Source organism: Ranitomeya imitator, chromosome 1, assembly GCF_032444005.1.
Source record: "Ranitomeya imitator isolate aRanImi1 chromosome 1, aRanImi1.pri, whole genome shotgun sequence".
Classification (NCBI taxonomy): domain Eukaryota; kingdom Metazoa; phylum Chordata; class Amphibia; order Anura; family Dendrobatidae; genus Ranitomeya; species Ranitomeya imitator.
This window is the reverse complement of record NC_091282.1, coordinates 784,756,501-784,828,589: the sequence shown is the minus strand read 5'-3', so window position 1 is coordinate 784,828,589 and position 72,089 is coordinate 784,756,501. Positions and strand designations below refer to the sequence as shown.

General features: G+C 45.9%; 2 protein-coding genes across 2 annotated transcripts; both read left to right on the top strand.

Moving 5' to 3' along the window:
• The first annotated feature begins 13,767 nt into the window (after positions 1 to 13,767).
• Positions 13,768 to 20,582, top strand: LOC138648009 (alpha-1-antitrypsin-like protein GS55-MS). The gene is made up of 4 exons (XM_069737466.1): positions 13,768 to 14,439; positions 15,155 to 15,425; positions 19,647 to 19,794; positions 20,345 to 20,582. Exons 1-4 carry the CDS (start codon positions 13,806 to 13,808, stop codon positions 20,531 to 20,533), a joined length of 1,242 nt encoding a protein of 413 aa, XP_069593567.1. The 5' UTR covers positions 13,768 to 13,805; the 3' UTR covers positions 20,534 to 20,582.
• A 17,055-nt stretch (positions 20,583 to 37,637) lies between these two features.
• Positions 37,638 to 51,537, top strand: LOC138658120 (alpha-1-antitrypsin-like protein GS55-MS). Its single transcript, XM_069745660.1, has 5 exons — positions 37,638 to 38,044; positions 47,647 to 48,285; positions 49,009 to 49,279; positions 50,603 to 50,750; positions 51,302 to 51,537. Exons 2-5 carry the CDS (start codon positions 47,652 to 47,654, stop codon positions 51,488 to 51,490), a joined length of 1,242 nt encoding a protein of 413 aa, XP_069601761.1. The 5' UTR covers positions 37,638 to 38,044; positions 47,647 to 47,651; the 3' UTR covers positions 51,491 to 51,537.
• The last annotated feature ends 20,552 nt before the right edge of the window (positions 51,538 to 72,089 follow it).

Below are 72,089 nucleotides of genomic sequence, written 5' to 3'. Positions count from 1 at the left end.
GGGCAGCAAAGAAGCCACTTCTCTCCAGAAAAAACATCAGGGACCGACTGATATTCTGCAAAAGGTACAGGAAGTGGACTGCTGAGGACTGGGGCAAAGTCATTCTCTCATCGAAGGTCCTAAACGCGCTTATTCTTAGGAAGGGAATCATGGCGGTTGCAGCGGTGACAACCAGGGCGCGTCTGAGGGTAAGTATATCAATATTTTTTTATTTTTATTCTTTATTTTACACATGAATATGGATCCCAGGGCCTGAAGGAGAGTTTCCTCTCCTTCAGACCCTGGGAACCATAGCGGATACCTTCCGATATTTGCGTCCCATTGACTTGTATTGGTATCGGATATCGGTATCGGCGATATCTGATATTTTTCGGATATCGGCCGATATCATCCGATACCGATACTTTCAAATATCGGACGGTATCGCTCAACACTAGTGATAACTAAATGGCTCATGGAACAAAACATAGAGATTTTGGGTCCATGGCCTGGAAACTCCCCAGATCTTAATCCCATTGAGAACTTGTGGTCAATCATCAAGAGACAGGTGGACAAACAAAAACCAACAAATTCTGGCAAAATGCAAGCATTGATTATGCAAGAATGGACTGCTATCAGTCAGGATTTGATCCAGAAGTTGATTGAGAGCATGCCAGGGAGAATTGCAGAGGTCTTGAAGAAAAAGGGTCAACACTGCAAATATTGACTTGCTGCATTTACTCATTCTAACTGTCAATATAACCTATTGGTACTCATAATATGATTGCAATTATATTTCTGTATGTGATATAAACATCAGACAAACACTAATAAAAACCAGAGGGCAGCAGATCATGTGAAAATATTATTTTGGTGTCATTCTCAAAAATTTTGGCCATGACTGTAGGCACAACCAGGGGTGGATTAAGGGTAGCCAGGGCCCCGGGCTGTTCAGACTCTGTGGGGCCCACGGTCATGTGACGGCGTCATGCGACTTGGTCATCATACACCTGAACCAGATTATTCCAGAAAAATAGTTGCTGAGTGAAACTCCACTTCTCACCTATCACACATAAACAGTTCCCATCACCAGATAACACATATAGCCGGCAGCTTTTGTTTTGGCCAAAAGATTTTTCAAGCCGTCACCATAACACGGTAGACACTTTTGGCTGGGCCCTACTCTATTGTAACCTATTAAATATTTGTTAAAATATGCAATACAATTTAGGTATATTTTTATTTAATTTTCAATTTTTAAAATGACCAATACTATCACATACAAGGAACAAATACAACACCATGACCAGACCACATATTACCACCAGTGACCAAATAATATTACATACAAGGAACAAATACCACTGCACCATGACCAGACCACATATTACCACCACAAAGTGACCAAATGGCACATACAAGGAACAAATACCACAACACCATATCCAGACCACATATTACCACCACATAATGATCTAATACTGCAATACTGATCAGTAATAAAATAAACACAATACTATCCCCATAAGTGCCATTATACACAGGAGATCTGTACTTAGTATGCAGTGTCTGTGTAGAGGTTATACAGTGATCACTGGTGAGGTGACATTATGCACAGGAGCTCTGTATATAGTATCAGTGTATAGGTAACACACTGACTTACCAGTGACGTCTCTAGGTGAAGTCCTTCATCTTTCATCCAGCACAGACCGCAATCATTTCTTCCAGCCAGGGCTCATCTCTGCGGGAAATAGCACAGTTATCTCGAGCTTCACTTGCAGAACACATTACTTAATTTTTCCCAACTTCTACATTACTCCACATAAAAAAGGCAACATAGTGTCACTCTACACAGTAACAGGCCTGTTCCCTCATTTAAAACAGTATACTCAAAAAATAAAATAAATGCATCACTACAGTAATAATATCCCTAAATTAGTCCCCATGGTAATAATATTCCCCATCCTGGCCCCTGTGTATCTCATTCCTGACTTCAGCCATATGTTCTCTCATCCTGCACTCATGAGTATCCATTCTGCCCCATATGATCTCCCCATCCTGCCCCATCTGTCTCCATCGTATCCATCCTGCCCTATAATCCTGCACGATCTATCTCCAATCCTGCCCCCAGTGTCTCAATCCTGCTCCGTATCTCCATTCTGCCCCTATGTCTCCAGCATTTCTGCCCCCGTGTCTCCAGCATTCAGCCCCTAGTGTGTCCTGCATTCAGCCCCCAGTGTGTCCAGCATTCAGCCCCCAGTGTGTCCAGCATTCAGCCCCAGTGTGTCTAGCATTCAGCCCCCAGTGTGTCCATCATCTCCACCCCATCTGTGTCCAGCATTCAGCCCCCGGTGTGTCCAGCATATCTGCTCCATCTGTGTCCAGCATCTTTGCCCCATCTGTGTCCAGCATTCAGCCCCCAGTGTGTCCAGCATCTCTGCCCTCATCTGTGTCCAGCATCTCTGCCCTCATCTGTGTCCAGCATCTCTGCCCCTTCTGTGTCCAGCATCTCTGCCCCCAGTGTCCAGCATCTCTGCCCTCATCCGTGTCCAGCATCTCTTCCCCATCTGTGTCCAGCATCTCTGCCCCATCTGTGTCCAGCATATCTGCCCCATCTGTGTCCAGCATCTCTGCCCCATCTGTGTCCAGCATCTCTGCCCCATCTGTGTCCAGCATCTCTGCCCCATCTGTGTCCAGCATCTCTTCCCCATCTGTGTTCAGTATCTCTGCCCCATCTGTGTCCAGCATATCTGCCCCATCTGTTTCCAGCATCTCTGCCCCATCTGTGTCCAGCATCTCTGCCCCATCTGTGTCCAGCATCTCTGCCCCATCTGTGTCCAGCATCTTTGCCCCCAGTGTGTCCAGCATCTCTGCCCCACCTGTGTCCAGCATCTCTGCCCCATCTGTGTCCAGTATCTCTGCCCCATCTGTGTCCAGCATATCTGCCCCATCTGTGTCCAGCATCTCTGCCCCATCTGTGTCCAGCATCTCTGCCCCATCTGTGTCCAGCATCTCTGCCCCCAGTGTGTCCAGCATCTCTGTCCCACCTGTGTCCAGCATCTCTGCCCCATCTGTGTCCAGCATATCTGCCCCCAGTGTGTCCAGCATTCTGCCCCCAGTGTGTCCAGCATTCTGCCCCCAGTGTGTCCAGCATCTCTGCCCCATCTGTGTCCAGCATCTCTGCCCCACCTGTGTCCAGCATCTCTGCCCCATCTGTGTCCAGCATCTCTGCCCCACTTGTGTCCAGCATCTCTGCCCCACCTGTGTCCAGCATCTCTGCCCCATCTGTGTCCAGCATTCTGCCCCATCTGTGTCCAGCATCTCTGCCCCATCTGTGTCCAGCATCTCTGCCCCACCTGTGTCCAGCATCTCTGCCCCATCTGTGTCCAGCAACTCTGCCCCATCTGTGTCCAGCATCTCTGCCCCCAGTGTCCAGCATCTCTGCCCCATCTGTGTCCAGCATCTCTGTCCCCAGTGTCTCCAGCATTCTGCCCTGGGCCCCCCAGATCGAAGTTCTTCTCACCTGGCCCACGCTCCTGCGGCGAAGCTCCCTCCAACCAGCTGAAGTGCGCACTCGCCGGCGACTGACAACCACATCAGACGCCGGCGACGTTCGCGCTGCGGCTGACATCAGCTGCCATCCTCCGATTGGCTGGTGGCTGTTAACTATTGGCATGCAGGCATTAAACGTTAAACTGCCGCAGCGCCGGTAGGGGCCTGGTGAGCAGATGAGATGGGGCCCGATGCGGCCCCCTCTGCCCACCGTGCCCCATACGCCAGTCAGGGCAGTAATGCCACTTGGCCCTTGACCTCATTATATTCTGCCACTGGGCACAACCAATACTGTGATATATTGGGCCTGAAACCCACAGAGGACATTAAGAAAGTGCAAAAAGATTGTTAGTAACGTCAATGCTAAATATTCAGTGGAAAATGTCTTAAGGTACACGTAAAGCAACACCGACAACTACTTGCTGTTTCCAGTGACTAGTAGAAGTAGATGAAAGTCTTTACCATGCAGTTGTTTGATAACTGATGCTCAGTTTTCTCATCTCACCGACTGATAAATCCATTGGGGAAAGCAGAGCTGCATTCTGAGCTTCGATACATATTACCCGGTGAGGGGGATTATCAAAGCTGTGGGTCAGAATGAAAAACACGGACAGGTGGTTATGATGCAGCAGAGCTGAACTTGCTGGGCAACATGGAGAACCAGAAGAGTTGGATATGCAGGATGGCAGGTGGATCTGTGGAAGATGCAGCAGAGCCAAATGTGTGCACAGCACACGCACGACCACCTTAGCTGCAAGCGTTCAGTAGCATCAGGAACAACAGAACTGTGCAGTAATTCACACTGATTTCAAGGATGCAAATCATTTATTGTGCAGGAAATGATAGCTGATGGTATGTTCCCACGGTCAGTAAAAGCTGTGGGTTGGACATTGAGTACATCCACAGCGTCAAACCCCCAGCGTCCAAATGTTACAGCATAGTGGATGGGATTTCAAGAAATCCCATGCCCACTATGCATGCACGGACGCCTCCGGCTTCCCTGCGGAGATGGACATGTGGGGTGTCTTTCCAGGCCGCAGTATGTCTATTTATGTAGCGGAGACAGAGCAACTCCGCTGCGTAAATTACCCATTCACTATCATTAGATGCGGTAAAACCGCATTATCTATCTAGTTACATGCGTATTAAGTGCGGGAACGCAGCTTACTACGCATGTGTACTAATTTCAATAATGGTGTACCTTGTGACACAGCCGGAAGTGAGAAGACAAGTGAGAAGAGCCACGTAAAGTGCCACAACTGGCACATCTTTGGATGTGTCAATTGTGGGGTGGCTACGCGCTGCTATTTTTATGCTGGTGAGGGACAAATTCCATGGGACTTGCCAGCCTGAGAATACAAGGCCGCATCTGTCTGCTTTTTCCTTGGCTGGTAAACAAAAATAGAGGGACCCCACGCTATTTTTTTGAGGAGATTCCACTATTTTTGCTAACCATCCAAGGTAAGAAGACTGCTGTTGCCGGGTATTATCAGGCTGGTAAGGTTCATGGACATTGGATGCTTACCAGCCTGAAATACCAGTCCCCAGTAGTCTGCTTCACTTTGGCTGGTTAATATACAGTATATAGGGGGACCCCACGCTATTTTTTTAAAATTATTATTTAGTTATTAAAAAGTAGGGGACCTCTCTCTGTGCTTTCCTCCACTTCCTCTGTCATGTACTTCTGGCTGTGTCACAAGATTTACCATTATTTGAATTAGTACACATGCATAGTAAGCTGCGTTCCCACACTTAATACGCATGTGACTAGGAAGATAATGCGCTTTTACCACACCTATTGAAAGTGTATGAGTAATTATGCAGCAGAGACATGCTGCAGTATGGAAAGACGCGCCACATGTGAGTCTCCGCAGGTGCATCGAACCCGCAGCGTTTACTGACCGTGGGAACATACTCCCAATATATCTGCAAACAGGAAATCACTTTTTTCCTTCCCAGAAGCCAACTTTCAATTAGCTTTATTTCAAGTGACAAAAAAAACGCATGCAATGAAAAAACGCATTACAAATGCATGCGGAAAAAACACATCAAAAACGCAGGTGATCTGCCAGTGACCTCAGATGCAGATTTGGTGCAGATTTCATCTGCATCAAATCCTGAGCAAATATTGAGCCATTCTTGATCGTGTGTACATACCCGCAGGAGCGCTTCTTCCTCCATTATGTACCCAACGGATTAATGATAAAGACGCATCAGAGACATGTTGCATATATCCTTATGCAGCACCCCAGAGACCTGGTCGTTGCAGTAATGTCGCTCTGCCACTAAGGGGAGTGATGGTACGTCTGATGGTACTAAAGGAGTTCATCTGACCAGGTATCACCAGCACACATTACACTTCACACTCCGGCCACTAGGGGGAGCAAAAGGTTTTATTTATTAGGCCGCTCCTCACACTGGTAAAACTAGGGGTTGGATAGGAAGTTAGGCAGAAGCTGACTGGGTTTTGTCCAGGCAACATCCCGTGGCAGGGGGTGTTGCGGGGGAAGATTCAGGGGGTCCCTGTCAGGCGTGGGAACCTGGCAGGTACCTAGCGACAAGAACAGAATGTTACGGAACTGCGCCTGCACTACCCGCGGCAGTATCCTAAGAAAGAGACACGAAGCGAAGGATATTGTGGACAGTGAGAAACAAGATCAAGCACAAAGGAGAGCCAGTAGGAGTCGTGCCCGGAGAACGGCAACATCCTACTGAGGCGCGTAGCCGGTGGCCGGAACACCGAGGAAGTAACTGACTCTATGCCTTACTTCAAACTCCGCAGGACAGTTAATTATAGGTTGGCTGTCTACCTTACATCAACCAAGCAGACATAGGGGGCAATGCATGGAGAGGGGCATCTATAGGGACCCGGAAGAACTCCGAGCCTACCCGTCTAACGGGTGCGTCCTATCCATAACAAACCTGGGGGATGGAGAACGAGAAAGAAATGGAACGAATTAGAAAGAACGAGAACAGAAGTTGTGAGGACTATCCCGAATGCTCAGCAGGGAAGCACTTCAACACACAGGTGCTAGTGATAGGCACCTATTTTCCACCTGCAAAGGGAACTCTGGATGTGCCTTCGGACCGGCCGGTCTCAGACAGCCCTGTTAACTGTGCTCTGGATTGAGGATCCTGAAGTCACCAGTAAAGAGGTAAAGAGACTGCAACCCTGTGTCCTTGTTATTGTCTGCACCTCACACCATCGCCACCTACACTACTGGGAAGCCCTGGGGACTTACTTCACCTGTGGGAAGGTTTACCATCTAGCTGCCATCACATCACCCCAGTGGACCCCAAGCAGCGTCGGTCACCCTGACCGAACACCACAGGTGGCGTCACAAAACCTTGACAGACTCGCATCACCTTTCATTGGACGCCCCTTAGCAGGGACACGGACCGGGTTCAGCCACCGTGACATCCCCAGAACAGAGCCAGCAGAGGACTGGTACCGAGTAACCCGCGGCCCTGCGTTTGGGGGCGCTCCACTTACACCTTTAATGTTTGGCCCCACACTTTGCCACATTCCTGTACAACAGTGTTCCCCAACTCCATTCCTCAAGAGCCACCAAAAGGTCGTGTTTTCGGGATTTCCTTAGTATTACCCAGGTGATGGACTTGTTGCCTGTGCAGGCTCTGCAGTTATCACGAGCAATACTAAGGAAATCCTGAAAACCTGACCTGTTGGTGGCTCTTTAGGACTGGAGTTGGGGATCATTGCTGTGCAATAAATAAACTACTAGCATCCTTGAAATAAGAGGGTGAGATGATGAACTCTCATACCTAATCACAAGTTCCAAACTCTGTTTTACAAGCACCTCCACAAACCTAATGCCTGTGTGACAATTTCCTCTACCAACAGGGTTCTGAAGGCAATCAGCAGAGATGAGGTATGGACCAGGAATCATCAGGGATAGCAGAGATGAGGGTATGGACCAGGAATCATCAGGAATAGCAGGAAGCATCAGGAATAGCAGAGGTGAGGGTATGGACCAGGAATCATAATGAATAGCAGGAAGCATCAGGAATAGCAGAAATGAGGGTACGGATTAGGAAGCATCAGGAATAGCATGAGTTGGTTACCAGGTACCTTGACCCACTATAGTTGAGGGTGCAGACTGCCCCAGGAATAGCAGGGCTCAGCTACTAGTATATGTGGAGCGCCCCCAAAGGCCGTGGGAGGTCCAGTAATGAAATGGGGGAAAGGTCTTTAAAGGGATAATGTTCGTGACGCCACCTGTGGTATTCGGTCAGGGTGACCGACGCTGCTTTGGGGTCCGCTGGGGTGATGTTATGGCAGCTAGATTGTATACCTTCCCACAGGTGAAGTGCATCCCCAGGGCTTCCCAGAGTGTAGATGGTAGATGGTGCAAGGCGCAGTGAATAACGATGACACAGGGTTGCAGTCTCTTTACCTTTTAATGAAGGTTCAGCATCCACAGTCCAGGGTAGGGACCACAGGGTAGGCAGAGTCTGGCCAGTCTGAGGGCAAATCCAGAGTCCCCTTATCCAGGAGGAATTCAATAGCCTTCCCTAGCGCACAGTAACATAGTAGGTCCCTACTTGCTTAAGCTACCATAAGGTCCTCACTGTTGTTACTCCTCTCTGTCCCCCAGGTGGTGCGGATAGGACAAACCCCGTATGACTGATGGCCTGAGGCTTGTTTATAGGGACCATAGAGACGCCCCGACCCCCACAAGTTGCCACTGTGTCTTCTTAGGTATAAAGGTCGGACAGCCAACTTGGAACTAACTGCCCTGCCAGTCTCTGAAGTAACGGCATAGAGCTCTTTACTCCCTCGGTATTCTGGCCACCGGATCTGCGCTTCAGATGGAGGCAGCCTGCTTCTAGCTGGTCTCCCACTGATGTTTCACTCCTGTTGCTATGACTTCTTTTCTCACTCACTACAGCACAATTCCTTTCGTGTCCTTTCTTAGGATGCTGCCGCATGGGTTGCAGGCGCAGCTCTGTGTCCTTCCTTCCACAGACTTCAGTCTGGATCTGACCAGAGATCACCCTTGCCAGCTCGACCGGGAGACCTTTCCTCATCGGTCCCCAGCCAGGAACTCTCCTCTCCTCCTTCTGACTCTCCCTAACTTCCTAACCAACCCTCCAGTTTTACACTATGTGAGGAGTGGCCTAATAGATAGAACCCTTAGCTCCCCCTGGTGGACTGGCGTGTGAAGTGTGTGTGTGGCTGTGATACCTGGTCCGCAGATCTCCTTCATTGCCTTCAGACGTAACATCACTCCCCCTGGTGGAAGAATAACATTACTGCAACGAACCAGGACTCTGGGGTGCTGCATATGCTTGGTACACGATAGCACTTGGGAGTAGCTGAGAAAATAATCAGGCTCCTGGATGGTGCAAAGACAAGCGGGAAATGACACTTGACTACAGGAACGTTCATAGAAGCAGAGTGCACAACTATCCGAATACTGATCCGGCCTCAGTGACATCAGGCATACATGCCGGGCTACTGTAGTGCTTGGCACGGACTAGCACAGAGCGAGACGGCCATAGGGGAAAGAGGCAGAAGCCAGCGATGGACCTGAGACAGGTGAGTAGCAATATTGATGTTTAATTGTGTCATATAAGATGTCCGATGGAACAGAATTGGTGACCATATTGAGAACAATAGAAGTGGAAATCAATTGTACAAGGAAAGATAAGAAACTCAGTAACATCTTATCAGAGAAATATACTTCTTTTTCCAATTATGGGCACTCATTTTCCTCCCACTCCCATTTTCCTAAGTGTGTGATATCTCCCAAGACTGGATTCACAGCTACACTGCTAGGTACTGCTGTGTAATGTCCTCCATGCTGCTGCTGCTTCTGAGCATGTGCTACATAGTGGCAGAACAGCAGGAATCCCTCATGTCTGGGTGAACAATACACAAGAGACATTATAGCACCTAGTCTGCTCCTACTAAGGCCGGCGTCACACTCGGCGTAAGACAATACGGTCCGTATATTACGGCCGTAATACGCTGAAAAGTCCCCAAAATAGTGGTCCGTAGCTCCTCCATAGACAGGGTGTTTCAACGTATTTTGCGCATGGCATCCTCCGTATGTAATCCATATGGCATCCGTACTGCGTGTTTTTCTCGCAGGCTTGCAAAACCGACATACGGCTATACAAGGGATCCATGTGTTAAAAAAAAAACATATATACTGTCTATATATGTCTATATATATATATATATATATATGTCAGTAGATACATATATGTATATATATTAATATTTCATACAACGCGAGATAGCTTTAAAGCCGGTAATTCAATTGCCGGCTTTTGCTATCTCCTTCCTAAAACCCGACATGATATGAGACATGGTTTACATACAGTAAACCATCTCATATCCCCATTTTTGGGCATATTCCACACTACTAATGTTAGTAGTGTGTATATGCAAAATTTGGCCGTTCTATTAAAATAAAGGGTTAAATGGCGGAAAAAATTGGCGTGGGCTCCCGCGCAATTTTCTCTACCAGAGTAGTAAAGCCAGTGACTGAGGGCAGATATTAATAACCTGGAGAGGGTCCATGGTTATTGCCCCCCCTGGCTAAAAATATCTGCCCCCAGCCACCCCAGAAAAGGCACATCTGGAAGATGCGCCTATTCTGGCACTTGGTCACTCTCTTCCCATTCCCATGTAGCGGTGGGATATGGGGTAATGAAGGGTTAATGCCACCTTGCTATTGTAAGGTGACATTAAGCCAGATTAATAATGGAGAGGCGTCAATTATGACACCTATCCATTATTAATCCAATACTAGTAAAGGGTTAAAAAAAAACACAAACACATTATTGAAAATTATTTTAATGAAATAAAAACAAAGGTTGTTGTAATAATTTATTCTACGCTCAATCCATCTGAAGACCCTCGCTCTGTAACAAAGAAAAAATAATAAACCAACAATATACATACCTTCCGAAGATCTGTAAGGTCCCATGATGTAAATCCATCTGAAGGGGTTAAAATATTTTGCAGCCAGGAGCTCTTTTAATGCAGCGGTGCTCCTGGCTGCAAAACCCCGGGGAATGAAGGTAAAGTAGGTCAATGACCTATATTTACCTTCATTTGCGGTGAGGCGCTGTGTAATCCGTATTTTTCTGGCTTCCATAGACTTTCATTGGTGTTTTTTTTGCGCAATACGGTGACAAACGCAGCATGCTGCGATTTTCTACGGCTGTAGAAAGCCTTATAATATGGATCAGTAAAATACGGCAGATAGGAGCAGGGGCATAGAAAATAATTGGGACGTTTGTTAGGCGTGTTTTACGGACGTATTTTATGCGCTCATACGTCCGTAAAACTCGCTAGTGTGACGGCGGCCTAACTCAACGACAGATTAAAATTTGGGATAGCGCCTGGGAAACTGACTGAAAATGCAGGACACAAGTGATTTAATGACCAGTGGTAGTGATATTCCGTATTCACACATAACAGCTTATTCTGAACAGTCGCCTAAAGCAGAAGATACTGTTTAAGGATTTTGTAATTTTTCCACACCACTTTTGGGCTGAGTTGGCATGCAGCTTTACCTGAGCATCTTGCATCACTGTGGAATCAAGGTACAGGACAAAGATTGCTGCAATCTGATTTGAAGAAAATAAACCTTGTACTAGTGCGAAAGTAAATATACACATATATATATATATATATACATACAGGGAGAGAGGGCTTCACATCTCCACTCATCCTGAAGCGGCTGGTGAGTATTACAGCTCAAATTTCTACTTAGTCTTCTGTCCTTACTGTAAATCAAATAATCCCTCCTTCTTGCAGACTTCTTGTATTTTATCAAAATAAGCAGAGCTTAAGCGTATGGGAGAGGTAGAGGATAGCGCCTGAGCCTCTGATAAAGCAGGAGGCATATGTGAGACTAATGGCTCTTGGAGACCATGGGATAATCTTACTGATGCTCATTCCCAATTACTGGCCCATGTAATACACATATCTGCGATCACCTGACAAACGTTTGATCAGATGTTTAATGCCGGCATGAAAATAGCAGTTATTGGCAGAACATCGCACTCCTTCACTTTCTTCCTTTCATTTCCAACCTACTAATCTTCTTTAATATTTCTACTTCATATGCTCTCTCTTTTCTTTAACTTTCTTCATGTGTACTTCATCTCTTATTCCCGCTGAGTATTGCATTTTTTTCTTTTTTCTAAAATCCGACATGTTTCCAAAGCTATGTGTCTTTTTATTTGGTGCTGATTTTTATGGTCTTTATCAAGAGGGCAGTGCCAAATCACATGGAAATTATGCAGAGTGGCTCAAGACACGCCCCCAGAAAAAAAATCCTATGAGTCACGCCCACTTGGTAAACACTACAGTAATTAGCATTAAATAAAGAGGCCCCACATCTCTGGAGCCGTACGGCGGATTTTAATAAAAGAAAGATTGGCATACCCAGAGGAGCAGTGGGAATAAAATTAGAACAAAAACTGACTGTGACCTGGTGAAAAAGGATTATTAAAAAAAAACCCAGTTAAAAAAATTATAACTCAATAAATTTGGTCTGTGTCGCCTTTTTCTGAAAAGCATAACTTTTTTTTTTAGTTTTCTATGAATGGACATATGTGTGGGGTTGTTTTTTGTCTGGCGAGTACATTTCTTGTGAGGTACATATATCATTTCATGAGTGCCGTATAATGTCCCCTTGATGAGAGACATGGGTGATTGTGCCCTTTACTCTCACTTTTACCTCTGACTTTCTAATTTTTGTACCTCATTGGGGGAGACACTATAAGGCCATACCATGCGTTATTATATAAATGAAGGAGTATGCTGTGGCACCGTGCAGTATCAACTTATCTTACCTCCTGATGAGCCATGTGGCGAAACGTGGAGAGGTCACATGACATCTGATTGATAAGTACCTCCTCTGGCGGCTGTTTCTGTGTTATCATATATGCCGTACAGACATGTTTTCTTCTTAAATAGACAGGAGTTGACCCACACTGCACCACTGTGGGAATTTAGCTGTTGCAGGCATCTTTGCCACTTTCTGCTTCCACTCATCATTATTGGCTCCTGGGATTGGTATTGATCAGAGATTCCCAGGGACAGCCATTGTGGAGCAGGGGCACCATATCCACTGACAAGTAGGATGCCAACCTCCACTGTATAGGCAGGTCTTCAGCTCAGGTGCAGCTCAGAGGGGTCACTTATCACATTCTTTATCATATACTAACTATTATAACTATACATGGTGAGTCACCTTCACATTGACCTTTTAAACACCTGCTTTCCCATTCATCTTCCCTTTTTTCTCTGGCTGTTCCTATACAGTACTGTCTACCCAACCTTGATGATATTAGTGTATATTAGAAATCACTTATCTATAGGGCACTTCAGAGCAGATAGGGCCAGTCGCTGACGAGCGGGGGCGCCATTCTCATACTGTTTCATATAGGGTGCCATCAACAAAGAACAAGAGGAGGCACTCACCGATCTAAAATTCCAACTTTATTGAATCTTCATGTATAAAACTTCATGGCCGGGGGAGTGAGGAATGGAGCTCAGGTGAACAGGAGAAGACGACGGCCGTTTTGCGCTGTGCTTGCGCTTCCACAGGTCTGCATCGCGAAACAATCGTCGTCTTCTCCTGCTCACCTGAGTTCCATTCCTCACTCCCCCGGCCATGAAGTTTTATACATGAAGATTCAATAAAGTTGGAATTTTAGATCGGTGAGTGCCTCCTCTTGTTCTTCGTTGATGGCATTGGAATTACATGTTTTTTCCTGAAGAGCACCCGAGATCTGTATGTATGGCTGAATCCATATGGACTATTGATTGACACCTGGGCCCACAAATGGGATCACCTTGTTTTTTCAGGCAGTGCCATTGTTTTTTTGTCTTTTTTTTTTTGAGTTTTTTTCATATAGGGTGCCAATCTCCGCAAGTAGGCAGGTGTACAGGTCAGGGACTACCTATAGAGTGAATGTAGTGTGCACTTTACAGTATGATGTTTGTATCTGTATTTGTTGTTTGTCCCTTTTAATGGCATTTTGTTATATTTTAATATCAACATTTTTTTTGGGTTCCTCCATGATAGCCTGATCCTCCCCTATTTATTTACTCTTGTAAATATCATGTTTTGATTACTTTTTACTGCATTATTTTGGGGTATCTGCGGTGACCATAATACAACAGGAGCTTTGTTCACTAAGTTGTACATCAAGCCCTGAACATAATTGACGAGAAATATAGTGGCTCACATACTTAGGATGAAATATTGTCTTTTTCAGATAAAATGAAGCTTTTCATGTTCCTGTGTTTCAGCCAAGCTCTGATTTGTGCATTTGTGTGTGGGCACCATGGTGGACCACATGATGATGACCATGACCATGATGGCCAACACAACAATGAACCAGAAGCTTTGCACCAGGTAGCCACAGGGATCCTCAAGTTCTCCTTCAAGCTCTATTACCAACTGGTTGACGCTCACCCTCATGACAACTTGCTCATATCTCCATTGAGTATCGCAAAAGCATTTGCTTTACTCTCACTTGGTGCCAAGTCCAAGACCCTCAGTCAGATCCATGAAGGAATTGGATTCAACAAATCCTCGGTATCAGAGGAAATGATCCACAAAGGCTTCCAGAAGCTTCTAAACATCATTAAGCAACCGAAAAGTGGACTTGAGTTGGACAGCACCATCGCACTCTTCATCGATTCCAAGCTGAATATTCTAAAGAAATTCTTAGACGATGCCCAAAACTTCTACCAATCGGAAGCCATCTCCACCGACTTCCACAAAGTACAAGAAGCCTTAGAACAAATCAATAGTTACGTGGAGAAGAAAACCAATGGGAAAATTAAACATCTCTTGGACAAACTTGATCCAATGACTGTTATGATGATCACCAGCACAATGTACTTCAAAGGTAAGGAGGAAAACGATCATCAATTAATTTTAGGAAGTGAATCAATCAAATATGGCTGTTATGGGTGTAAAGAGACAGGGAAACCCCTATTTCCCCTAAAAACCATAGCAGGGCTCCATAGGCAGCAAAAAAGAGACAATGCATTTTTTAAAATTTTCTATTGGGCTCCTCCTCATTAAAGGGGTTTTAATAATTTATGGAGGTTGAATTCTGGTCATTTTCATGAGCTGAATGAAAGAGGCAGAGTCGCTCTGTTGAGTATTGCGTTCCATTTATTTACCAGGCAACAGGAATGGTCCTGTATATTTGGTAGTGACCATTCCTGGTGCTGTAGATCACTCCCAATCAAGTGACTGAACTGTTGGATCCGGCACAGTCACTACTAAAGGAACAGGATCATGCCTGGTAAACAATGACTCAGGCTGGAGTGCTGCAATCTTAAGGAAGGAGGTGCGAGTGAGACCCCTAGACATCAGATTTAATTATATAATTATGTTATAAAGGAAAAGTATCAATTTTATAGTGTCTGAAAACCTTGATAAAAAAATGTAAGAGTGGAGTCACTTTTTTGTAAAGAAAAACAACAGGTTTCACGTCACCATGATACAAATAGAGAAAGAATTAAATTTTTGTAAGATCAAAAAGTTCAACAACTGCAGAAATGTAGCAAATGCTAAATAAGGAATAAGTGAAATACTGGTGGGATTTCTTGTAGGATCCTGGGAACACGCTTTCAACGTAGATCATACCAGAGAAGAAGACTTCCATGTGGATGAGAACACAGTAGTGAAGGTGCCGATGATGAGCAGACAAGGAGAGTATCTCGTGGCTTATTTACCTGAGATTGGATGCGAAATTGTCGAAGTCCCCTATAAAGGAAACACCTCCGCAGTTTTTATCTTACCAGAAAAAGGGAAATTTCTTGAAGTTGAAAAAGCCCTTGCGAATTTGTCAGAAGAGGAATGGATCAAAGCAATGAAACCAAGGTAACAAATCTATAGGATCTCACAGTACACATTCACAATTTACAGAAGAGACGTCATATTATACTCCAGAACTGCACTCAATATTCTGCTGGTGCAATCACTGTGTACATACATTACATTAAGGTACCGTCACCCTATGCGATGCTGCAGCGATACCGACAACGATCCGGATCGCTGCAGCGTCGCTGTTTGGTCGCTGGAGAGCTGTCACACAGACAGCTCTCCAGCGACCAACTAGGTAACCAGGGTAAACATCGGGTTACTAAGCGCAGGGCCGCGCTTAGTAACCCGATGTTAACCCTGGTTACCAGCGTAAAAGTAAAAAAAAAACAAACACTACATACTTACCTTCCGCTGTCTGTCCCTCGGCGCTCTGCTTCTCTGCCCTGTGTAAGCACAGCGGCCGGAAAGCAGAGCGGTGACGTCACCGCTCTGCTTTCCGGCCGCTGTGCTTACACAGGGCAGAGAAGCAGAGCGCCGAGGGACAGACAGCGGAAGGTAAGTATGTAGTGTTTATTTTTTTTTTACTTTTACACTGGTAACCAGGGTTAACATCGGGTTACTAAGCGCGGCCCTGCGCTTAGTAACCCGATGTTTACCCTGGTTACCAGCGAAGACATCGCTGAATCGGCGTCACACACGCCGATTCAGCGATGTCAGCAGGAAGTCCAGCGACGAAATAAAGTGCTGGACTTTCTGCAGCGACCAACGACATCACAGCAGGATTCTGATCGCTGCTGTGTGTCAAACTGAACGATAGCGCTAGCCAAGACGCTGCAACGTCACGGATCGCTAGCGATATCGTTTAGTGTGACGGTACCTTTACTGATCCTGAGTTACATCCTGTATTACACTCCAGAGCTACGCTCACTATTCTGCTGGTGGAGTCACTGTGTACATGCATTACATTACTGATCCTGAGTTACATCCTGTATTACACTCCAGAGCTGCACTCACTATTCTGCTGGTGCAGTCACTGGGTACATACATTACATTACTGATCCTGAGTCACATCCTGTATTACACTCCAGAGCTGCGCTCACTATTCTGCTGGTGCAGTCACTGTGTACATACATTACATTACTGATCCTGAGTTACATCCTGTATTATACTCCAGAACTGCACTCACTATTCTGCTGGTGCAGTCACTGTGTACATACATTACATTACTGATCCTGAGTTACATCCTGTATTACACTCCAGAGCTGCGCTCACTATTCTGCTGGTGGAGTCACTGTGTACATGCATGACATTGGTATTGTCAACTACCATGATTAAGTGCCTTCCCAAGGGGTCACCGACCCCTTTTCCTTCCCAACCTCCGAATAACGACATGAGTCTCAAGTTGGATATAATTGGCCACAGCGGCCTTTATTATAATCAAACAAAACATATAACCATAAAATGAGCTGGGAAGGGGTCCTTAAAGCTAAAAGTCTGGTGTCACCCATAGTATAAACAAGTGGACAAGAGACCAACCGTAGATTACTCTCAGCCGTTACCCCACAGGCTCGAGAGCACCGAAATACCCCGAAGGGTTACCATTGTCCACTTCCAACTAAGGAATCTGGCCCACCGTTACCAAGATTCCCCCAAATCACCAGACCCGCAACCAAAACTTATACCAACTGGAGAATCCGTATCCCGACGGACCCACCAGGCCAATTTAGCACCAACTCCAAGGACCCCTCCCCCCACCTACAGCCACTATGACCCAAAACAGAAAAACCAAACCACACCCTTGAACACAAAATAAAGGGAGGGCGGGCGGGACTGCTCACGAGTCCACAGAGCGGGAAGTGAACCACTCCTCCCCCCCGCTCCCACCATACCCCTCACCAGCAAGTTAACCCTCCCCCAGGAACGAACCCCACGCCCCCCTTTCCCCTGCTCCAAACCCCCTGTCATGGCGGCTTCCACGTACGCCGCCCGGGGGAGGGGGCGGGCGGCTCGCTCCAGCCTGTCTTTACATTAGTGATCCTGAGTTACATCCTGTATTACACTCCAGAGCTGCGTTCACTATTCTGCTGGTGCAGTCACTGGGTACATACATTACATTACTGATCCTGAGTTACATCTTGTATTACACTCCAGAGCTGGCTCACTATTCTGCTGGTGCAGTCACTGGGTACATACATTACATTACTGATCCTGAGTCACATCCTGTATTATACCCCAGAGCTGCACTCACTATTCTGCTGGTGCAGTCACTGTGTACATACATTACATTTCTGATCCTGAGTTACATTCTGTATTACACTCCAGAGCTGCGCTCACTATTCTGCTGGTGCAGTCACTGGGTACATACATTACATTACTGATCCTGAGTCACATCCTGTATTATACCCCAGAGCTGCACTCACTATTCTGCTGGTGCAGTCACTGTGTACATACATTACATTACTGATCCTGAGTTACATCCTATATTATACCCCAGAGCTGCACTCATTATTCTGTTTGTGGGGTCACTGTACACATACATTATATTACTGATCCTGAGTTATAGGCTGTCGTCACACTAGCAGTATTTGGTCAGTATTTTACATCAGTATTTGAAAGCCAAAACCAGGAGTGGAACAATTAGAGGAAAAGTATAATGGAATGACATGCACCACTTCTGCATTTATCACCCACTCCTGGTTTTGACTTACAAATACTGATGTAAAATACTGACCAAATACTGCTAGTGTGACGGCAGCCATACCCTATATTATTCTCCAGAGCTGCACTCAGTATTCTGCTGGTGCAGTCACTGTGTACATACATTACATTACTTATCCTGTACAGATCCTGAGTTATATCTGGTATTAGGCTATGTTCACACATTCCTGATTTCCCTCCTTTTTTTTCAGGACTAAAAACCGCAGCTCTTGGCAGAAAACGCAGGTCCTTTTTTGGGGGCTTTTTTGGTGCGTTTTTTGATGCTTTTTTTATGCAGTTTTCTATGCAGAGTCTGTGTGTTTTCTAGGAAGTTTTTTAGGGTTAAAATGGCTGAAAATACCCTAACCCTACCCCTAACCCTACCCCTAACCCTAACCCTACCCCTAACCCTATTCTAACCTTAGTGGAAAAAAAAAATTCTTAATTTTTTTATTGTCCCTACCTATGGGGGTGACAAAGGGGGGGGGGGGTCATTTACTATTTTTTTTATTTTGATCACTGAGATAGGTTATATCTCAGTGATCAAAATGCACTTTGGAATGAATCTGCCGGCCGGCAGATTCGGCGGGCGCACTGCGCATGCGCCCGCCATTTTGCAAGATGGCGGCGCCCAGGGAGAAGACGGCCGGACGGACACCGGGAGGCCGGGTAAGTATAAGGGGGGGAGATGAGGGCACGGGGGGGGGCGTCGGAGCACGGGGGGGTGGCATCGGAGCATGGGGGGGTGGGATTGGGGCACGGGGGACAGCCAAACTGCAGCGGTTCTGCACCACAAACCGCAGTAAAACCCGCAGATATATTTTTCATCTGCGGGTTTTACTGCGGGTTTGACCTCACAATGGAGGTCAATGGGTGCAGAACCGCTGCAGTTCCGCAAAAAGAAGTGACATGGTACTTCTTTTTTACCGCGGCTATTCAGCGCGGCTTTTTTCGCGATTTTCCGCAATGTGGGCACAGCAGTTCCTGTTTTCCATAGGGTACATTGTAATGTACCCTGCATGGAAAACAGCTGCGGACCCGCAGCGGGAAAATCGCGGCGATTCCGCATGAAAAAAAGGATGGTGTGAACATGGCCTTACACTCCAGAGCTGCACTCACTATTCTGCTGGTGCAGTCACTGTGTACATACATTACATTACTGATCCTGCACTGATCCTGAGTTGCATCCTGTATTATACTCCAGAGCTGCACTCAGTATTCTGCTGGTGCAGTCACTGTGTGCATACATTACACTACTGATCCTGAGTTACATCCTGTGTTATACCCCAGAGCTGCACTCACTATTCTGCTGGTGGAGTCACTGTGTGCATACATTACATTACTGATGCTGAGTTAGATCTTATATTATACCCCAGAGCTGCACTCACACTTCTGCTATTTACAGGCTGTACCTGGTATGATATTCATCATGGGTGCAGGTTACTTGCTCAGTATGGTTTTGCAGATGAAAATGAACTTGTTATTATTGTAACGGTACAATTAAGTTATGATTGCAGTGTGAACATGGACTTTTTAGTGGGACATTTTTATGATATAATGAGACTTCTTCCCATTGCACAGAGAGATTATTCTATCAATTCCAAAATTTTCCATGTCCGGAGAGCTAGATCTTGTGAAGGAACTAGAACAATTGGGTATGAAAGAGCTATTTTCTGACCACGCCGACCTATCCGGGATTACGGGAGACTCCAGGCTAAAATTGTCAAAGGTAAAATTAATTTTGGGTTTCAGCAAAGAATCATTTTCAGGGGCTGAATCTCCTTAATGAGACCGTCTGGAATCACATTGGCAATGCTCCATGGGGAAAATTATGCAAATTAGTTCATCCCTCCCAACGTTTTTTAGTCAAAAAAGGCAATTTTATTAAAATAAATTGTCCAAAGATTTACGCATCATTTCTCGAGCAGCACAAGGAAAGGTCAGTTGCCTTCTCTGGTCATTGCAACTGATTCTTGTGGGACTTGTGGGAGGGAATGTTCCTAAGGGCTCCTTTCCATTTGCGAGAAACACCTCCGTGTCTCGCATGTGAAAACCAAGCTATGGCGCCAGCACTTGGGAGCGGAGAGTGCGGCTGCATAGCAATACATGGAGCCGCACGCTCCGCTCCCAAGTGCCGGCGCCAGAGCTTTGTTTTCACATGCGAGACACGGACCTTTATCTCGCAAGTGGAAAGGAGCCCTAATATGACCACTTTTAAAGACTCAATAAGAGAGCAGGTGACCTACATTTTATGACTTTTCTGCTCTCAACCTCTGTAGGCTGTCCATAAAGCCGTGCTGCAAGTGGATGAGGAGGGAACAGAAGCCGCTGCTGCCACGGCCATTGGGATAACGAAGCTCAGTTCTTCACCACACATCAAATTTGACCGACCGTTCTTAATCTCCATCCATAACAAGGATATTGCTAATGATATATTTAGCGGAAGAGTGATGAACCCAACAAAATAGAACGAGATCCAACACGTTTGTCACACAATAAAGCGCTGTGCCTACTCTCTGTGGTGTTCTTACTCTAGTCTTGTGTTTTCAGGGTTACGGCAGCTGCACTGATAACATGATGTACTGTACATCCCTCCATTACTGCTGCCGCCAATTACTGTCCATAGCTGTCACTCATTATACATGAGAGTCCAATGATTGACTGCAGTGGTCACATGGATGTTAGTGGTAAGTGGCAGCTGCAGGAAGTATGTAGACACCAGTGGAGGGGCACTGGCCAGAAAAGTAGTCAATAGGTTGAGTACAGGATTTTTTGTTGGATATCACCTATATCTTGTTAGCAGGGCTGGTTTTACACCAAGTGGGGCCGTGTGCAAAAAAAACATAGTAGGGCCCTAAATTCTCATATATTACACACAAAACATTTAGGTTGCATTGACTTGCACTGAGTTCGGACTGCAAAACGAGCATAACAGACAATATTGCAGTCATTTGATGCTCGTTTACTGGTCTCTTTACACAAGATGACAAGTTATGGGCAGAGAAAAATCATCAGTAGATCAATCTGTCCCCATAAAGTATCATGTTAGCAGCAGCACATCGGCAGTTCGCACTGAGCGATATTCCACCAAAAACCATCCAGTGGCTCAATGAATGAGCAGCATTTTGCTCGTTTGTTGGTTGTTTGATGTCATGTTTACAGCTATAAACTGTTGTCTGTGCAGTTGGGATTTATAAGTGGATGCTACATACACATGTAAAAGGCCAGACCAGGGCAGGTGTCATGGCTGAGTTTCTTCGGGGAAAAGTAACCTGGCCTTCCCTTACAGTTGACTCACATTTCCCTTGTACTGTACTTACCTCTTCATTCCTGGCGCCGATGGGGCCTACACAGTCCAAGTATAGTTCAAATTCAAAACTTTACTTTCGGACCTTCGCAGCACATCCAGATATATTCCATCAACAACAATAGTTTCCATGGTACATGATATTGCATCTTGCCCTTCTCTTCTCTCCCTGTCACACGGCTCAAAATCAGGTTGTACCACACTGTATGTTTTCCCGGCATACTCGTTGTGTACGCTTACTGTATACAGGGGGTCCTTGAACCGTTTCACCCCAGCACCAAGGGAGTCCACCAATGCTAGCAACCTCCACATACTGAGTGACCCGCCCGTCTGTCCTGCAGTGCAGTCTTTTCTGGGGAACTCAATCCCCTGTTTCTGAGGAACTCTACCTCCTCTCTTCTTCAGCTATCACTTCGTTAGCTGGCAAGCTGTTTCAGGATGGCTGGACACTTCACTGCAACATTATGAGGCTTTGGGTAGCTCGAGAATGTCGCCCAGCCGAGCACTAACTGACTGTAGTCCAGGAAATCCAGCTACTTTATTCCCCAACTAACCCCCCATGATATCTATTTACAGGGAGAAAGTCAGTACTATAATGCCCCACATCTAGTGGCTAAAAATGATTACTACAAGACTTTCCCTCTTAACACACTTGCATAACATAACATACATATAGCATATCACAAATACATGGCAGTAAACGATTCTTAAAGTGGCAGTCTTTTTATCCCCTTACACTCACAGAGTATGTGACACACATAGCACACAAGCAAGTATACACCAATCACATACATGCGCACACATATATTTATACACAGAACACATACAAATATTTATAAACAGAGCACATACATACAGACTAGTGATGGGCGAGAACTAAAATGCTCGGGTGCTCATTGCTCGAGTCCAGCAAATTGGAATGCTCAGGTACTCGACCCGAGCAACAAGCCCAATGTAAGTCTATGGGAAATTCGAGCATTTTTACCGCCCCACCCCGGTGGTCTGCAGATGGACTAATATTTGCGGAAATCGATGGGAACAGTGCTCAAATGACATGGGAACAGCATGGGGAAGACCAATGGAAGCATTTCTGACTCCTAGGTCACTGCTATGAACAATGTTGACAGAGTCTTATGCCACTTTTACAGACTCATAATAAAACATAAAAAAAGGATACCAAAATAGATTTTCCTGAGAAATATGTTAAGGAACATGCTTTCCAGGGTAAGGACTTGTATATAAGGCAAAATAAGTAACCAAAAACAAAAATTCTCCTCCACCACTTGGGCTATGTTCACACGCAGCGTTTTTGAGGCGTTTTTCAACTTTAGCATTGCTTTCAACCAAGACAAATGCATTCACTGGGAAATGTTATTTTACAACCTTATCTGGCTATGTGGTGTGTAACACATCAGACACATCCTGTTTCATTTATGAAGGAGGGACTCTGAATGTCACAAAGCCTATTTTTATAGGGCCATCAGGTGGCCATTACTATTCTTAAATGGCTAGCAGTCAGCCCTCACTATTCTTAGAGAGCCATCAGCCGACTATGATTTGTTGTTCCCATTATTAAACAGTGAGTCTCCTATACTATTTTTGCGTATGCAGTGAGTGGCAGGGCTGCCCAAAATTTTGACACACACAAATATCCCTTTGAAGAGACATACAGGAGAGCCTCCTGAAAGCAATGTTCCCATTATTAGGAAGTGGATCTCCCATACTGTTTGCCTATGCAGTGGATCAACAGCTGCCAGAAATTTGGAGGAACTCCAATGCCCCTTGGAAGAGACGCAGAGGTCAGAGGGACTTCTGAAAGCAATGTTTCCATTATAAGGAAGTTGGTACTCCCATACTGTTTGCGCATGAAGTGAATGCTACGAGTTCATAGACACCTAACATGTCTAGGTTATTTTTTACCTAAGTGGTGAAAAAAAATTCCAAACTTTGCTTAAAAAAAAAAAAATTGCGCCATTTTCCAATACTCGTAGCGTCTCCATTTTTCATGATCTGGGGTCAGTTGAGGGCTTATTTTTTGTGTGCCGAGATGATGTTTTTAATGATAGCATTTTGTTGCAGATACGTTCTTTTGATCGCCCGTTATTGCATTTTAATGCAATGTCGCGGTGACCAAAAAAACCTAATTCTGGCGTTTCGCATTTTTTTCTCGCTACGCCATTTAGTGATCAGGTTAATGCTTTTTTTTAATTGATAGATCGGGCGATTCTAAGCGCGGCGATACCAAATATGTGTAGATTTGATTTTTTTTTTAATTCATTTATTTTGATTGGGGCGAAAGGGGGGTGATTTAAACTTTTATATTTTTTTTATTTTTTTCACATTTTTTTTAACTTTTTTTTTAACTTTTGCCATGCTTCAATAGCCTCCATGGGAGGCTAGAAGCAGGCATAGCACGATCGGCTCTGCTGCATAGCAGCGATCATTAGATCGCTGCTATGTAGCAGAATTGCACGTGTGCTGTGAGCGCCGACTACAGGGTGGCGCTCACAGCTGCCGGGGATCAGTAACCATAGAGGTCTCAAGGACCTCTATGGTTACTATTCTGAAGCATCGCCGACCTCCGATCATGTGACGGGGGTCGGCGATGCGATCATTTTCGGCCGCCCGGCCGGAAGTGGTAGTTAAATGCCGCTGTCTGCGTTTGACAGCGGCATTTAACTAGTTAATAGGTACGGGCAGATCGCGATTCTGCCCGCGCCTATTACGGGCACATGTCAGCTGTTCAAAACAGCTGACATGTCCTGGCTTTGATGCGGGCTCACCGCGGAGCCCTGCATCAAAGCAGGGGATCTGACCTCGGACGTACTATCCCATCCGAGGTCAGAAAGGGGTTAATATTAGACAGTTTTGTATTATCTCCCCCATTGTGTACACTTTTAAAAAGTGAAATTATGATGTGGATTTTATATGTAAAGTTTTTTTTTGCTGCGCAAGTGTAAAGATTTTTTTTTGCCGGCACTGTATATTCCTAAAGAGCCACCAAAAGGTCGTGTTGTCAGGATTTCCTTAGTATTACCCAGGTGATGGACTTGTTGCCTGGTGCAGGCTCTGCAGCTATCACCTGAGCAATACTAAGGAAATCCTGAAAACCTGACCTGTTGGTTGCTCTTTAGGACTGGAGTTGGGGAACATTGCTGTACAATAAATAAACTATTAGCATCCTTGAAATAAGAGGGTGAGGTGATGAACTCTCATACCTAATCACAAGTTCCAAACCCTGTTTTACAAGCACCTCCACAAACCTAATGCCTGTGTGACAATTTCCTCTACCAACAGGGTTCTGAAGGCAATCAGCAGAGATGAGGTACGGACCAGGAATCATCAGGAATAGCAGGAAGCATCAGGAATAGCAGAAATGAGGGTACGGATTTTAGGGACACTGCGGCTTATGCCGCTGTCCCCTGACTGCTGCACCTCCCCCCCCCCACTCTGGTATTACGGAGATCTCCCTTTAAGTGAAGCCAAAATGAATATGGGGTTAACTCCCCGGGAGGGGGCGTGGCTTATCCCCTGCTCTTGGCGCCGGGAAGCGCTGAAGCCACATCCGTCCCTGGACCCGGACCTGTTTGGGCTGCCGGATTATGGACCCGCTGGAGAGTGCGGTAAGGGATAGGATCGGCAGGGAAGGCAGCGCTTGGTTAGCAGCTTTGCTGACCGGGAGCGACTCCTTCCCTGCCATGGTGCAGGCGGCGCCGCCGGAGGGTCGGCGCTGTCGCAGAGCCACCCGACCTCCGGCACGGCTGAGCCCGCCAGTACATTCAAAGAAGAGCACGCGCAGCTCTCGTGCGCGCGCCTCTTCTGCTCTGGGCGCCAGGGAGAGTGGGGGAAGCGCTTTGCAGCAGGTGGGGGAGACACAGGGGACGGCGTTGAGCGATATAAGCTTTATACCCCCTTCTGCCCCGGGCACACTGAGAGGGAGTTCAAGTCTGCAAGCGCCAGCAGTGTCAGCCGGAGCTGTGCAATTAGTTAGAAACAGCATGGGGGGGGGGTCCAGGGAACGTCTGCTTCCTCACAGGACTCAGGCACAGCAGGAAGGGAGACTGAGGCTCCGCAGGGAGGCATTCCTCCACTTTCAAGGAGCACGGAGGAAGCTATTGCCAATATGGACAGGAGCAAGGACACGGCAGCCGTAGCGCAGCAGAACATGGGATCACTGTTGTGATAGGCAATTCAGTATCACAATGGACATAGCAGTCAGAGCACATACAGTGATCTGACAATAACCCAAAATAATAGAACGAGCTCTGAGACGTGTGAACTCTGCAGACCGCAATCCCTAATCCTCTCCAAACAACACTAGAGGCAGCCGTGGATTGCGCCTAACTCTGCCTATGCAACTCGGCACAGCCTGAGAAACTAACTAGCCTGAAGATAGAAAATAAGCCTACCTTGCCTCAGAGAAATACCCCAAAGGAAAAGGCAGCCCCCCACATACAATGACTGTGAGTTCAGATGAAAGACAAACGTAGGGATGAAATAGATTCAGCAAAGTGAGGCCCGACTTTCTTAACAGAGCGAGGATAGGAAAGATAACTTTGCGGTCTACACAAAACCCTAAAGAAAACCACGCAAAGGGGGCAAAAAGGCCCTTCGTACCGAACTAACGGCACGGAGGTACACCCTTTGCGTCCCAGGGCTTTCAGCAAAACAATTAGACAAGCTGGATAGAAAAAATAGCAAACAAATAGCAAAGAAGAACTTAGCTATGCAGAGGAGCAGGCCACAGGAATGATCCAGGGAAAAACAAGTCCAACACTGGAACATTGACAGGAAGCATGGATCAAAGCATTAGGTGGAGTTAAGTAGAGAAGCACCTAACGACCTCACCAGATCACCTGAGGGAGGAAACTCAGAAGCCGCAGTACCACTTTCCTCCACAAACGGAAGCTCCCAGAGAGAATCAGCCGAAGTACCACTTGTGACCACAGGAGGGAGCTCTGCCACAGAATTCACAACAGTACCCCCCCCCCTTGAGGAAGGGTCACCGAACCCTCACCAGAGCCCCCAGGCCGACCAGGATGAGCCACATGAAAGGCACGAACAAGATCGGGAGCATGGACATCAGAGGCAAAAACCCAGGAATTATCTTCCTGAGCATAACCCTTCCATTTAACCAGATACTGGAGTTTCCGTCTTGAAACACGAGAATCCAAAATCTTCTCCACAATATACTCCAATTCCCCCTCCACCAAAACCGGGGCAGGAGGGTCAACAGATGGAACCATAGGTGCCACGTATCTCCGCAACAATGACCTATGGAATACGTTATGTATGGAAAAAGAATCTGGGAGGGTCAGACGAAAAGACACAGGATTAAGAACCTCAGAAATCCTATACGGACCAATGAAACGAGGTTTAAACTTAGGAGAGGAAACCTTCATAGGAATATGACGAGAAGATAACCAAACCAGATCCCCAACACGAAGTCGGGGACCCACACGGCGTCTGCGATTAGCGAAACGTTGAGCCTTCTCCTGGGACAAGGTCAAATTGTCCACTACATGAGTCCAAATCTGCTGCAACCTGTCCACCACAGTATCCACACCAGGACAGTCCGAAGACTCAACCTATCCTGAAGAGAAACGAGGATGGAACCCAGAATTGCAGAAAAATGGTGAAACCAAGGTAGCCGAGCTGGCCCGATTATTAAGGGCGAACTCAGCCAAAGGCAAGAAGGACACCCAGTCATCCTGATCGGCAGAAACAAAGCATCTCAGATAGGTTTCCAAGGTCTGATTGGTTCGTTCGGTCTGGCCATTAGTCTGAGGATGGAAAGCCGAGGAAAAAGACAAGTCAATGCCCATCCTACCACAAAAGGCTCGCCAAAACCTCGAAACAAACTGGGATCCTCTGTCAGAAACGATATTCTCTGGAATGCCATGCAAACGAACCACATGCTGGAAGAACAATGGCACCAAATCAGAGGAGGAAGGCAATTTAGACAAGGGTACCAGATGGACCATCTTAGAAAAGCGATCACAGACCCCCCAAATGACTGACATCTTTTGAGAAACGGGAAGATCTGAAATAAAATCCATAGAGATATGTGTCCAAGGCCTCTTCGGGACCGGCAAGGGCAAAAGCAACCCACTGGCACGAGAACAGCAGGGCTTAGCCCGAGCACAAATCCCACAGGACTGCACAAAAGTACGCACATCCCGCGACAGAGATGGCCACCAAAAGCATCTAGCCACTAACTCTCTGGTACCAAAGATTCCAGGATGACCAGCCAACACCGAACAATGAACCTCAGAGATAACTTTATTCGTCCACCTATCAGGGACAAACAGTTTCTCCGCTGGACAACGATCAGGTTTATTAGCCTGAAATTTTTGCAGCACCCGCCGCAAATCAGGGGAGATGGCAGACACAATTACTCCTTCCTTGAGGATACTCGCCGGCTCAGATAACCCCGGAGAGTCGGGCACAAAACTCCTAGACAGAGCATCCGCCTTCACATTTTTAGAGCCCGGAAGGTACGAAATCACAAAGTCAAAACGGGCAAAAAACAGCGACCAACGAGCCTGTCTAGGATTCAAACGCTTAGCAGACTCGAGATAAGTCAAGTTCTTATGATCAGTCAATACCACCACGCGATGCTTAGCTCCTTCAAGCCAATGACGCCACTCCTCGAATGCCCACTTCATGGCCAGCAACTCTCGGTTGCCCACATCATAATTTCGCTCAGCAGGCGAAAACTTCCTGGAAAAAAAAGCGCATGGTTTCATCACTGAGCAATCAGAACCTCTCTGCGACAAAACAGCCCCTGCTCCAATCTCAGAAGCATCAACCTCGAACTGGAACGGAAGAGAAACATCTGGTTGACACAACACAGGGGCAGAAGAAAAACGACGCTTCAACTCTTGAAAAGCTTCCACAGCAGCAGAAGACCAATTGACCAAATCAGCACCCTTCTTGGTCAAATCGGTCAATGGTTTGGCAATACTAGAAAAATTGCAGTTGAAGCGACGATAAAAATTAGCAAAGCCCAGGAACTTTTGCAGACTTTTCAGAGATGTCGGCTGAGTCCAATCATGGATGGCTTGGACCTTAACAGGATCCATCTCGATAGTAGAAGGGGAAAAGATGAACCCCAAAAATGAAACCTTCTGCACACCAAAGAGACACTTTGATCCCTTCACAAACAAAGAATTAGCACGCAGGACCTGAAAAACCGTTCTGACCTGCTTCACATGAGACTCCCAATCATCCGAGAAGATCAAAATGTCATCCAAGTACACAATCAGGAATTTATCCAGGTACTCTCGGAAGATGTCATGCATAAAGGACTGAAACACTGATGGAGCATTGGCAAATCCGAATGGCATCACTAGATACTCAAAATGACCCTCGGGCGTATTAAATGCAGTTTTCCATTCATCGCCTCGCCTGATTCGCACCAGATTATACGCACCACGAAGATCTATCTTGGTGAACCAACTAGCCCCCTTAATCCGAGCAAACAAATCAGATAACAATGGCAAGGGGTACTGAAATTTAACAGTGATCTTATTAAGAAGGCGGCAATCTATACAAGGTCTCAGCGAACCATCCTTCTTGGCTACAAAAATGAACCCTGCTCCTAATGGCGACGATGACGGGCGAATATGCCCCTTCTCCAGGGATTCCTTCACATAACTGCGCATAGCGGTGTGCTCAGGCACGGATAAATTAAACAGTCGACCTTTTGGGAATTTACTACCAGGAATCAAATTGATAGCACAATCACAATCCCTATGTGGAGGTAGGGCATCGGACTTGGGCTCATCAAATACATCCCGGTAATCAGACAAGAACTCTGGAACCTCAGAAGGGGTGGATGACGAAATTGACAGAAATGGAACATCACCATGTACCCCCTGACAACCCCAGCTGGACACCGACATGGATTTCCAATCCAATACTGGATTATGGGCTTGTAGCCATGGCAACCCCAACACGACCACATCATGCAGATTATGCAACACCAGAAAGCGAATAACCTCCTGATGTGCAGGAGCCATGCACATGGTCAGCTGGGTCCAGTATTGAGGCTTATTCTTGGCCAAAGGCGTAGCATCAATTCCTCTCAATGGAATAGGACACTGCAAGGGCTCCAAGAAAAACCCACAATGCTTAGCATATTCCAAGTCCATCAAATTCAGGGCAGCGCCTGAATCCACAAACGCCATGACAGAATACGATGACAAAGAGCAGATCAAGGTAACGGACAGAAGAAATTTTGACAGTACTGTACCAATGGTGGCAGACCTAGCGAACCGCTTAGTGCGCTTAGGACAATCAGAGAAAGCATGAGTGGAATCACCACAGTAGAAACACAGCCCATTCAGACGTCTGTGTTCTTGCCGTTCAACTCTGGTCACAGTCCTATCGCACTGCATAGACTTAGGTTTAATCTCAGGTAATACCGCCAAATGGTGCACAGATTTACGCTCACGCAAGCGTCGACCGATCTGAATGGCCAAAGACATAGACTCATTCAAACCAGCAGGCATAGGAAATCCCACCATGACATCCTTAAGGGCTTCAGAGAGACCCTTTCTGAATATAGCTGCCAGCGCAGATTCATTCCATTAAGTGAGAACGGACCACTTTCTAAATTTCTGACAATATACCTCTATCTCATCCTGAGCCTGACAAAGAGCCAGCAATTTTTTTTCTGCCTGATCCACTGAATTAGGCTCATCGTACAGCAATCCAAGCGCCAGGAAAAACGCATCGATATTACTTAATGCAGGATCTCCTGACGCAAGAGAAAATGCCCAGTCCTGAGGGTCGCCACGCAAAATAGAAATGACGATTCTAACCTGTTGAACTGGGTCACCAGAGGAGCGAGGTTTCAAAGCCAGAAATAGTTTACAATTATTTTTGAAACTCAGAAATTTAGTTCTATCTCCAAAAAACAAATCTGGAATATGAATTCTCGGTTCTAACAAAGAATTCTGAACCACAAAATCTTGAATATTTTGAACTCTTGCCGTGAGCTGATCCACACATGAAGACAGACCTTTAATGTCCATTGCTACACCTGTGTCCTGAACCACCCAAATGTCTAGGGGAAAAAAAAGGCAAAACACAGTGCAAAGAAAAAAAAATGGTCTCAGAACTTCTTTTTTCCCTCTATTGAGAATCATTAGCACTTTTGGCTTCCTGTACTGTTGTGATAGGCAATTCAGTATCACAATGGACATAGCGGTCAGAGCACATACAGTGATCTGACAATAACCCAAAATAATAGAACGAGCTCTGAGACGTGGGAACTCTGCAGACCGCAATCCCTAATCCTCTCCAAACAACACTAGAGGCAGCCGTGGATTGCGCCTAACTCTGCCTATGCAACTCGGCACAGCCTGAGAAACTAACTAGCCTGAAGATAGAAAATAAGCCTACCTTGCCTCAGAGAAATACCCCAAAGGAAAAGGCAGCCCCCCACATATAATGACTGTGAGTTAAGATGAAAGACAAACCTAGGGATGAAATAGATTCAGCAAAGTGAGGCCCGACTTTCTTAACAGAGCGAGGATAGGAAAGATAACTTTGCGGTCTACACAAAACCCTAAAGAAAACCACGCAAAGGGGCAAAAAGACCCTCCGTACCGAACTAACGGCACGGAGGTACACCCTTTGCGTCCCAGAGCTTCCAGCAAAACAATTAGACAAGCTGGATAGAAAAAATAGCAAACAAATAGCAAAAAAGAACTTAGCTATGCAGAGGAGCAGGCCACAGGAATGATCCAGGGAAAAACAAGTCCAACACTGGAACATTGACAGGAAGCATGGATCAAAGCATTAGGTGGAGTTAAGTAGAGAAGCACCTAACGACCTCACCAGATCATCTGAGGGAGGAAACTCAGAAGCCGCAGTACCACTTTCCTCCACAAACAGAAGCTCCCAGAGAGAATCAGCCGAAGTACCACTTGTGACCACAGGAGGGAGCTCTGCCACAGAATTCACAACAGATCACATCACATAATATTAGCACAAGGTCAGCATAGTGCATACACACAGGCTAGTTTAGGGGGCGAATCACAGTTTCCACCTTACCCACTCATCTTTAGTACCCCGTATTCGCAAATACCAGGCGGGCAAATTACTCCCTCTCAAGCGGCAGTAGTTGAACACCAGGACGCCTCAACTTCACGATCACGGATGGCAACCGGTGCTCGTGCCCCAATTCAGGGTGCTGGCATCCGGGTCTGGACAATAGACAGAGTGCGGGTATCCGCTCCGCGCGCAGATCATCATCGGCATCATCGTCATCCCCCAGAGAGCATCGCAGAAGTGGACATAGGAAGCGCGACCGTCACGTTAGCAAACAGCGTTCGTATAGATCTAGGTCCAGCCAGCGTAGTAGACGGTCTAGAGCCTCGCGGTGGCGCTCGCCTTCTTCATCCGGTAGTTCTTCAGGCAGGTCACACAGGCGGGAGTCTTCTCGTCGTAGGTCTATACATCGCATGGAGCGTCAAGGTCCGATGACTCCCGCGGCACGGGAAGCAAGCTGTCCGGATACCGGTGCACCGATTGGTGAGTACCCCTTTATCGGGGCATGGGGAGGGGAGAGAGCCTACACCAACCTTTCAGATACAGTAGCCAATACAATCACAGGAAACAGGATTTATGTCAATCCAAAATTGCTACAACCAGCGGGATTGTCCAGGCAGCCCCCTCCTCCCCGCCCGGATGTGTATAAAGATGGCCTATTCTGTGGAGTCCCTCCTTTAGGGGCCCACTTGGATAGCGCCATTAAGGAACAAATTTGGGCCAATGATTTCATTGACATATGGTCTCTGGTTTCCACGGATCAGCACTCGGTTGATAGAGAGAGGCGGTTGGGTGATAAAACATATGAGCGCAAGCCAAAAGTTGCAAAAACCATTAATAACTGGTTGCAAGCTTTTGCGGTTCTGGGATGTGTTATGGGGGAAAGGCACCCCGAAAGGTGCTCCGAGCTATTTATATACTTAGATAGCATCTATAATTCCTATAAGGCACATGGGGGATCAGCATGGTGGAAATATGATGAAGATTTCCGCCGTCGATTGGCCGCCAATCCTCAATTGGGCTGGGGTATGAAAGCCACGGATTCGTGGCTCCGCTTGATGATGGCTCAGAGAACAACCCAATCCTTTCACGGGCCCGCTGCCGGGTCCAATAACAACGCTGCAGCAACAGCCATTCGTAGACCAGGTTCGTGCTGGTTATTTAACGAAGGGCACTGTAAGTTCTATGGGCTCTGCAAATATAGACATGAGTGTTCATCATGCGGAGGCCCCCACCCAGTGGCAAAATGCACACGTCCGCCCCAAAAAGCTATCTCCGGAAAAAAACCCTCTACAGGTGAGGTTAACGACGCCGGTGAGCGTAAAAAGAATGGGGCCATGGCTGGACAAATACCCCAATAAGTCGGCCGCGGCCCAGCTGCATGTCGGTTTCTCCTTTGGTTTTTTCATCCCGTTTAATTGGTCACCAGAACCACCCAACGTATTAGCAGAGAAGCTGGGGAAGGAAATCAGGTTGGGTCGTTTTCGTGGTCCTTTCAATTCCCCCCCTTTCCCTAACTTACGTGTTTCACCCCTGGGTATAGTCCCCAAAAAAGAAGTAGGTAAATACCGATTAATTCATCATCTTTCATACCCCAAGGGTATGTCTGTCAACGATGGTATACCCAGTGATGAAACAGCCGTCACTTATATTTCATTTGACAAAGCGGTTGACCTCGTCAGAAATGCTGGCCCGGGGGCCCTTATGGCCAAACCGGACATAGAATCTGCTTTCCGGCTGCTCCCGGTACACCCGGATTGTCACCACCTACTTGGGGCTAAATTTGTGGATCTATACTATTACGACACATGTCTTCCCATGGAGTGTTCAATTTCCTGTTTTTATTTTGAGTTATTTAGCACGTTTTTAGAATGGGTCGCTCGCAAGATTACCCGGCTAACCGCCATCACGCATTATCTTGATGACTTTTTGATAGTCGGGCCAGCGGGCTCAGACGTATGTGCCACAGCCCTTGCCCAATTCAAAGATGCCATGGCACATTTTGGGGTCCCACTTTCCCCCGAGAAGACGATAGGGCCAGTATCAGTGATCACATTCCTCGGGATCGAAATCGACTCGGTCGCCATGGAATTTAGGTTGCCAAAGGAGAAAATTGACAAGCTGCTGGATCTCATCAGCGGATGTATCTCAGTTGGTAAGGTCACATTAACACAATTGCAGTCTCTGCTTGGCTCCTTAAATTTTGCCTGTAGGGTCATGCCAACGGGCAGGATCTTCTCGCGCAGATTGATGTTAGCCACGAGAGGGGTGAGTCAAAGACATCATAGAATCAGGATTACAGCACAGCTATGTTCCGATTTAAAGGGACACTGTCACCTGGATTTGGAGGGAACAATCTTCAGCCATGGAGGCGGGGTTTTTGGGATTTTTGATTCACCCTTTCCTTACCCGCTGGCTGCATGCTGGCTCCAATATTGGATTGAAGTTCATTCTCTGTCCTCCGTAGTACATGCCTGCACAAGGTGCAATCTTGTCTTGCGCAGGCGTGTACTATGGAGGACAGAGAATGAACTTCAATCCAATATTGCAGCCAGCATGCAGCCAGCGGGTAAGGAAAGGATGAATCAAAAACCCAAAACCCCCGCCTCCATGGCTGAAGATTGTTCCCTCCAAATCCAGGTGACAGTGTCCCTTTAAACACATGGAAGCTGTTCCTCAGCAGTTACATTGGTAGGACTTGCTTTCAGGAGACAGAATGCTCTAAGGTGGACATGGGCTTGTTTTTTGCATCGTCTAGTCACACGGGTTTCAGTGTTCGCTTTGGTGACAAATTGTGTACTGCGAATTGGCCTGCTTTCTGGATTTCCAGGAAGTGGAACAAAGATTCTACTTTGATCGAACTTCTTCCTGTGGCAGTTGCCATGGAAGTCTGGGGTCCACAATTGGCTAACAAGCGTATTCGTTTACAACTCGAAAACGTTGGCGGGGCGCATGCCATCAATTATCTAGCATCTCCTTCACCGCTGGTTTTAGACCTGATTAGGTTCATAGTATTAAAATGCTTAACGTTTAATGTTTGGTTCAAAGCGTATGCACTAACCGTCAGCAATGAGAATGTCTATGGTTTATTAACTGGGTTTTACTCGCAGGATTTACTGGGACGGCGCCTTCCTTGGAGGAGGTGGATTGCCCACATTCGATCTGGGATGTCCTGGGGACCTGATGCCATTAATACACTCATCGATAGCCCCGTCGACTTGGAAAGCCTATGGTAAGGCGTGGGAGGAGTGGTGTCTTTTAGCAGATGGCAAACCAGTGGGGTCTTCGGAGGATGCTCGAATGCAGGTGACAATGGCATTTCTATCAAAAATGCATGCCATGGGAGTGTCTGGTTCAGTGGCATGTAACCGCGTGTCTGCGTTAGCGTTCCATTTCAAGCTACAAGGTTGGCCAGATTCCACGAAACACTTCCTAGTCAGTCAGCTACTGAAAGGTTGGCGACGAACGGACAAACACGGTGATAACAGGCGTCCTATCTCCTTTGAATTGCTAGTGAGCTTGGTTAAAGCTGCGGAATCTGTTTGCGATTCTAAATACGAAGCTGCGCTAACGTCGGCGGCTTTTTGCCTAGCATTCTTTGGGGCCATGCGGGTCAGTGAGATTGTTCCTACTGCCCTGAATAAACCTGGTGGCCTTAGGTGAGAAGACATACTAATTTGTGACGATGGTTTAAGAATTAGAATATGCAAATCCAAAACTGATCAGGATGGCAGGGGTACTTGGTTCCCAATATTTGCCATCAACAAGGGCATTTGCCCATTAACGTTAACTAGGAATTACATGCGATTTAGAAAGGATGGTTCCCAATTTTTCATTCATGAGAATGGGCTTCCCCTAGTGTCGGGCCAATTTTTAGCTATTTTGAGACGAACGTTGTCACTATTGGGATTGCCCGCGGCAGAATTTGGGACTCACTCATTCCGGATAGGTGCAGCAACAGAAGCATCTAGAGCGGGTTTATTTGAATCAGAAATTCAAAGGGTGGGTAGATGGAGATCCCGCTGTTTTACTAGATACATCAGGCCTGATTTATTGTTATAAAGTTTTGGTCGTTTTCGGTACCATTATATCCGGGAACAGGTTCGGTATTTCATTGGGGAACTTCCTGGGATTGTCGGGTTATTGGTTCTTGGCTAACTGTACATTTTTATTCCTAGATGGGGTGCGTCCCAGCGTCTGGATAGTGGGCCACTCGTACATTTACTGGGCTGCACGTCGCGCCGAGTTGTGCCCAGGAGGGCGATCTTTGGGATTCAACGATGTCGACGTGATATGGCGTGGCTTGAGAGGCATGATGTGGTCCCAAGTTCTTCCGGAGATTGTTCACATTGCACGGGTGGCTTCATCCCCCACCATTGTAGTAATCCATGCCAGAGGAAATGACCTGGCTTCGTTCCCGCGGGCTGAACTACTTACGCTGATCAGATCGGACATGGACAAGTTCCCGAGTTTCTTCCCGTTGATGCATCTAGTTTGGTCCGAAATAATCCCAAGGCTGGTTTGGCGGGGTGCCAGAGAATTGAATGCTATGGAGAGATCCAGACGCACGCTAAATCAGAGGATATCACAATTCGTAAGATTTAAGAATGGTGTAGTTGTTCGGCACCATCAGCTGGAAGGGGACAATTCCGGTTTTCTGCTTCCAGACGGAGTCCATTTGAACGAGGCGGGCTTAGACATCCTCCTCAATGGTATTAGAGAAGGGGTGGATCAGGCGATGCATTCGTTGGGGGGGTCGTAGCTCTCTATATTCGCTCCTCCTTGGCGGAAGGGTGGAGTTTTGTTGGTGGTGAAGATACCTGCCCGGGAGACCGGATGGCAGTAATCTCCCTACACCCCATTTGTTGGCAGATATTGCCTGTTTTAGCTGCGACCAAAATATTTACCCAAAGGAAAAGATGGAAATGGTATGACTATATTTCCCAATAAAAGTTTTAAAAGTTTTGACAACTGTTGTGTGTTCACTTAATGGGAGCAAACGGTCATGGGTCGTAGCAGTCTTAGGGACACTGCGGCTTATGCCGCTGTCCCCTGACTGCTGCGCCTCCCCCCCCACTCTGGTATTACGGAGATCTCCCTTTAAGTGAAGCCAAAATGAATATGGGGTTAACTCCCCGGGAGGGGGCGTGGCTTATCCCCTGCTCTTGGCACAGGGAAGAGCTGAAGCCACATCTGTCCCTGGACCTGGACCTGTTTCCCGCCCTCCCTCCCCTTTTGTTAGATGTTGATTCAGTTGCAGCTGCGGAAGGGTGGAGTTTTGTTGGTGGTGAAGATACCTGCCCAGGAGACTGGATGGCAGTAATCTCCCTACACCCCATTTGTTGGCAGATATTGCCTGTTTTAGCTGCGACCAAAATATTTACCCAAAGGAAAAGATGGAAATGGTATGACTATATTTCCCAATAAAAGTTTTAAAAGTTTTGACAACTGTTGTGTGTACACTTAATGGGAGCAAACGGTCATGGGTCGTAGCAGTCAGGAAGCATCAGGAATAGCATGAGTTGGTTACCAGGTACCTTGACCTACTAGAGTTGAGGGTGCAGACTGCCCCAGGAATAGCAGGGCTCAGCTACTAGTATATGCTTGGTACAGGATATCACTTGGGAGCAGCTGAGAAAACAATCAGGCTCCTGGATGGTGCAAAGACAAGCGAGAAATGACACTTCACTACAGGAAAGTTCATAGAAGCAGAGTGCACAACTATCCGAATACTGATCCGGCCTCAGTGACACCAGACATACATGCCGGGCTACTGTAGTGCTTGGCACAGACTAGCACAGAGCGAGACGGCCATAGGGGGAAGAGGCAGAAGCCAGCGATGGACCTGAGACAGGTGAGTAGCAATATTGATGTTTAATTGGGTCATATAAGATGTCTGATGGAACAGAATTGGTGACCATATTGAGAACAATAGAAGTGGAAATCAATTGTACAAGGAAAGATAAGAAACTCAGTAACATCTTATCAGAGAAATATACTTCTTTTTCCAATTATGGGCACTCATTTTCCTCCCACTCCCATTTTCCTAAGTGTATGATCTCTCCCAAGACTGGATTCACAGCTACACTGCTAGGTTCTGCTGTGTAATGTCCTCCATGCTGCTGCTGCTTCTGAGCACATGCTACATAGTGGCAGAACAGCAGGAATCCCTCATGTCTGGGTGTACAATACATGAGAGACATTATAGCACCTAGTCTGCTCCGACTAACTCAATGACAGATGAAAATTTGGGTTAGTGCCTGGGAAACGTGTTTACAGTGCAGGACACAAGTGATTTAATGACCAGTGGTAGAAATATTCCTTATTCACACATAACAGCTTATTCTGAACAGTCGCCTAAAGCAGAATATACTGTTTAAGGATTTTGTAATTTTTCCACACCACTTTTGGGCTGAGTTGGCATGCAGCTTTACCTGAGCATCTTGCATCACTGTTTAATCAGTAGAATCAAGGTACAGGACAAAGATTGCTGCACTCTGATTTAAACAAAATCAACCTTGTACTAGTTTGAAAGTAAATATACACATATATACATATTATATATACAGGGAGAGACGGCTTCACATCTCCACTCATCCCAGAGCGGCTGGTGAGTATTACAGCTCAAATTTCTACTTAGTCTTCTGTCCTTACTGTAATTCAAATAATCCCTCCTTCTTGTATTTTATAGAAACAATCAAAGCTTAAGTGTAAAATATTGGAGAGGTAGAGGATAGCGCCTGAGCCTCTGATAAAGCAGGAGGCATATGTGAGACTAATGGCTCTTGGAGACCATGGGATAATCTTACTGATGCTCATTCCCAATTACTGGCCCATGTAATACACATATCTGTGATCACCTGACAATCATTTTGATCAGATGTTTTATGCCGGCATAAAAATAGCAGTTATTGGCAGAACATCGCACTCCTTCACTTTCTTCCTTTCATTTCCAACCTACTAATCTTTAATATTTCTACTTCATATGCTCTCTCTTTTCTTTAATTTTCTTCATGTGTAATTAATCTCCTATTCCTGAATTTCCTCTTCTCTGTTATTCTTCTTGTTTTTCTTACTTTTCATCTACTTTGTGTTTTCTTCTACTCGTCATTATTTTCTTTTATTTTTTTTTCTATTTTTTCTTGCCCTCCTTTATGTTAATTTTCTCTACTGCTTGTTTACTTTGCCCTTTTTTGTTGTCCATTTTTTCTCTTTTACTTCTGCCTACGTTTATTTCTCCTTTTCATTTCCTGCTTATTCTTCTTTATTGATCTTCTTCGCTTCATATTTTTGATTTTTATATTTTTGTCTTATCTTCTGTGTTTTCTTTCTTTCCTTTCTCCACCTCCTTTTCTAGTTCTTCATTCTCTTCTTATTTTTCATGCTTCTACCAATTGTTCTTCTCTTTCTTTATTTCCATTTCTTCTTTTCTTTGTTCTATTTTTAAATTCCATTTCATCTTATATTCTCGCCTGTCCTACTTCTTTTCTTTTCTCCTTTTCCATTTCATCTTCCCTTTTCTCACCTCGTTCTATTTTTCATTTTCACTTCATCTCTCCTTATTTTCTTTTATTTTTCCATTTTGTCTTTCATCTTCCTAATCCTCCTTCTTCTCCTCATTATTCTTCTTTGCGCTCTGAGCTTTTCTTTTTTTACTTCCATTACCTCCTTCTACTTTTCTGCTTTCTTTTCTTCTTTTTTCTTCCTTACCTCCCCTTCTTCTCCTCCATCCATCTTTCTTTTCCTTAACCTTGCAATCCCTAATTCTTCTTCTTCACTTTCACACCTATTTCTAATTTTCGGTAAAGTAGATGGGTACACACAGGCGCTTGTCCACTCAAGAAATGGATATAGAAGAATCTCAGATGCAGCTGGTGATAACAACAGGCTTTGTGAGAACTCCTGGAAAAATGCTAGGCTGTAAAAATAAGTAATGAATCACCGCGCTATGCTGAGATAATAAGAAAATAAGTGACTGAATACTCACTCGATGTGGGGCGTATTCAGGGAATAAATATGAATTTCATCTGGTTGTGGATGACACTGATGAAATAATAATGGTACAAATCATGGAAAACATAATAAAGAAAGGTAGCTGTATGCTAGCATTGTACTCATTATGAAATAGGAGTAGTTACTGGTTAGTTTGAGTAACAGTAGGGATCCCCTAGGAGAAATGATGAATGCAAATAATGCCAGAGGGGCTGGATTCAGAGCGCTTGCTCATGGTGTGCTTACAAAAGCAAGGCTGTGCTTGAAGGAATAACCAGTTGATTGATGAGTGTAACACTCAAATTGTAGCAGATACGTTGGACCATAAATGGCGGACACTTACTGCGGTGTAGGCAGAGGCAGCATGTTTGGATTTTGGGTAATGATGGTCCAATTGATGGAGACACCGGTGTTAAGCACTGAATAGATAATAGCGGTGATTAGAATAGATTTCTCTTACCGCTGGGTAATGCGTGTCGTACGCTTACTTGTGCAGCCGGGTATTGGATGAGCAAGCTCAAAGCTGTTGCTGAGCGGTGAAGACGCTGGCAGACAGTCAGGGCGTGGAAAACGCTGACACCTCGCGTGGGGCGGCGCTTAGGGTTGTGGGGTGGGGCGGAGCTTCTGTGACGTCGCTAGGAAGTGAGGACTGGTGCGCAACGGGGCACAATTCCAACTAGTTTCAAGGGATATCTCCCCTCTTCATCAGGGATGTGCTGAGAGCTGAACACTCCGTCCTTTTATACCAGCTTGCTTAATGATACCAGTGTCTTTCATTAGTAATAATTGATCAATCCTTGATTGGATCATGATCGAATTAGCCATCAATTCACCCAAATTAATTCATGGAATGAATATGTGGGGCCACAGTTACTTGATCCCTTACAGTATACTCCATTATTAATTGCTGGGATGCCGCTCATACCCAGAATCGTAGAAAAAGGGGAATAGAGGACTGTTCTTGAATTGAATTGATCTTTTTTCCATTTTTTCTCACTTATCGTCTCTCTAGTTTGAAAAGTTGCTGTTGTCTTTTATCTCTGCTGTTGAATCTTTTGCTTTCTCTTTGCATTGTTTCTTCTTTGACTCATTACTTTACTTTAGTTCTCCTGGTGTTAGTGAGCTGATCTTCTTACAGACTTTTTCTCCTCTGTATTTTATATCCACACTGGTATTTTTTAATATATTCTTTAGTATATTTTGTAAGAGAACTGAACAGAGAAGTGAACAATCACGTTGATACAAAATGCTACATGTGTACATGCAGAAAACAAGAAAAAGGATTAAAATGTAACAATATAATACAGTACAATTCCACTCAATCATTAACACTGTAAAGGAGTTTTTAAATACTTTTCTCTTTCTTTTAAAGACTTGAATATGTGGAAATTAATAAACACAATGACAGTCACCCTCCACAGGTTCATCTATGCCTTTCCAACACGCTCTAGTCTTTAGTATTTATTCGCTCCAGTTGTAGTTTCCAGATTGCCAGGCACATGACTGCAGCAGCCAATGGCGTTACTAGACCCAGTGATTGGCTGCAGTGGTCACGTGCACTGGAGTCATTACAGTACAACTGCAGTCCCATTGAAGTGGGAGGAGAAGCCGAGGGGCCACAATGGCAAAGGCTTGGTGCTTCAGACTGCCCACTGTACACTGAGCACCTATTTTGCATATTAAAAAAGAAGAATTCCAAAACTAATATAAACAATAACTTTATTTCAAATACCAAAAAACATAATGGGAATAAAAACTAGCACAACGCCCAAAATCCCTAAAGTCAGGGAATGGGTAGATAAAAATCTGGCCTATTGGTTAAAGGGCAAACGGGTGGGAGCGGGATAGAAAACCCTATATGTCCCTGATTACTCCCTGCCTGTCAGCGGAGGTTGGCACCCTCTTGAACGCAATATGGCGCCCCCGCTCGTCGACGGCTAACCCTAAAAGCCCTACAAATCCCTATAATAATGTGGGGATGCCAATACTAATAATGCCTTTGCATACCTAATATCTAGCACCCAGACACACCAAATTGCATATACCACCAAAAAACCAGACAGTAAATCACCAACAATCACTAAGTTAGGAAAGCCCAAACTGACCGTACCAAGCCCTACAGATGTATAAATATCTAGCTCTCCTACTTAATGGCTATTACACCCTCACAAAAACCCTACCCGGTAATACCTGCCTACCAGCGGAGGTTGGCACCCTCTTGGACGCAAAGTGGCGCCCCCGCTCCTTGGCGGCTGTCCCTACTGACCCTTAAACGATCCCTATCAAATGGGGATCCTATAGATAAATAGGTGTCTAGGGGGCTACACTGGTGTGCCTTACCAAACTACCCCTATTACTCGGTCAGACAATAATAAACCACCAAATGACACAAGCACACAGTAGTCTAAAACAGTATAATTGTTAAAGCACACCAGAGTATTTAACAGATATTAACAGCTACGAAGTCGGTATAACAATGACCTCCCCCAGGTAAAGTATTATATAGATAATAGATGCTTATAGCCACAACACTAACTCAGATGATAGAGAGAGATATAGTATTACCTAGGGCACAATCCAACTAATATATAAACATTAAAGCGGTGCCACAATTGTAAAAGTGCAAATAGTGAAATACCAAAAAAACAAACAATTAAAAGACCAGATACACTTATCTGTGTTCAGGTCTCGCCTCTACGCGTTTCCCCCCCATGATATGGTTCCTCAGGAGGCTTATGGGTAAGTCAAAATCCGTGTGCTAAGGAAACATCAGAGATAGGTGCTGTGCCTGGTTGTAGGCATGGGGATAACACTGCCCAAACCACCATTAAATAGCCACCGCCCTTAAGATGAACAATCAAAGGGGAGGGGGGCTAAATGATGCTTAGATGTAAAAACTGTTACACTCTTCCCAAATTGGAATCGGTACCTGTACGTTAAAATATGCAGCTGTATGCCATCACCGCCATAACTCTCGTGTTTACCCTGGCGTCCTCGTACTGCGCGCGCGCCACTTCTAGACCCTAGAGGTCCATTTCTCATTAGTCGGCACTGCACATGCGCTGCCGGCCGCCATCTTGTTGAAGACAAACGCACACAGCGCAAGCGCCGTGTACTTAATCGCCGGGTCCCGGGACTTCACTGCGCACGCACTCCCGGTCAGAAGGACCTAATAGAACATGCAGCCGTGCGCAAGGACAATGTCTCTGATATTTAGTCGGCATAACTACACGCTGCACGCTACATTCTGCACAGTGGGCCTACACACTAAACAAATATATATGCACATTGACCCACAACCTCTGCACACATATAAGGTAACTACGTACGATAAAACTATAGCAAGGTACCCCGATGTGAGCCTATAATTAATTTTTTAATACCCCTATATCCTGCCAGTGAATGATCTGAACCATAGAGCCAATGGCTACTACCATTAGCTCTAATTAGATTAGCAACAGGTATAAATAAAGGTGCTCACAAATGACCTGACCATAAAGCGCTCAGATAGCAAGTGAACGCACACCAAATCAATTGGCAAATCCCCAAACCCCATTACCCTTATCAAACACACATTATAAAGATGATATCTCTCATTAGATAGCTCTGGAGTTAAAATAAAACTCCTACAGTCAGATAATACATCCTGCAAACCGTCTAATAGGTCTACACGGCCATCATATTCACATCAGGGAAAAAAGGCCAGAAGCGGAACCAGATGAAAACAGTTCACACAAAACAACTATAAGTCAAACGCTCATTTAGTCCTCTCGGGACCACCGACTCCATCCTGAATATCCATTGGGTTTCCTTTTGCAGGATAACCCTATCCCAGTCCCCTCGTCTACCATTTTATTTCACCACCTCTAAGACACAGAAAGACAATACCCCCTTATTGCCCTGATGTGCCTCCCAAACATGGCGTGCTATGGGGGTATCCCTACCATTTTTTATATCTCCCAGGTGTTCCCCGATCCTCCTTCTTAATTCTCTTTTCGTCTTCCCTATATAATTCAGTGGACATGTACACGTAGCCATATAGACCACCCCGACGGTTTTGCAGTTGGCAAAATCCCTACAGAAAAATTGCTTTCCGTTAGATGCACTGGTGAAGCTCTTACACGGTACTACAAAGTCACAAAATGAACAATTACTGCACCTAAAAGTACCGTTGACCCGTCTATCCAGCCAAGTACCTTCATACTTTGGTCTTTTATAGTGGCTGTGTACAAGCCGATCTTTCAGGGAACGTCCCCTACGAAAGGTGATCTGAGGTCTACCTGGGATGATATCTACCAGGGTCCCATCCATTTGTAAAATACCCCAATGTTTATTGAGGACACTGTAAATTCGATTGACCTGATTGTCATAGGTACCAATGATCCTCGGGATATCATTGACCTCCGGTTTCCTATTAGTCTGTAGAAGAGACCGTCTATCTTTCCCCACAGCATTTCTAAAGGCCGGAACAAGGACCTCATCCGGATAGCCTCGGTCCCTGAACCTCTCTCTTAGATCATATGCCTGTACCCTGAAGGTAGCAGGGCTGGAGCAGTTTCTTTTTGCTTGTAGATATTGACCCCGCGGAATGCCCCTCTTAAGGGGAGCCGGGTGATGACTCTCCCACCGAAGAAGGGCATTTGTAGCCGTCGGCTTCCGAAACAGTCGTGTATCTAGCATGCCATTCTCATTGATGGTGATCTTAACATCAAGAAAGGCCAATTCACACATATTGCTCTCTGACGTGAATTTAAGGCCCACCACATTGTTGTTAAGACCTTGTACAAAACTGTTAAACTCCATTACTGTGCCACTCCATATCACCAGGACATCATCGATGTATCTATACCATGCTGTTATCTTATTTGTCCACCATTCCTCTGTACCAGAGAACACAATGGTTTCCTCCCACCAGCCCAGGAGGAGATTTGCATACGAGGGTGCACAAGAGCAACCCATCGCGGTCCCCCTGAGCTGGTGGAAGTACTTCCTGTCAAAAAGAAAATAGTTGTGGGTTAAGATAAACTCCATCAATTCAACCACAAAATTGTTGTGTTTCTCAAAGAAGACGGCTCTAGTTCTTAAGAAGTATTGAAGCGCACTAAGGCCCATATTGTGGGGAATGCTGCTATATAAGGCCTCCACATCGATCGAGCCTAAGACAGTCCCTTGTTTAACCACAACTCCGTCAATCTTCTGAAGTAATACTATATCTCTCTCTATCATCTGAGTTAGTGTTGTGGCTATAAGCATCTATTATCTATATAATACTTTACCTGGGGGAGGTCATTGTTATACCGACTTCGTAGCTGTTAATATCTGTTAAATACTCTGGTGTGCTTTAACAATTATACTGTTTTAGACTACTGTGTGCTTGTGTCATTTGGTGGTTTATTATTGTCTGACCGAGTAATAGGGGTAGTTTGGTAAGGCACACCAGTGTAGCCCCCCTAGACACCTATTTATCTATAGGATCCCCATTTGATAGGGATCGTTTAAGGGTCAGTAGGGACAGCCGCCGAGGAGCGGGGGCGCCACTTTGCATCCAAGAGGGTGCCAACCTCCGCTGGTAGGCAGGTATTACCGGGTAGGGTTTTTGTGAGGGTGTAATAGCCATTAAGTAGGAGAGCTAGATATTTATACATCTGTAGGGCTTGGTACGGTCAGTTTGGGCTTTCCTAACTTAGTGATTTTTGGTGATTTACTGTCTGGTTTTTTGGTGGTATATGCAATTTGGTGTGTCTGAGTGCTAGATATTAGGTATGCAAAGGCATTATTAGTATTGGCATCCCCACATTATTATAGGGATTTGTAGGGCTTTTAGGGTTAGCCGTCGACGAACGGGGGCGCCATATTGCGTTCAAGAGGGTGCCAACCTCCGCTGACAGGCAGGGAGTAATCAGGGACGTATAGGGTTTTCTATCCCGCTCCCACCCATTTGCCCTTTAACCAATAGGCCAGATTTTTATCTACCCAGTCCCTGACTTTAGGGATTTTGGGCGTTGTGCTAGTTTTTATTCCCATTATGTTTTTTGGTATTTGAAATAAAGTTATTGTTTATATTAGTTTTGGAATTCTTCTTTTTTGATTAATACTAATTTGGTCATCTGATACTATACTTTTCTCCTATTTTGCATATTAATTCAAACATAATTCTCTTTAAAAGCGGGTTGAAATGGTGAAGAAATTAAAACCTATCAATGTTTTTTTCAGGAGGTTTGTATTTGAAACATTTAGGCTGCAGTAAAAAGGCCTTTTTATTTAAAGAGGACCGGGTCATAAGGAAATAGGTTCTTATTGTGGATAATTCCCACTGCTCCCCTGAGTATTGCATTTTTTCTTTTTTCTAAAATCCGACATGTTTCCAAAGACATATGTCTTTTTATTTGGTGCTGATTTTTATGGTCTTTATCAAGAGGGCAGTGCTCAATCACATGGAAATTATGCAGAGTGGCTCAAGACACGCCCTGAGAAAAAAAATATTTTTTGTCGCGCCCATTTGGTAAATACCACAGAAATTAGCATAAAAAGGCCCCACATCTCTGGAGCCATATGGCAGATTTTAATAAAAGAAAGATTGGCATACCCAGAGGAGCAGTGGGAATAAAATTAGAACAAAAACTGACGGTGAAAAAAGATTGCAAAAAAAAAGCATAGTAAAAAAAAATAACAATAAATTTTGTCTGTATCTCCTTTTTCTGAGAAGCATAACATTTTTTCAGTTTTCTATCAATGGATATATGTGTGGGGTTGTTTTTTGCCTGGCGAGTACATTTTTTGTGAGGTACATCTATCATTTCATGAGTGCCGTATAATGTCCCCTTGATGAGAGACATGGGTGATTGTGCCCTTTACTCTCAGTTTTACCTCTGACTTTCTAATTTTTGTACCTCATTGGGGGAGACACTATAAGGCCATACCATGCGTTATTATATAAATGAAGGAGTATGCTGTTGCACCGTGCAGCATCAACTTGTCTTACCTTCTGATGAGCCGTGTGGCGAAACGTGGAGAGGTCACATGACATCTGATAAGTACCTCCTCTGTCTCTACCACCGCTGTTTCTATGTTATTATATATGCCGTACAGACATGTTTTTTTCTTAAATAGACAGGGGTTGACCCACACTGCACCACTGTGGGGATTTAGCTGTTGCAGGCATCTTTGCCACTTTCTGCTTCCACTCATCATTATTGGCTCCTGGGATTGGTGTTGATCAGAGATTCCCAGGGACAGCCATTGTGGAGCAGGGGCACCATATCCACTGACAAGTAGGATGCCAACCTCCACTGTATAGGCAGGTCTTCAGCTCAGGTACAGCTCAGAGGGGTCACTTATCACATTCTTTATCATATATTAACTATTATAACTATACATGGTGAGTCTCCTTCACATTGACCTTTTAAACACCTGCTTTCACATTCATCTTCCCTTTTTTCTCTGGCTGTTCCTATAAAGTACTGTCTACCCAACCTTGATGATATTAGTGTATATTAGCCATCACTTATCTATAGGGCACTTCAGGGTAGATAGGGCCAGTCGCTGATGAGCGGGGGCGCCATTCTCATACTGTTTCATATAGGGTGCCATCAACAAAGAACAAGAGGAGGCACTCACCTATCTAAAATTCCAACTTTATTGAATCTTCATGTATAAAACTTCATGGCCGGGGAGTGAGGAATGGAGCTCAGGTGAACAGGAGAAGACGACGGCCGTTTTGCACTGTGCTTGCGCTTCCACGGGTCTGCATCGCGAAACAACCGTCATCTTCTCCTGCTCACCTGAGTTCCATTCCTCACTCCCCCGGCCATGAAGCTTTATGCATGAAGATTCCAAAAAGTTGGAATTTTAGATCGGTGAGTGCCTTCTCTTGTTCTTCGTTGATGGCATTGGAATTACATGTTTTTTCCTGAAGAGCACCCGAGATCTGTATGTATGGCTGAATCCATATGGACTATTGATTGACACCTGGGCCCACAAATGGGATCACCTTGTTTTTTCAGGCAGTGCCATTGTTTTTTTGATAGCCTGATCCTCCTCTATTTATTTACTCTTGTAAATATCATGTTTTGATTACTTTTTACTGCATTATTTTGGGGTATCTACGGTGACCATAATACAACAGGAGCTTTGTTCACTAAGTTGTACATCAAGCCCTGAACATAATTGACGAGAAATATAGTGGTTCACATACTTAGGATGAAATATTGTCTTTTTCAGATAAAATGAAGCTTTTCATCTTCCTGTGTTTCAGCCAAGCTCTGATTTGTGCATTTGTGTGTGGACACCATGGTGGACCACATGATGATGACCATGACCACGATAGCCAACACAACAATGAACCAGAAGCTTTGCACCAGATAGCCACAGGAATCCTCAAGTTCTCCTACAAGCTCTACTACCAACTGGTTGACGCTCACCCTCATGACAACTTGCTCTTTTCTCCATTGAGTATCGCAAAAGCATTTGCTTTACTCTCACTTGGTGCTAAGTCCAAGACCCTCAGTCAGATTCATGAAGGAATTGGATTCAACAAATCCTCGGTATCAGAGGAAATGATCCACAAAGGCTTCCAGAAGCTTCTAAACATCATTAAGCAACCGAAAAGTGGACTTGAGTTGGACAGCACCATCGCACTCTTCATCGATTCCAAGCTGAATATTCTAAAGAAATTCTTAGACGATGCCCAAAACTTCTACCAATCGGAAGCCATCTCCACCGACTTCCACAAAGTACAAGAAGCCTTAGAACAAATCAATAGTTACGTGGAGAAGAAAACCAATGGGAAAATTAAACATCTCTTGGACAAACTTGATCCAATGACTGTTATGATGATCACCAGCACAATGTACTTCAAAGGTAAGGAGGAAAACGATCATCAATTGATTTTAGTAAGTGAATCAATCAAATATGGCTGTTATGGGTGTAAAGAGACAGGGAAACCCCCATTTCCTCTAAAAACCATAGCAGGGCTCCATAGGCAGCAAAAAAGAGACAATGGATCGTAGCATTTTTTTAAATTTTCTATTAGGCGCCTCCTCATTAAAGGGGTTTTAATAATTTATGGAGGTTGAATTCTGGTCATTTTCATGAGCTGAATGAAAGAGGCAGAGTTGCTCTGTTGAGTATTGCGTTCCATTTATTTACCAGGCACCAGGAATGGACTTGTATATTTGGTAGTGACCATTCCTGGTGCTGTAGATCAGTCCCAATCAAGTGACTGAACTGTTGGATCCGGCACAGTCACTACTAAAGGAACAGGATCATGCCTGGTAAACAATGACTCAGGCTGGAGTGCTGCAATCTTAAGGAAGGAGGTGCGAGTGAGACCCCTAGACATCAGATTTAATTATATAATTATGTTATAAAGGAAAAGTATCAATTTTATGGTGTCTGAAAACCTTGCTAAAAAAATGTAAGAGTGGAGTCACTTTTTTGTAAAGAAACATAACAGGTTTCACGTCACCATGATACAAATAGAGAAAGAATTAAATTTTTGGAAGATCAAAAAGTTCAACAACTGCAGAAATGTAACAGATGCTAAATAAGGAATAAGTGAAATACTGGTGGGATTTCTTGTAGGATCCTGGGAACACGCTTTCAACGTAGATCATACCAGAGAAGAAGACTTCCATGTGGATGAGAACACAGTAGTGAAGGTGCCGATGATGAGCAGAAAAGGAGAGTATCTCATGGCTTATTTACCTGAGATTGGATGCAAAATTGTCGAAGTCCCCTACAAAGGAAACACCTCCGCATTTTTTATCTTACCAGAAAAAGGGAAATTTCTTGAAGTTGAAAAAGCCCTTGCGAATTTGTCAGAAGAGGAATGGAACAATGCAATGAAACCAAGGTAACAAATCTATAAGATCTCACACATTCACAATGTACAGAAGAGACGTCATATTATACTCCAGAACTGCACTCACTATTCTGCTGGTGCAGTCACTGGGTACATACATTACATTACTGATCCTGAGTTACATCCTATATTATACTCCAGAGCTGCACTCACTATTCTGCTGGTGCAGTCACTGTGTACATACATTACATTACTGATCCTGAGTTACATCCTATATTATACTCCAAAGCTGCACTCACTATTCTGCTGGTGCAGTCACTGTGTACATACATTACATTACTGATCCTGAGTTACATCCTATATTATACTCCAGAGCTGCACTCACTATTCTGCTGGTGTAGTCACTGGGTACATACATTACATTACTGATCCTGAGTTACATCCTATATTATAACCCAGAGCTGCACTCATTATTCTGTTTGTGGGGTCACTGTACACATACATTATTTTACTGATCCTGAGTTATACCCTATATTATTCTCCAGAGCTGCACTCACTATTCTGCTGGTGCAGTCACTGTGTACATACATTACATTACTGATCCTGCACTGATCCTGAGTTACATCCTGTATTATACTCCAGAGCTGCACTCAGTATTCTGCTGGTGCAGTAACTGTGTACATACATTACATTACTGATCCTGAGTTACATCCTATATTATACCCCAGAGCTGCACTCATTATTCTGTTTGTGGGGTCACTGTACACATACATTATATTACTGATCCTGAGTTATACCCTATATTATTCTCCAGAGCTGCACTCACTATTCTGCTGGTGCAGTCACTGTGTACATACATTACATTACTGATCCTGCACTGATCCTGAGTTACATCCTGTATTATACTCCAGAGCTGCACTCAGTATTCTGCTGGTGCAGTAACTGTGTACATACATTACATTACTGATCCTGAGTTACATCCTGTGTTATACCCCAGAGCTGTACTCACTATTCTGCTGGTGGAGTCACTGTGTGCATACATTACATTACTGATGCTGAGTTACATCCTATATAATTCTCCAGAGCTGCACTCACTATTCTGCTGGTGCAGTCACTGTGCACACACATTACATTACTGATGCTGAGTTACATCCTATATTATACCTCAGAGCTGCACTCACACTTCTGCAATTTACAGGCTGTGACTGGTATGTTATTTGTCCTTAGTGCAGGTTACTTGCTCAGTATGGTTTTGCAGATGAAAATGAACTTGTTATTATTGTAACGGTACAATTAAGTTATGATTGCAGTGTGAACATGGACTTTTTAGTGGGACATTTCTATGATATAATGAGACTTCTTCCCATTGCACAGAGAAATTATTCTATCAATTCCAAAATTTTCCATGTCCGGAGAGCTAGATCTTGTGAAGGAACTAGAACAATTGGGTATGAAAGAGCTATTTTCTGACCACGCCGACCTATCCGGGATTACGGGAGACTCCAGGCTAAAATTGTCAAAGGTAAAATTAATTTTGGGTTTCAGCAAAGAATCATTTTTAGGGGCTGAATCTCCTTAATGAGACCGTCTGGAATCACATTGGCACTGCTCCATGGGAAAAATCATGCAAATTATTTCACCCCTCCCAATGTTTTTTAGTCAAAAAAGACATTTTTATTAAAAATAAATTGTCCAAAGATTTACGCATCATTTCTCGAGCAGCACAAGGAAAAGTCAGTTGCCTTCTCTGGTCATTGCAGCTGATTCTTGTGGGACTTGTGGGAGGGAATGTTCCTAAGGGCTCCTTTCCATTTGCGAGAAACACGTCCGTGTCTCGCATGTGAAAACCAAGCTATGGCGCCGGCACTTGGGAGCGGAGCATGCGGCTGCATAGCAATACATGGAGCCGCACGCTCCGCTCCCAAGTGCCGGCGCCAGAGCTTTGTTTTCACATGCGAGACACGGACCTTTATCTCGCAAGTGGAAAGGAGCCCTAATATGACCACTTTTAAAGACTCAATAAGAGAGCAGGTGACCTATATTTTATGACTTTTCTGCTCTCAACCTCTGTAGGCTGTCCATAAAGCCGTGCTGCAAGTGGATGAGGAGGGAACAGAAGCCGCTGCCGCCACGGCCATTGGGATAACGAAGCTCAGTTCTTCACCACACATCAAATTTGACCGACCGTTCTTAATCTCCATCCATAACAAGGATATTGCTAATGATATATTCAGCGGAAGAGTGATGAACCCAACAAAATAGAACGAGATCCAACACGTTTGTCACAATAAAGCGCTGTGCCTACTCTCTGTGGTGTTCTTACTCTAGTCTTGTATTATCAGGGTTACGGCAGCTGCACTGATAACATGATGTACTGTACATCCCTCCATTACTGCTGCCATCAATTACTGTCCATAGCTGTCACTCATTATACATGAGAGTCCAATGATTGACTGCAGTGGTCACATGGATGTTCGGTAAGTGGCAGCTGCAGGAAGTATGTAGACACCAGTGGAGGGGCACTGGGCAGAAAAGTAGTCAGTAGGCTGAGTACAGGATTTTTTGGTTGGATATCACCTATATCTTGTTAGCAGGGCTGGTTTTACACCAAGTGGGACCGTGTGCAAAAAAAACATAGTAGGGCCCTAAATTCTCATATATTACACACAAAACATTTAGGTTGCATTGACTTGCACTGAGTTCGGACTGCAATACGAGCATAACAGACAATATTGCAGTCATTTGATGTTCGTTTACTGGTCTCTTTACACAAGATGACAAGTTATGGGCAGAGAAAAATCATCAGTAGATCAATCTGTCCCCATAAAGTATCATGTTAGCAGCAGCACATCGGCAGTTCGCACTGAGCGATATTCCACCAAAAACCATCCAGTGGCTCAATGAATGAGCAGCATTTTGCTCGTTTGTTGGTTGTTTGATGTCATGTTTACAGCTATAAACTGTTGTCTGTGCAGTTGGGATTTATAAGTGGATGCTACATACACATGTAAAAGGCCAGACCAGGGCAGGTGTCATGGCTGAGTTTCTTCGGGGAAAAGTAACCTGGCCTTCCCTTACAGTTGACTCACATTTCCCTTGTACTGTACTTACCTCTTCATTCCTGGCACCGATGGGGCCTACACAGTCCAAGTATAGCTCAAAATGCAAAACTTTACTTTCGGACCTTCGCAGCACATCCATATACATTCCATCAACAACAATAGTTTCCATGATACATGATATTGCATCTTGCCCTTCTCTTCTCTCCCTGTCACACGGCTCAAGATCAGGTTGTACCACACTGTATGTTTTCCCGGCATACTCGTTGTGTACGCTTACTGTATACAGGGGGTCCTTGAACCGTTTCACCCCAGCACCAAGGGAGTCCACCAATGCTAGCAACCTCCACATACTGAGTGACCCGCCCGTCTGCCCTGCCGTGTCCTGCAGTGCAGTCTTGCCTGGGGAACTCAATCCCCTGTTTCTGAGGAACTCTACCTCCTATCTTCTTCAGCTATCACTTCGTTAGCTGGCAAGCTGTTTCAGGATGGCTGAACACTTCACTGCAACATTATGAGGCTTTGGGTAGCTCGAGAATGTCGCCCAGCCGAGCACTAACTGACTGTAGTCCAGGAAATCCAGCTACTTTATTCCCCAACTAACCCCCCATGATATCTATTTACAGGGAGAAAGTCAGTACTATAATGCCCCACATCTAGTGGCTAAAAATGATTACTACAAGACTTTCCCTCTTAACACACTTGCATAACATAACATACATATAGCATATCACAAATACATGGCAGTAAACGATTCTTAAAGGGGCAGTCTTTTTATCCCCTTACACTCACAGAGTATGTGACACACATAGCACACAAGCAAGTATACACCAATCACATACATGCGCACACATATATTTATACACAGAACACATACAAATATTTATAAACAGAGCACATACATACAGACTAGTGATGGGCGAGAACTAAATTGCTCGGGTGCTCATTGCTCGAGTCCAGCAAATTGGAATGCTCAGGTACTCGACCCGAGCAACAAGCCCAATGTAAGTCTATGGGAAATTCGAGCATTTTTACCGCCCCACCCCGGGGGTCTGCAGATGGACTAATATTTGCAGAAATCGATGGGAACAGTGCTCAAATGACATGGGAACAGCATGGGGAAGACCAGTGGAAGCATTTCTGACTCCTTGGTCACTGCTATGAACAATGTTGACAGAGTCTTATGCCACTTTTACAGACTCATAATAAAACATACAAAAATGAAACCAAAATAGATTTTCCTGAGAAATATGTTAAGGAACATCCTTTCCAGGGTAAGGACTTGTATATAAGGCAAAATAAATAACCAAAAACAAAAATTCTCCTCCACCACTTGGGCTATGTTCACACGCAGCGTTTTTGAGGCGTTTTTCAACTTTAGCATTGCTTTCAACCAAGACAAATGCATTCACTGGGAAATGTTATTTTACAACCTTATCTGGCTATGTGGTGTGTAACACATCAGACACATCCTGTTTCATTTATGCAGGAGGGACTCTGAATGTCACAAAGCCTATTTTTATAGGGCCATCAGGTGGCCTTTACTATTCTTAAATGGCTAGCAGTCAGCCCTCACTATTCCTAGAGAGCCATCAGCTGGCTATGATTTGTTGTTCCCATTATTAAACAGTCTCCTATACTATTTTTGCGTATGCAGTGAGTGGCAGGGCTGCCCAAAATTTTAACACACACAAATATCCCTTTGAAGAGACATACAGGAGAGCCTCCTGAAAACAATGTTCCCATTATTAGGAAGTGGATCTCCCATACTGTTTGCCTATGCAGTGGAGCAACTGCTGCCAGAAATTTGGAGGAACTCCAATTCTCCCTGGAAGAGATGCAGAGGTCAGAGGGACTCCTGAAAGCAATGTTTCCATTATAAGGAAGTTGGTACTCCCATACTGTTTGCGCATGAAGTGAATGCAAGGCCTTCCCTAAATGTGGACGCACCCCAATAACCCTTTGAACAGACGTGCAAGATGGCCACCTCAAAGCAATATTCCGATTATTAGGAAGCTAATACTCCCATACTGGTTGCCCATGAAGTGAATGCAAGGCCTTCCCCAAATGTAGATGCACCTCAATAACCCTTTGAACAGATGTACAGGAATGTCACCTGAAAGCAATGTTCCCTTTATTAGGAAGTTTCAACTCCCATACTGTTGGCCCATGAAGTGAATACAAGGCCTGCCCTGGCCCAAATTTAGACGCCCCCTGATGACCCTTTCAAAAGACGTACAGGATAGCCACCCGAAAGCAACATTTCTATTATTTGGAAGTTGGCACTCCTATACTGTTGGCCCATGAAGTGAATGCAAGGCTTGCCCTGGCCCAAATTTAGATGCACCCCAATAACCCTTTGAACAGACGTACAGGATGGCCATCTGAATGCAATGTTCCCATTATTAGGAAGTTAGTACTCACATACTTTTTGCCCATGAAGTGAATGCAAGGCCTTCCCCAAATGTGGGTGCACTCCAATAACCCTTTGAACAGACGTAAATGAGTGCCACCTGAAAGCAACATTCCTATTATTTGGAAGTTGGCACTCCTATACTGTTGGCCCATGAAGTGAATGCAAGGCTTGCCCTGGCCCAAATTTAGATGCACCCCAATAACCCTTTGAACAGACGTGCAGGATGGCCACCTGAAAGCAATGTTCCCATTATTAGGAAGTTGGTACTTCCACACTGTTTGCCCATGAAGTGAATGCAAGGCCTTCCCCAAATGTGGATGCACCCCAATAACCCCTTGAGCAGACGTACAAGATGGCCACCTGAAAGCAATGTTCCAATTACTAGAAAGTTGGTACTCCCATACTGTTTGCCCATGAAGTGAATGCAAGGCCTTCCCCAAATGTGGACGCACCCCAATAACCCTTTGAACAGACGTACAGGATAGCCACCTGAAAGCAACGTTCCCATTATTTGGAAGTTGGTACTCCCATACTGTTTGCCTATGAAGTGAATGCAAGGCCTGCCCTGGCCCAAATTTAGACTGCACCCCAATAACCCTTTGAACAGACGTACAGGATGGCCACCTGAAAGCAATATACCCATTATTAGGAAGTTGGTACTTACATACTGTTTGCCCATGAGGTGAATGCAAGGCCTTCCACAAATGTGGACGCACCCTAATAACCCTTTCAACAGACGAACAGGATGGCCACCTGAAAGCAATGTTCCCATTAGTATTAAGTTGATACAGCTTTACTGTTTGCCCATGAAGTGAATTCAAGGCCTTCCCTAAATGTGGATGCACCCAAGTAACCCTGTGAACAGACGTACAGGTTAGCCACCTGAAAGCAATGTTCTCATTATTTGGAAGTTTGTACTCCCATACTGTCCCAAATTTAGATGCACCCCAATAACCTTTTGAACAGACATACAGTATGGCCACCTGAAAGCAATGCTCCCATTATTAGGAAGTTGGAACTCCCATACTGTTTGCACGTGAAGTGAATGTAAGGCCTGCCCTGGCCGAAATTTAGACACACCCCAATAACCCTTTGAACAGAAGTACAGGAGGGACACCTGAAAGCAATGTTCCCATTATTAGGAAGTTAGTACTCCTATACTCTTTGCCCATAATGTAAATGCAAGGCCTTTCCCAAATGTGGACATACCCCAATAACCCTTTCCTAATCACCACACAACGCAGATAAATCCCATAAAATATCACTTTTATTAAATCAGACTAAAATCAGTACATATAAACAGATACAGAGGACAATGGTAGGGATGGTAAAGCACTAATAAACAGTACACTGTACAGCAAAGGGCCTAAGACCCTCCGCACCGACTCACGGTGCGGAGGCGCTCCCTCTGTGTCCCAGAGCTTCCAGCAAGCAAGACAACAAATTAAATAGCAAGCTGGACAGAAAAATAGCAAACCAAAGAAATACAAGCTGGAACTTAGCTTCAGATGGGAAGACAGGTCACAAGAACGATCCAGGAGTGAACTAGACCAATACTGGAACATTGACAGGTGGCATAGAGCAAAGATCTAAGTGGAGTTAAATAGAGCAGCAGCTAACGAATTAACCTCGTCACCTGTGAAACTCAGAAACACCCACCAGAGGAAGTCCATGGACAGAACCAGCCGAAGTACCATTCATGACCACAGGAGGGAGCCCGACAACAGAATTAACAACAGTACCCCCCCTTGAGGAGGGGTCACCGAACCCTCACCAGAGCCCCCAGGCCGACCAGGATGAGCCAAATGAAAGGCACGAACCAGATCGGCAGCATGAACATCAGAGGCAAAAACCCAGGAATTATCTTCCTGACCATAACCCTTCCACTTGACCAGGTACTGGAGTTTCCGTCTCGAAACACGAGAATCCAAAATCTTCTCCACCACATACTCCAACTCCCCCTCAACTAACACCGGGGCAGGAGGATCAACGGATGGAACCACAGGCGCCACGTATCTCCGCAATAACGACCTATGGAACACATTATGGATGGCAAAAGAAGCAGGAAGGGCCAAACGAAATGACACAGGATTGATAACCTCAGAAATCTTATACGGACCAATGAAATGAGGCTTAAACTTAGGAGAGGAAACCTTCATAGGAACGTGACGAGATGACAACCAAACCAAATCCCCAACACGAAATCGGGGACCCACACAGCGCCGGCGGTTAGCCTTCTCCTGGGACAATGTCAAATTGTCCACCACATGAGTCCAAATCTGCTGCAACCTATCCACCACAGTATCTACACCAGGACAGTCCGAAGACTCAACCTGCCCTGAAGAGAAACGAGGATGGAAACCAGAATTGCAGAAAAACGGCGAAACCAAAGTAGCCGAGCTGGCCCGATTATTAAGGGCGAACTCAGCCAACGGCAAAAAAGACACCAAATCATCCTGATCAGCAGAAACAAAGCATCTCAGATATGTTTCCAAAGTTTGATTAGTTCGTTCGGTTTGGCCATTTGTCTGAGGATGGAAAGCCGAGGAAAAAGACAAATCAATGCCCATCCTACCACAAAAGGATCGCCAAAACCTTGAAACAAACTGGGAACCTCTGTCAGAAACGATGTTCTCCGGGATACCATGTAAACAAACCACATGCTGGAAAAATAATGGCACCAAATCAGAGGAGGAAGGCAATTTAGACAAAGGTACCAAATGGACCATCTTAGAAAAGCGATCACAAACCACCCAAATGACCGACATCTTTTGAGAGACGGGGAGATCCGAAATAAAATCCATAGAAATATGCGTCCAGGGCCTCTTCGGGACCGGCAAGGGCAAAAGCAACCCAGTGGCACGAGAACAGCAGGGCTTAGCCCAAGCACAAGTCCCACAGGACTGCACAAAAGAACGCACATCCCGCGACAAAGACGGCCACCAGATGGATCTAGCCACCAAATCTCTGGTACCAAAGATTCCAGGATGCCCAGCCAACACTGAACAGTGAATCTCAGAGATAACTCTACTAGTTCATCTATCAGTGACAAACAGTTTCTCCGCTGGGCAACGATCAGGTCTATCAGCCTGAAATTTTTGAAGCACCCGCCGCAAATCAGGGGAGATGGCAGACAAAATTACCCCCTCTTTGAGAATACCCGCCGGCTCAGGAACACCCGGAGAGTCAGGCCCAAAACTCCTTGACAGGGCATCAGCCTTCACATTCTTAGAGCCCGGAAGGTACGAAACCACAAAATCAAAACGGGAGAAAAATAACGACCATCGAGCCTGTCTAGGATTCAACCGTTTGGCAGACTCAAGATAAGTCAAATTCTTGTGATCTGTCAAGACCACCACCATGCTTGGCTCCTTCCAGCCAATGACGCCACTCCTCGAATGCCCACTTCATGGCCAACAATTCACGATTACCAACATCATCGTTACGCTCAGCAGGCAAAAACTTTCTAGAAAAGAAAGCACATGGCTTTATCACCGAGCCATCAGAACTTCTCTGCGACAAAACAGCCCCTGCTCCAATCTCAGAAGCATCAACTTCAACCTGAAATGGAAGCGAAACATCTGGCTGGCACAACACAGGGGCAGAAGAAAAACAACGCTTCAACTCCTGAAAAGCCTCTACAGCCCCAGAAGACCAATTGACCACATCAGCACCCTTCTTGGTCAAATCAGTCAACGGTTTAGCAACAGTAGAAAAATTAGCGATGAAGCGCCGACAAAAATTAGCAAAGCCCAGGAACTTTTGCCTTTGGGCGTATTAAATGCTGTTTTCCATTCATCGCCTTGTTTAATACGCACAAGATTATACGCCCCTCGAAGATCTATTTTGGTGAACCAACTAGCCCCTTTAATACGAGCAAACAAATCAGACAGCAACGGCAAAGGATACTGAAATTAGACTGTAATTTTATTAAGAATGCAGTAATCAATACAAGGTCTCAAAGAACCATCCTTCTTGGCCACAAAAAAGAACCCTGCTCCTAACGGTGATGACGACGGGCAAATATGGCCTTTCCCCAAGGATTCCTTTATATAACTCCGCATAGCGGTGTGTTCTGGCACAGATAAATTGAACAATCGGCCCTTAGGAAACTTACTACCAGGAATCAAATTAATTGCACAATCGCAGTCCCTATGAGGAGGTAGGGCACTGGCTTTGGGCTCATTAAATACATCCCGATAATCCAACAAAAACTCTGGAACTTCAGAAGGAGTGGAAGACGAAATAGACAAAAATGGAACATCACCATGTACCCCCTGGCAACCCCAGCTGGACACAGACATAGATTTCCAGTCCAATACTGGATTATGAACCTGTAGCCATGGCAACCCCAAAACGACCACATCATGCAGATTATGCAACACCAGAAAGCGGATATCCTCCTGATGTGCAGGAGCCATGCACATGGTCAATTGGGTCCAATACTGAGGCTTATTCTTGGCCAAAGGCGTAGCATCAATTCCTCTCAATGGAATAGGATACTGCAAGGGCTCCAAGAAAAAACCACAGCGCCTAGCATACTCCAAGTCCATCAAATTCAGGGCAGCGCCTGAATCCACAAATGCCATAACAGAATAGGATGACAAAGAGCAAATCAGAGTAACAGACAATAGAAATTTAGACTGTACCGTACAATGGTGGCAGACCTAGCGAACCGCTTAGGACAATCGGAGATAGCATGAGTGTAATCATCACAGTAAAAACACAGCCCATTCCGACATCTGTGTTCTTGCCGTTCAGCTCTGGTCAAAGTCCTATCACATTGCATAGGCTCAGGTCCATGCTCAGATAGTACCACCAAATGGTGCACAGCTTTACGCTCACGCAAGCGTCGATCGATCTGAATGGCCAAGGACATAGACTCATTCAGACCAGCAGGCATGGGAAACCCCACCATGACATCCTTATGGGCTTCAGAGAGACCCTTTCTGAAGATTGCTGCCAGGGCACATTCATTCCACTGAGTGAGCACAGACCACTTTCTAAACTTCTGACAATATATCTCCGCTTCATCCTGACCCTGACACAGAGCCAGCAAGATTTTCTCTGCCTGATCCACTGAATTAGGTTCGTCATAAAGCAATCCAAGCGCCAGGAAAAACGCATCAACATCACGCAATGCCGGATCTCCTGGCGCAAGGGAAAATGCCCAGTCTTGAGGGCAGGGCTGCCACTAGAAATTTCGGGGCCCCATACTGGCAAAATTTTCGGGGCCCCCTTGAGACTCCGCCCAGGCTCCACCCCAGCCCCGCCTCCAGGCTCCACCCCTCGAACTGTCCACAGTCCCACCGCTATCTCTTGGAAAATCTCCACTTCTCATCTATCACACATTAACAGTTCCCATCACCAGATCACACATATAGCCGGCAGCTTTTGTTTTGGTCAAAAGATTTTTTAAGCCGCCACCAGAACACGGTAGACACTTTTGGCCGGGCCCTACTGTACTGTAAACTACTAAATATTTGTTAAAATATGCAATACAATTTAGGTATATTTTTATTTATTTTTAATTTTTAAAATGACCTATAATACTACATACAAGGAACAAATACCACAACACTATGACCAGATGACATTTTACCACCACAGTGACCGAATAATATCAAACACAAGGAACAAATACCACAACACCATGACCAGACCGCATATTACCACCACATAGTGACTGAATACTACAATACTGATCAGTAATAAAAAAAAAAACCACAATACTATCACCATCAGTGCCATTATACACAGGAGATCTGTAATTAGTAAGCAGTGTCTATAGGTAATACAGTGATCACCGGTGACATTATACACAGGAGCTCTGTATATAGTATACAGTGTATAATGTCAGTGTATAGTTAACACTGACTCACCAGTGACGTCTCTAGGTGAAGTCCTTCATCTTTCATCCAGCACAGACCGCCATCATTTCTTCCAGTCAGGACTCGTCTCTGCAGGAAATAACACAGTTATCTCGAGTTCCACTTGCAGAATACATTACTTAATTTTCACAGCCTCTACATTACACCACATAAAGAAGGTGACATAGTATCACTCTGCACAGTAACAGGACCTCCCCCCATTTAAAACAGTATACTCAAAAAATAAAATAAATACATCACTGCAATAATAATATCCCTTAATTAGCCCCTATGGTAATATTCGCCATCCTAGCCCCCGTGTGTCTCATTGCAGGCTCCAGCCATATGTTCTCCCATCCTGCCCTCATGAGTATCCATTCTGCCCCATATGATCTCCCCATCCTGCCCCATCTGTCTCCATCGAATTCATCCTGCCCCATCTGTCTCCAATCCTGCCCCATCTGTCTCCATTCTGCCCCATCTGTTTCCAATCCTGCCCCATCTGTGTCCAGCACTCTGCCCCATCTTTGTCCAGCACTCTGCCCCATCTGTTTCCAATCCTGCCCCATCTGTGTCCAGCACTCTGCCCCATCTGTGTCCAGCACTCTGCCCCATCTGTGTCCAATCCTGCCCCATCTGTGTCCAGCACTCTGCCCCATCTGTGTCCAATCCTGCCCCATCTGTGTCCAGCACTCTGCCCCATCTGTGTCCAATCCTGCCCCATCTGTGTCCAGCACTCTGCCCCATCTGTGTCCAATCCTGCCCCATCTGTGTCCAGCACTCTGCCGCATCTGTGTCCAATCCTGCCCCATCTGTGTCCAGCACTCTGCCCCATCTGTGTCCAGCACTCTGCCCCATCTGTGTCCAGCATATCTGCCCCATCTCTGTCCAGCGCTCTGCCCCATCTCTGTCCAGCGCTCTGCCCCATCTCTGTCCAGCGCTCTGCCCCATCTCTGTCCAGCGCTCTGCCCCATCTCTGTCCAGCGCTCTGCCCCATCTCTGTCCAGCGCTCTGCCCCATCTCTGTCCAGCGCTCTGCCCCATCTCTGTCCAGCGCTCTGACCCATCTCTGTCCAGCGCTTTGCCCCATCTCTGTCCAGCGCTCTACCCCATCTCTGTCCAGCGCTCTGCCCCATCTCTGTCCAGCGCTCTGCCCCATCTCTGTCCAGCCCTCTGCCCCATCCCTGTCCAGCGCTCTGCTCCATCTCTGTCCAGCGCTCTGCCCCATCTCTGTCCAGCGCTCTGCCCCATCTCTGTCCAGCACTCTGCCCCATCTCTGTCCAGCACTCTGCCCCATCTCTGTCCAGCACTCTGCCCCATCTCTGTCCAGCACTCTGCCCCATCGCTGTCCAGCACTCTGCCCAGCACTCTGCCCCATCTCTTCCCAGCACTCTGCCCCATCTCTTCCCAGCACTCTGCCCCATCTCTTCCCAGCACTCTGCCCCATCTCTGTCTAGCACTCTGCCCCATCTCTGTCCAGCACTCTGCCCCATCTCTGTCCAGCACTCTGCCCAGCACTCTGCCCCATCTCTTCCCAGCACTCTGCCCCATCTCTTCCCAGCACTCTGCCCCATCTGTCCAGCGTTTTGCCCCTGTGTCCAGCACTCTGCCCCATCTCTGTCCAGCACTCTGCCCAGCACTCTGCCCCATCTCTTCCCAGCACTCTGCCCCATCTCTGTCCAGCGTTTTGCCCCTGTGTCCAGCGTTCTTCCCTGGGCCCCCGGATCACCGCTCTCAAAAAAAAAAAAAGAAGTTCTTCTTACCTGCCGCGCTCCTGCGGCGGGCGAAGTCTCCACGCAGCTGCAGCGTGCATGCACTCGCCGGCGACTGACAATGATGTCAGACGCCGGCGACATGCACGCACGCTGCGGCTGACGTCAGCGCCTGCCAGCCTCAGATTGGCTGGCGGCGCCGCGGCTGTTAACTATTGACGTGCGGGCCCGCGCCCGCGCGTCAATAGCTTTAAACAGCTGCAGCGTCAGCGCTAAGGGCCCGGTTCAGCCTGCGGCTGCCGGTAGGGGCCCGGTGAGCAGATAAGACGGGGCCCGATGCGGGCCCCCTCTGCTTACCGGCCCCATACGCCAGTCACGGCCGTCATGCCCTGATGGCGGCCCTGCTTGTGGGTCACCACGTAACAAAGAAATAATGATCTTTACTTGTTGAACAGGGTCACCTGAGGAGCGAGGTTTCAAGGCAAGAAACAATTTGCAATTATTTTTGAAATTCAAGAACTTAGATCTATCACCAAAAAACAAATCAGGAATTGGAATCCTAGGCTCTGACATCGGATTCTGAACCACAAAATCTTGAATGTTTTGTATCCTTGTAGTGAGATTATCCATCCAAGAGGACAGACCTTGAATGTCCATGTTTACACCAGTGTCCTGAACCACCCAGAGGTAAAGGGGAAAATAGAGACAAAACACACTGCAAAGAAAAAAAAATGGTCTCAGAACTTCTCTTATCCCTCTATTGAGATGCATTAGTACTTTGGGCCACCTGTACTGATATGACCTGGTGGTCAGGACAATAATGGACCTGGTGGTTAAGAGCACACGGAATGACCTGATAGTTACTGATAATAAGGACGAGCTCTGGGACGTGGGAACTCTGCTGACCACAATCCCTAAACCTATCAAACACACTAGAAATAGCCGTGGATTGCGCCTAACGCTCCCTATGCAACTCGGCACAGCCTAAGAAACTAGCTAGCCCTGAAGATAGAAAAATAAAGCCTACCTTGCCTCAGAGAAATTCCCCAAAGGAAAAGGCAGCCCCCCACATATAATGACTGTGAGTAAAGATGAAAATACAAACACAGAGATGAAATAGATTTAGCAAAGTGAGGCCCGACTTACTGAACAGACCGAGGATAGGAAAGGTTACTTTGCGGTCAGCACAAAAACCTACAAAAAGACCACACAGAGGGCGCAAAAAGACCCTCCGCACCGACTCACGGTGCGCGAGGCGCTCCCTCTGCGTCCCAGAGCTTCCAGCAAGCAAGACAACAAATTAAATAGCAAGCTGGACAGAAAAATAGCAAACCAAAGAAATACAAGCTGGAACTTAGCTTCAGATGGGAAGACAGGTCACAAGAACGATCCAGGAGTGAACTAGACCAATACTGGAACATTGACAGGTGGCATGGAGCAAAGATCTAAGTGGAGTTAAATAGAGCAGCAGCTAACGAATTAACCTCGTCACCTGTGAAACTCAGAAACACCCACCAGAGGAAGTCCATGGACAGAACCAGCCGAAGTACCATTCATGACCACAGGAGGGAGCCCGACAACAGAATTCACAACACTTCCCCAAATGTGGACGCACCCCAGTAACCCTTTGAACAGACGTATAAGATGGCCACCTCAAAGCAATATTCCGATTATTAGGAAGTTAATACTCCCATACTGGTTGCCCATGAAGTGAATGCAAGACCTTCCTCAAATGCACCCCTATAACCCTTTGAACAGACATACTTTAATTGAGTGCCACCTGAAAGCAACGTTCCCATTATTTGGAAGTTGGTACTCCTTTACTGTTTGCCCATGAAGTGAATGCAAGGCCTGCCCTGGCCCAAATTTAGACACACCCCAATAACTCTTTGAACAGACATATAGGATGGCCACCTCAAAGCAATATTCCGCTTATTAGGATGTTAATATTCCCATACTGGTTGCCCATGAAGTAAATGCAAGGCCATTTTCAAATGTGGTCGTACCCCAATAACCCTTCGAACAGACATAAATGAGTGCCATCTGAAAGCAACATTCCCATTATTAGGAAGTTGGTACTCTGTTGTGAATTCTGTTGTCAAGCTCCCTCCTGTGGTCATGAATGGTACTTCGGCTGGTTCTGTCCATGGGCTTCCTCTGGTGGTTGTGAGTGGAGCTGCGGCTTCTGAGTTTCCTTCTACAGGTGATGAGGTTAATTCGTTAGCTGGCTGCTTTATTTAACTCCACTTAGATCATTGCTCCATGCCACCTGTCAATGTTCCAGTATTGGTCTAGTTCTCTCCTGGATCGTTCTTGTGACCTGTCTTCCCAGCTGAAGCTAAGTTCCTGCTTGTTTTTCTCTGGTTTGCTATTTTTCTGTCCAGCTTGCTATTTTGATTTTTGTCTTGCTTGCTGGAAGCTCTGGGATGCAGAGGGAGCGCCTCCGCACCGTGAGTAGGGTTGAGCGACCTTGACCTTTTTAGAGTCGAGTCGTGTTTCGCGAAACCCGACTATCTTAGAAGTCGAGTCGAGTGGAATCGGCCGATTATGGCGAAAAGTCGGGTATCGCCCGAAACACGAAACCCAATGCAAGTCAATGGGGGAGCATAGTCGGCAGTGAGTGGAGGCCAGGAAAACACCTACACTGCCCATTTTAATGGCAAAAACATCCATTCTTGTTACAGAAGCTTGTCAATCGTAATTTAGCTTATAATAATTGGAAGGCATTTGAAATTGGGGTCATTTGGCTAAAGTTGTGGGGGGTAGGGCTGGTTCAAGTAATTAGTGGGCCCAGTAAATCTGGACCACGTCACGGCAGTGGAGCAGGGAGAGGTAAGTATTTCAACTTTGCAAGTGCTGTGATACTGAGCAAGCAGGGGGGGCCCACTCGTTGGCATTGGCACTGGCACAGGGCCCCTCAAAGTACAGCAGTGTGTTTGCACGGCGGGGGCGCCTCCCACCGGCAGCAACACTTTTGCGTACTATGAGAGGCCCTGTGCCAGTGACGTCGCCAACTAGTATTCCTCCCCCCATCTGATGAAGGAACCTGCACTTTCATCTGCACCTTCCTCTTTGTCCCCATGTAAGGTGGTATGGTATGCGGGAAGAGGAACCTGACTTTCAGCAGGGTCACAATCTTGCTGTGTAGCGTGCACGGGGAATTTTGCGTTATGGGTCAATGTACCAGCAGACTCATCTATCACTGGCTGGGCAATGGGCAGGATGAGGAGGAAACACAGATATAGGCCCAAAGAATAAAGTTGGCTAAATGCAGTTCAAAATTGGTAACACAGGACTAACCAGGGGCATTGCAGTGGAGGACAACTGGAATGAAAGTCTGACACAGAGAGTAGGCCCAAATCAGTAAGTAGTCGAAATGCAGTTCAAAATTGGCAACCGTAGTAAACAGGCGGCACAGCTTTGTTCAGTGGAGGAGAACAGCAAGGAGTGGCAGACACCGATAGTAGGCCCCAACCCAACTAGTAGGCCAAATGCAGTCTAACATTAACAACTACTTAATGAGAGCCTGAAAATGGAATTTCAGGACAGGAAACCAGGAGAACAGCAAGGAGTGGCAGACACCGATAGTAGGCCCCAAACCAACTAGTACGCCAAATGCAGTTGTTCCATTTAACCACAATTTAATGAGAGCCTGAAGATAGAAGTTCAGGAAAGGCAACCTGGAGAACACCTTGGAGTGTAACACACCATCTCTCTACACCCCATACCCAATTTGTAGGCCTAATGCAGTGTAGTTTTCAACAACTACTAAACGAGAGTCAGAAGATCGAAGCAATGTGAACGAAACCTGGGGAACACCTTGAAGTGTAACACACCGTCTCTCTACACCCCATACCCAATTTGTAGGCCTAATGCAGTGTAGTTTCCAACAACTACTAAACGAGAGCATGAAGATCGAAGCAATGGACAGGAAACCTGGGGAACACCTTGGAGTGGAACACACCATCTCTCTACACCCCATACCCAATTTGTAGGCCTAATGCAGTGTAGTTTCCAACAACTACTAAACGAGAGCATGAAGATCGCAGCAATGGAGAGGAAACCTGGGGAACACCTTGGAGTGGAACACACCATCTCTCTACACCCCATACCCAATTTGTAGGCCTAATGCAGCGTAGTTTCCAACAACTACTAAACGAGAGCCAGAAGATCGAAGCTCAGGAAAGGCAACCTGGAGAACACCTTGGAGTGGAACACACCATCTCTCTACACCCCATACCCAATTTGTAGGCCTAATGCAGCGTAGTTTCCAACAACTACTAAACGAGAGCATGAAGATCGAAGCAATGGAGAGGAAACCTGGGGAACACCTTGGAGTGTAACACACCATCTCTCTACACCCCATACCCAATTTGTAGGTCTAATGCAGTGTAGTTTCCAACAACTACTAAACGAGAGCCGGAAGATCGAAGCTCAGGAAAGGTAACCTGGAGAACACCTTGGAGTGGAACACACCATCTCTCTACACCCCATACCCAATTTGTAGGTCTAATGCAGCGTAGTTTCCAACAACTACTAAATGAGAGCATGAAGATCGAAGCAATGGAGAGGAAACCTGGGGAACACCTTGGAGTGGAACACACCATCTCTCTACACCCCATACCCAATTTGTAGGCCTAATGCAGTGTAGATTCCAACAACTACTAAACGAGAGCCGGAAGATCGAAGCTCAGGAAAGGCAACCTGGAGAACACCTTGGAGTGGAACACACCATCTCTCTACACCCCATAACCAATTTGTAGGCCTAATGCAGTGTAGTTTCCAACAACTACTAAACAAGAGCATGAAGATCGAAGCATTGGCGAGGAAACCTGGGGAACACCTTGGAGTGGAACACACCATCTCTCTACACCCCATACCCAATTTGTAGGCCTAATGCAGCGTAGTTTCCAACAACTACTAAACGAGAGCCGGAAGATCGAAGCTCAGGAAAGGCAACCTGGAGAACACCTTGGAGTGGAACACACCATCTCTCTACACCCCATACCCAATTTGTAGGCCTAATGCAGTGTAGTTTCCAACAACTACTAAACGAGAGCATGAAGATCAAAGCAATGGAGAGGAAACCTGGAGAACACCTTGGAGTGGAACACACCATCTCTCTACACCCCATACCCAATTTGTAGGCCTAATGCAGTGTAGTTTTCAACAACTACTAAACGAGAGCATGAAGATCGAAGCAATGGAGAGGAAACCTGGGGAACACCTTGGAGTGGAACACACCATCTCTCTACACCCCATACCCAATTTGTAGGCCTAATGCAGTGTAGTTTCCAACAACTACTAAACGAGAGCCGGAAGATCGAAGCTCAGGAAAGGCAACCTGGAGAACACCTTGGAGTGGAACACACCATCTCTCTACACCCCATAACCAATTTGTAGGCCTAATGCAGTGTAGTTTCCAACAACTACTAAACAAGAGCATGAAGATCGAAGCATTGGCGAGGAAACCTGGGGAACACCTTGGAGTGGAACACACCATCTCTCTACACCCCATACCCAATTTGTAGGCCTAATGCAGCGTAGTTTCCAACAACTACTAAACGAGAGCCGGAAGATCGAAGCTCAGGAAAGGCAACCTGGAGAACACCTTGGAGTGGAACACACCATCTCTCTACACCCCATACCCAATTTGTAGGCCTAATGCAGTGTAGTTTCCAACAACTACTAAACGAGAGCATGAAGATCAAAGCAATGGAGAGGAAACCTGGGGAACACCTTGGAGTGGAACACACCATCTCTCTACACCCCATACCCAATTTGTAGGCCTAATGCAGTGTAGTTTCCAACAACTACTAAACGAGAGCATTAAGATCGAAGCAATGGCGAGGAAACCTGGGGCACACCTTGGGGAGGCAGACACCGTTAGTAGGCCCTACCAAAGTTGTACCCCCAATGCAGTTTTAAAATTCCTAGAGGCTGAAAACAAGACTATTGACGCTCAGCCTTTTTCAAAGGAACACAGCTGAATTGAGTGGCGCAGACAGACACAGGTAGTAGGACTTAAACCAAAAATGTGGCTCACTGCAGCTTAAAAAAGTTACAGGGGTACACAAGCAGCAGTGCTCTGGGCAGTGGAGGACAATTTCAATAGTGGACCGCAGACAGACTTTGTACGCCTACTATTAAAAAAAGGATGCTCTATGCAATTAAAAATAGGTTCCAGGGGTCCACGGGCAGCAGTGGTGTGGTCAGTGGACGAGTATTGGAAGGAGGGACCGCAGACAGGCGTAGTAGGCCTAACATAACAAAATTAGGCTGTAGACACTGTAAAATTGGTTCCAGGGGTACACGGGCAGCAGTAGTGTGGTCAGCGGAGGAAAATTGGAATTAGGGACTGCAGACAGACTTTGTAGGCTGTCCCCTGTGGACCATGCATCCAACACATTAACCCAGTGCGCCGTAATGGACACGTAACTTTTTGTGGACATGCCTACTGGTCCATGCGTCTCTTGTCAGGTGCACCTTTCTACTGTTTGATTGCCTGAGTGCTATGACAATGCAGACTTTTTCATGCCGGTGGAGGGCTGGGATGGCTTTTCTCGCAAAAGAAATGTCGACTGGGTAGCTTGAACCGTTGCACAGCGTAGTTCATCTGGGCTTTCTAAATATAAAACAAAGAAAAAAAGGAGGCTACATGCACTTTCAGCTGGGTTCCAGGGGTACACGGCCAGCATTGGTCTGGTCAGTGGAGAACTATTGGAAGGAAGGACCGCAGACACGCTTCGAAGGCCTAACATAATAACAGATGGCTGTTGGCAATTTTAAATTGGTTCCAGGGGAACACGGGCAGCAGTGGCCTGGTCAGTGTAGTAGTAGTAGAAAGAACGGACCGCAGACAGGCATCGAAGGCCTAAAATAAAAAAATTGGGCTGGCTGTAGGCAATTTTAAATTGGTTCCAGGGGTACACGGGCAGCAGTGGTGTGGTCAGTGGAGGCCTAGTGGAAGGAGTGACCGCAGACAGGCATCGAAGGCCTAACATAATAAGACATTGCTGTTGGCAATTTTAAATTGGTTCCAGGGGAACACGGGCAGCAGTGGCCTGGTCAGTGTAGTAGTAGTAGAAAGAACGGACCGCAGACAGGCATCGAAGGCCTAAAATTAAAAAATTGGGCTGGCTGTAGGCAATTTTAAATTGGTTCCAGGGGTACACGGGCAGCAGTGGTGTGGTCAGTGGAGGCCTAGTGGAAGGAGTGACCCCAGACAGGCATCGAAGGCCTAACATAATAACAGATGGCTGTAGGCAATTTTAAATTGGTTCCAGGGGTACACGGGCAGCAGTGGTGTGGTCAGTGGAGGCCTAGTGGAAGGAGTGACCGCAAACAGGCATTGAAGGCCTAACATAATAACAGATGGCTGTAGGCAATTTTAAATTGGTTCCAGGGGAACACAGGCAGCAGTGGCCTAGTCAGTGTAGTAGTAGTAGAAAGAACGGACCGCAGACAGGCTTCGAAGGCCTAACATAAAAAAATTGGGCTGTTGGCAATTTAAAATTGGTTCCAGGGGTACAAGGGCAGCAGTACAATGGTCAGTGGAGGCCTAGTGGAAGGAGGGACCGCAGACAGGCTTCAAAGGCCTAACATAAAAAAATAGGGCTGTTGGCAATTTAAAATTGGTTCCAGGGGTACACGGGCAGCAGTACAATGGTCAGTGGAGGCCTAGTGGAAGGAGGGACCGCAGACAGGCTTCGAAGGCCTAACATAACAAAAATAGGCCTGTTGTCAATTTGAAATTGGTTCCAGTGGTACAAGGGCAGCAGTACAATGGTCAGTGGAGGCCTAGTGGAAGGAGGGACCGCAGACAGGCTTCGAAGGCCCAACATAACACAAATGTCAATACAATGGTATTGTCAGTGCCAGGCATTGAAGGATGTCAGCGCATAGACTAAACATTGGTGGAGCTGTGAGAGTTAATTTTGCAAGTGGTAGAGCACTGTTTGAGCTGGGGGGGGGGGAACTGTCTTGTGGCCGGCGGTACAGGCCCAGGGCCCCTCATATTACAACGGTGTGTCTGACGTTGGGTGCGCACCACCACCGCCAGAGACACTTTATTGTACTATGAGGGACCCAGTGGCAGTGCTGTCGACCAAAAGCGGGCACACCCACCTCTTCAGACAAACAGCACTCTCACGGGTGCTGGCGCCAAGTGGCGATACCACGGCCCCGTGTGGGGAGTTTGGCCATTTAGTGAGGTGTAAACATGTCGTATGCTGGACAATCAGGTGCAGAAAATTACGAGATTGGAAAAGTCATTCAGAATAGTCCACAGGCAAGACCTTTTCATAGGAAAGCTAGGTGTCAGCCGGGCAAGGTGGGGCAAAAGATTTCGAAATCCAGTTGTGGTTCATTTTAATGAAGGTTAGATCATCTACATTTTGGGTAGCCAGACGAGTCCTTTTTTCTGTTAGTATTGAACCTGCAGCACTGAATACTCTTTCTGATAGGACACTAGCTGCCGGGCAAGCAAGCTCCTGCAATGCATATTCTGCCAATTCTGGCCAGGTGTCTAATTTGGATGCCCAGTAATCAAATGGGAATGACGGTTGAGGGAGAACGTCGATAAGGGATGAAAAATAGTTTGTAACCATACTGGACAAATGTTGTCTCCTGTCACTTTGAATTGATGCTGCAGTACCTGTCCTGTCTGCGGTCATAGCAAAATCACTCCACAACCTGGTCAGAAAACCCCTCTGGCCAACGCCACTTCTGATTTCTGCTCCTCTAACACCTCAGGTCTGCTGGCCCCTGCAGCTCGTGTGAGAATGATCACGGGCGCTGTGTGCAGGGAATGCCAGAAGCAAACGGTCAACAAGAGTTGATTGTTTGGTTGCTAATATTAGTTCCAAGTTCTCATGTGGCATTATATTTTGCAATTTGCCTTTATAGCGAGGATCAAAGAGGCAGGCCAACCAGTAATCGTCATCGTTCATCATTTTAGTAATGCGTGTGTCCCTTTTGAGGATACGTAAGGCATAATCCGCCATGTGGGCCAAAGTTCCTGTTCTCAAATCTGCGGTTGTGCTTGGTTGAGGGGCAGTTTCAGGCAAATCCACGTCACTTGTGTCCCTCAAAAAACCAGAACCCGGCCTTGCCGCGCCAACAATTTCCAGTGGCCCCGGAAAAGCTTCCTCATTAAAAATATAATCATCCCCATCATCCTCCTCGTCCTCCTCCTCCTCTTCGCCCGCTACCTCGTCCTGTACACTGCCCTGGCCAGACAATGGCTGACTGTCATCAAGGCTTTCCTCTTCCTCAGCTGCAGATGCCTGATCCTTTATGTGCGTCAAACTTTGCATCAGCAGACGCATTAGGGGGATGCTCATGCTTATTATGGCGTTGTCTGCACTAACCAGCTGTGTGCATTCCTCAAAACACTGAAGGACTTGACACATGTCTTGAATCTTCGACCACTGCACACCTGACAACTCCATGTCTGCCATCCTACTGCCTGCCCGTGTATGTGTATCCTCCCACAAAAACATAACAGCCCGCCTCTGTTCGCACAGTCTCTGAAGCATGTGCAGTGTTTAGTTCCACCTTGTTGCAACGTCTATGATTAGGCGATGCTGGGGAAGGTTCAAAGAACGCTGATAGGTCTGCATACGGCTGGAGTGTACGGGCGAACGGCGGATATGTGAGCAAAGTCCACGCACTTTGAGGAGCAGGTCGGATAACCCCGGATAACTTTTCAGGAAGCACTGCACCACCAGGTTTAAGGTGTGAGCCAGGCAAGGAATGTGTTTCAGTTGGGAAAGGAAGATGGCAGCCATGAAATTCCTTCCGT

Bases quoted from the DNA above. Each gene is read 5' to 3' on its own strand.
- LOC138658120 (XM_069745660.1), top strand. From the start codon at position 47,652: ATGAAGCTTTTCATCTTCCTGTGTTTCAGCCAAGCTCTGATTTGTGCA. The intron at 48,286-49,008 runs GTAAGGAGGAAA...GATTTCTTGTAG, and splicing joins CAGCACAATGTACTTCAAAG to GATCCTGGGAACACGCTTTC. The intron at 49,280-50,602 runs GTAACAAATCTA...CCCATTGCACAG, and splicing joins AACAATGCAATGAAACCAAG to AGAAATTATTCTATCAATTC.
- LOC138648009 (XM_069737466.1), top strand. From the start codon at position 13,806: ATGAAGCTTTTCATGTTCCTGTGTTTCAGCCAAGCTCTGATTTGTGCA. The intron at 15,426-19,646 runs GTAACAAATCTA...CCCATTGCACAG, and splicing joins ATCAAAGCAATGAAACCAAG to AGAGATTATTCTATCAATTC. The intron at 19,795-20,344 runs GTAAAATTAATT...CAACCTCTGTAG, and splicing joins CCAGGCTAAAATTGTCAAAG to GCTGTCCATAAAGCCGTGCT.